General features: G+C 45.5%; 7 protein-coding genes across 8 annotated transcripts in view; 2 read left to right on the top strand and 5 right to left on the bottom strand.

Annotated features, from left to right (window-relative positions):
- The window catches only part of LOC307091235 (eukaryotic initiation factor 4A-I), a 6,734-nt gene extending 5,690 nt beyond the window's left edge, over window positions 1–1,044 (bottom strand). The window contains exon 1 of the mRNA XM_079758173.1: window positions 998–1,044. Coding sequence (XP_079614299.1) covers window positions 998–1,020 — 23 coding nt within the window. The 5' untranslated portion in view covers window positions 1,021–1,044. The remainder of the gene's footprint in view (window positions 1–997) is intronic.
- Window positions 1,045–1,625: 581 nt separating this feature from the next.
- Window positions 1,626–10,924, bottom strand: senp3b (SUMO specific peptidase 3b). Of its 2 annotated transcripts, none has more exons than XM_079757867.1 (12): window positions 10,584–10,924; window positions 9,224–9,349; window positions 8,025–8,861; window positions 7,240–7,374; window positions 6,661–6,772; window positions 6,021–6,168; window positions 5,477–5,524; window positions 5,031–5,108; window positions 4,481–4,618; window positions 3,602–3,685; window positions 3,398–3,448; window positions 1,626–3,074 (listed from the first exon to the last, which is right to left on the bottom strand). In XM_079757867.1, exons 2-12 carry the CDS (start codon window positions 9,309–9,311, stop codon window positions 2,964–2,966), a joined length of 1,830 nt encoding a protein of 609 aa, XP_079613993.1. In that variant the 5' UTR covers window positions 9,312–9,349; window positions 10,584–10,924; the 3' UTR covers window positions 1,626–2,963. The 2 variants fall into 2 exon arrangements, with proteins under 2 accessions (XP_079613993.1, XP_079613994.1); XM_079757868.1 differs by having other exon boundaries at window positions 10,591–10,924.
- A 1,145-nt stretch (window positions 10,925–12,069) lies between these two features.
- Window positions 12,070–27,689, top strand: acox3 (acyl-CoA oxidase 3, pristanoyl). Its single transcript, XM_079757866.1, has 19 exons — window positions 12,070–12,103; window positions 12,989–13,173; window positions 13,580–13,677; window positions 14,222–14,357; window positions 14,659–14,733; window positions 15,268–15,357; window positions 15,619–15,762; window positions 16,027–16,115; window positions 16,718–16,814; window positions 16,967–17,149; window positions 18,494–18,616; window positions 19,186–19,306; window positions 19,557–19,679; window positions 20,102–20,215; window positions 21,086–21,201; window positions 23,343–23,517; window positions 24,245–24,312; window positions 24,697–24,783; window positions 27,070–27,689. The coding sequence occupies exons 2-19, from the start codon at window positions 13,057–13,059 to the stop codon at window positions 27,187–27,189; spliced, it is 2,076 nt and encodes a 691-aa protein (XP_079613992.1). The 5' UTR covers window positions 12,070–12,103; window positions 12,989–13,056; the 3' UTR covers window positions 27,190–27,689.
- A 3,850-nt stretch (window positions 27,690–31,539) lies between these two features.
- htra3b (HtrA serine peptidase 3b) lies at window positions 31,540–41,814 on the bottom strand. The gene is made up of 10 exons (XM_079758406.1): window positions 41,057–41,814; window positions 36,999–37,098; window positions 36,673–36,805; window positions 36,112–36,201; window positions 34,051–34,245; window positions 33,814–33,846; window positions 33,549–33,663; window positions 33,310–33,367; window positions 33,001–33,096; window positions 31,540–32,655 (listed from the first exon to the last, which is right to left on the bottom strand). The coding sequence occupies exons 1-10, from the start codon at window positions 41,478–41,480 to the stop codon at window positions 32,487–32,489; spliced, it is 1,413 nt and encodes a 470-aa protein (XP_079614532.1). The 5' UTR covers window positions 41,481–41,814; the 3' UTR covers window positions 31,540–32,486.
- Window positions 41,815–43,359: 1,545 nt separating this feature from the next.
- On the bottom strand, window positions 43,360–58,353 carry sh3tc1 (SH3 domain and tetratricopeptide repeats 1). The gene is made up of 19 exons (XM_079758193.1): window positions 58,039–58,353; window positions 57,617–57,688; window positions 56,027–56,157; window positions 55,502–55,607; window positions 55,174–55,317; window positions 54,313–54,511; window positions 53,944–54,020; window positions 53,226–53,421; window positions 52,719–52,849; window positions 52,285–52,326; window positions 50,440–51,831; window positions 50,049–50,189; window positions 49,304–49,525; window positions 48,405–48,585; window positions 47,509–47,659; window positions 46,829–46,951; window positions 45,783–45,933; window positions 44,962–45,158; window positions 43,360–44,317 (listed from the first exon to the last, which is right to left on the bottom strand). Exons 1-19 carry the CDS (start codon window positions 58,169–58,171, stop codon window positions 44,084–44,086), a joined length of 4,023 nt encoding a protein of 1,340 aa, XP_079614319.1. The 5' UTR covers window positions 58,172–58,353; the 3' UTR covers window positions 43,360–44,083.
- A 1,549-nt stretch (window positions 58,354–59,902) lies between these two features.
- LOC307090805 (histone H2A.Z) lies at window positions 59,903–61,291 on the top strand. The gene is made up of 5 exons (XM_079757588.1): window positions 59,903–59,983; window positions 60,285–60,362; window positions 60,577–60,690; window positions 60,768–60,897; window positions 60,986–61,291. Exons 1-5 carry the CDS (start codon window positions 59,981–59,983, stop codon window positions 61,045–61,047), a joined length of 387 nt encoding a protein of 128 aa, XP_079613714.1. The 5' UTR covers window positions 59,903–59,980; the 3' UTR covers window positions 61,048–61,291.
- A 5,163-nt stretch (window positions 61,292–66,454) lies between these two features.
- mllt3 (MLLT3 super elongation complex subunit) overlaps window positions 66,455–69,061 on the bottom strand; it is a 29,929-nt gene continuing 27,322 nt past the window's right edge. The window contains exons 11-14 of the mRNA XM_079757986.1: window positions 68,890–68,989; window positions 68,277–68,345; window positions 67,084–67,155; window positions 66,455–66,692 (exon numbers count right to left, since the gene is read on the bottom strand). Coding sequence (XP_079614112.1) covers window positions 66,561–66,692; window positions 67,084–67,155; window positions 68,277–68,345; window positions 68,890–68,989 — 373 coding nt within the window. The 3' untranslated portion in view covers window positions 66,455–66,560. The remainder of the gene's footprint in view (window positions 66,693–67,083; window positions 67,156–68,276; window positions 68,346–68,889; window positions 68,990–69,061) is intronic.

The following is a 69,061-nucleotide window of genomic DNA, read 5'->3' as shown; positions in this document are numbered from 1 at the left end:
CGACATCCAAGATGGAGGTTTGGCAAACGCCGGCATGATACAAGCTAGGCTAACGCTAGCTAGCACGACTGATGTGGAAAATGCTTATTGGACGAACCAAGCAGCCATGAGAATCAACTACATATACAATCCAGTTCATTACGCCGCAACACGTTTTAATTTGCGGTGAGTCAGATCAGCGCTTCCCGGAACTATGAGAGCAGGCCGCAGACAGGCCCCGGTGCTGACCAGGGCCCGTTAAACGCAACGACGGCCCACAGCGACAATCTTCAACCTTAACCTACCGACAAAGACCTCCAAATTACCCTAATAAAGTATTATATTCCCGTAACAACCCGTATCATTTTAGTTGGGCGGCACAGTAACGGGCCGTGTAGCGCAGTGCGGCCTAGCATGCTAAGCTAATGGCTAACGTCGTCCCGACCATGTGCGCTCATAATTTTCTCCTTTAAAAAATGATAGGCGAGGGTTAAATACGACGTGATTTAAACGGCTACCGCGTGTATAAGCTCATTCAGCCCGAACGCTAGGCACCGGCTGATAAATAGCTTTACGATTTCTATCCGAATTCGTACAATTAGGATTGGGAATGGAGGTTTTTCGGGGCCTTCGCGTTCACGTGCTGTGACGCGCCGGCTGCCGGGCTGAGAAAACCCGCCTGTTACTCAGACCAAGACCCGAACAGAAATACCCACGGTGGGTCTCGATGTGCGTTTTCGATTTTATAAACACCACGCGTTTTCTGGTGCGTCTCTATAGCGGAAAATACATGTCGTCTATTCGCCGTTTCCTTGTCTTGTCAAGGCGGGGTCGGTGGCAGAAACGCCATCGACGCTTTCACTCGACTGGTGGAAAAACCGACTATTGTGTTCAAAATACAACAAATAACATGCGGAGTCATAACCGAAGTAAAGGTAATTGACTTTGTGATCGTTTAAGATCGAAAAGGTTGAAACTCGTGAGAAAACGGTGAACGTAACGAAAAAAATCCTCTTACCTATCCTCATATTCAGCCGACATTATTACAAAGGAAGAAAATGTGGCACAAATGTACTATATACGTCGACGTAAGACACAAAGAAGCCTGTTCATTGCAGGAGAGCACCGTCACTCATATTTAACTCCGCCCACCTTGGTGTTTGATTGGTTTACAGGCGTGTCATTAGAATGTGGGCACTGCCCCGGTGCCAATGAGTGTTCGTGTTCGTTGATACAAAGAGCAGGTCAGCGGGGTGGAGCTGCACGCTGTGTCATATGATGTTAAAGAGAGGAAGATATAACTCCGCTCTCCCAAACAGTCCTCTGTTAGAGTTTAAGCGATCCATTTTTACACGGAAATATGAATATTCTTATTTTTGTCATTATCTATTTAGGATTTGTATTGGCATTCCCACATATTCTTTGATTTGTGCAGGTGCTAGAGAATGCTGTAATATGGATGACTGAAATGGTAGTTTTCCCTTATAGAGCTGTTAAGACAATGAGCTATTCGCGTTAACATCAAATTTCTTAACGTGTGCGATGACGTTATTGATGATCAAGCCATAAATCTAAAATGTTTTCAATGTAATGCTATTCTACTGTATGCATAATTACGATAATGAAGCTCCATAAACTTGTTTATTTTCCATGAACGTTTTATTTTTTAGCAACCATAACGTATTGTAGAAGATATATAAAACAGTCAATTATGTTTCAACAACTTCAGTTGGGAAGAAAAACAAAAAAAATAATAACAATCAGAAAAACATAACACGAAGCTATTAACAAAGTTATTCTTAGTTACAAAAAGAAGAGTAGAGGGATTAATACCACTGTGACAATGAAATCTTCTAATTAGCCTCCATGGTCCTTAACAAATGTGTCTCAAACTATAAAACCAAAGGACTTAATTGTCTCAAAAAAGCTTTTTGAAGAAAAAAAAAGAACTGCCACACAGCAACACCTTACGCACAATGAGAAAGAAACAGCGTCATAGAGTGAGCCACCATGTGTGAACACAGAAGAAACAACCATTTGTAACTTTGCATTATGATTGGGTCACATGGAAAGGCCGATACATACAGGATGGGTAGAAGACATTTGTGTGGAGTTTCAATTGGTATGGGCTGTGTACGTATACGCGTGTGTTTGTGTCTTTCTAGGGGGGGGGGGGGGGGGGGGGGGGTAAGATATCGAGAAGGCAGGGAAGGATGGGGGCTACCGGCTTTTTTTTTTTGTAGTATTTTTTACTCTATAGTTTAGCCCCCAAGAAATTGGCCTCTTTCAACGACAATAAAATAATAACCGTTGACATGTACTTCACATCAAAGTTGCCACAATGGAGGGAGGAGGGCAAAAAAAGATGGAAGGGTGGGGAATTTGAAACGAGTCAGAATGATGAATAAGCATGGGGGTGTCGGGGGGGGGGGGGGGGGGGGGGGCGGCGAAAGTACAAATGAAATGCCTTCTGGATGTGGCCATCCCGAGGACAATAACAACAGCACAACACACTCCTTTTGAAAAAAGGCTGCTCCTGTATGCCCAGCCAATCACTGCCCTTTGTCCTTCGTAAGGTTTGCATTTGTGTCCTTGCCTCTTCCACACTTTAACCTAGGCGTCGCCACGGAGGCATCTTTGCCCTGGGGGGGTGGTGGTGGTGCAGGGAATCAAAAGGAGGGCAACAAAAATAAACAAGAGAATGAGTAAGAGAGAGTGAGCGAGAGAAAGAAGGAGAGAGTTCGTCTCTGCAGCCCACTATGGGTGAGTATCTTGTGTAGAGACGAAGACGAGGAAAAAGTATGAAGAAAAAAAAAAAAGACGGCCGCCAGCGCCAGCCCCACCCGACCGCCTGGATCAGCCTGTGTAAGGCCGACTCCTCCCCCCTGCGGTTCTCGGGGATTCTTCCATGCGGCGGGGGCCGGAGTTGACTCGCCGGCGTGTGCCGATGGAGGCGGCGATGGAGGGCGGGACCGGGGGCGGGGTCACAGCGTAAGTTTGCAGTGACACAGTTCTTTGTACATTTGCCTTCTCAGCCGCGGCATGTCCTGTTGTCCGAAGCTGAACGGCAGGCCCAGCGCCAGACACTTGCAATACTGGAGAGATGGGGGTCAAGAACAGCGAGTGAGTGAGTGAGTGAGTGAATGAGTGAGAGAGAGAGAGACGAAGAAAGAGAGTCAGACAGAGAGAAAGGCAGAGGGAGATTGGGGTGAACTGAATATTGTCAAGCGCTTTGGCCACTGGTTACAAAAAAGCGCTATATAAATGCAGTCCATTTACCATTTACCAACACACTTAAGACAGCGAATGCCTGTATATTTCTGTGTTCCTGATATGGAACAGACGTGAGGTACGACAATCAAAGTGAGGGAAAACTGTCCCAGTGTGAGAACGGCTATGGAAGACTTCGCACACCAACCTGTAGTACAAAGGCCCCGCAGTCACTGTCGTTGTTTTGGCGGCCCACGTTCTGTAACACACGAGCATATTTATTACAAGTAATGCACATACAAAAAATATTGCACAAATACTTTTTGACACTCTACAGTAGCTGCATCCAAAAGACTTAAGTACATGAGCAAATTTACAACTCCGGAGGAAAATAGTTTAAAAAGGATCTCACCATTTTGAAGAAGCCATTCCATCCTGTTAAAAAGTCTTGCCGCTGCTTTTTGATGGCCTCAGCTTGAAGGTACTTGAAGATGTGCTGAATAAGAGGAGATCACAGTTAAAGATAGACACACAGTCCACCAATGAGAACTGTCCAATATGCATTATCTGTGACAGCAGATGGCAAGCTCAAGATATTCAATCATGAAGGGTGTGACGATTCTTAAAAAAGAGAACGAATCCGCGGTGCAAACATCCAGGGTCCCCAGTCGCGGTTCAGTCCTTCTGTGTCCCCCCCAAATACCTTCTACCAATTATTATTTTGGTAGAAGCAAGGAAGAAGCACAGAGCTTCAAACATTTGTGGTGGGAGCCGTCTGCAACTTTGCTAATTCTCGTAATCTGGTCATGTTCTTTCAGGAAATGAATGAGCACTTTTTTGACGTTTATTTGAAAAAGCAAAACAATCTCTCTACCACGACTATTGCAGAATCAATTGAGAGGAAAAGGGAAATCACGGGTGTGAAAATCCCCTTTTAAAATCTCCCAATTTCTTGAGAAAGCCACAAAGATCATCTCAGGTCCACCGATAAGACAACAAGTGGAGGCATTTCCCAAGCCTTGCAATCATTTGGTCAAAGTTGGCTCAGTCCAATCCTAAAGTGGCCGTGCTAAACATTGACATGTTTGCGAGGTTAAATCAATTGAATGCATTTCTAGATCCATTTCAACGTTGTGTTGCTAATCAGACGATTGGACAAATGTGTGTACGAAATACATCGCGTTTGGACACATTTTTGGCACCCTCTACCCACGCATCAATTTCATCCTCGTTCTGTTTAATCCGGGGCCTCCTCCCCCCTGGACGGGTGGACGGGTGGGGGGAAACCAACCTTTGGACATCGGCGGTTCAGGGTGCGCTGGGAGTCAAAGTAGGTGATGGCGCGGCGGGGGATGTCCACGCTGACCAGGGACCAGTGGACCTCCAGGTGGATGGGGATCAACAGCAGATCCTTCTGGAAGATGTCCACCTGCAACGGGAAGAGGGAGGTCAGGGAATGAAGAGAGAGCAGGGAGGGAGGGAGGGACTGCTTCGTAGATGGTTGCCAGGGAACTGACGACCCATTGAGATGTGTTGATTTACAGTCAGCAAATGCCTAAGGTCGCCCGAGTAGAGAGAGGAAATGTACTTCGGTGGTGGTAAAATAATCCTCTCGTCCATTAATCTCAGATAACGGGAGATTGCATGTTATTCCTTACTTGGACTGCAATTAGATTCCCATTCAGACATGAATCTACACACCCTCCACTACTGTTTGGAGGTTGTGGATTTGAAAAATATTTGTTTGCTTCTTGTCGTCCTTAGTGTTGTTGTTGTTGTTGACCGTAGACAGAGATCCCAGGGGGATCCGAGCCCTCCCAAGGACTGACCAAACAACTTACGTTTTTCGTCCACCGCTTGACTCCGTCGTAACCTTTTGTCCGCAGCTTGTCGTAGAAGAAGCTGTTGAAAAAGTGGACCTGGACAGCGGAGCAGGGGGGAGAAGAGACATGGCATGACTCGAGGAGATGGGTGACTCCGTTAAGGGAGGCCGTTTTAAGGGGATGAACTGATTTGATCAGAAGAGTTTGAAGAGCCTCTTCGTCCCAATCTCAGAAACAACCACCATTATGGATATCACAAATGACATAAAAATCTCATTAGACCAGATCTGTATGTTTGCTCACAAGGATTGAAGACTGAAGGGCAATGAACGACTTTTAATTAAAATAATAAATAATCACATTATTTGAGTGAAAAGGCCATGTATTTTGAGGGTATGTATTTTGAGGGTGAAATTTAGCACATCAAAACCATTTATATTTATGTTGTTTCTGCTTACATTTACCTTTTCTGGCACCGAATCCATGACCAGGTCACCGTACATGTTCATCACCTAAACAACAAAAACATTATTCAATCACACCTTAACGTAGAATACTTGAATTCCTTTGGGCCATCATATCTCCCTTTAAAGCAGTGTTAGAGTGTTACTGCGTTTGGGTCAAATGCAGATCCAATCATCTTCCGTTCCTACTTGTTTTTTTAAATGGTCTTTATTATAAACACTAGGTTTCAGTGTGATCAGCCATTCAGAGCAGATTAAAAATATGCCCTCGCCGTAAGACATGAAAAACGGGCGCGTCCGCCTCACTGTGTGATGGACAGATAAGCCAACCAGTTGGCACAGTCCACTGGGTAGGCTGACAAAACCGTTCTACCCCGCATACATCCGGAGTTGGACACGCCCACGTGTGAGGTCACCAAGGCACAGGGCTTGGATTGGCTAATCACTTACAAGTGGAGGTAAAACAGGGGGGGCCTTTAACCGTTGCTTGTGTGACGACTTCCGATAGCTCCGGCACTGCGAGGGGCTTAAAGGGAGGGGTTACCTGGTCGTTGAGCCAGTTCTGTCCGTACAGCGTGCTGAGGTCATCCATGGTCAGGACGTGGCGTTTGTAGTTGACGCGGAATGTCCGCACCAGGGCGGTGCCGGAGGAGCGCTGGAAGGACTGGATCAGGTGCTGCACCACCACTTTCCTGTCACCAGGGGGAGGGCCGCGATACCGTCAGTATGAGCAGCGGCACAAATTGCCCACATTTCTTGCAAAAAATGACAAAGGGTTGATCCTAACATTTGCCATGTATATTTACCATGCACATTAATCAATGTGAATGTTGGTTAGCAAATGAGCTAACTTTGGACTCCCTGGGTGGGCAAATTCTCATTGGTGGTTTAATATGATCAATTAAGTGTGAATAATATGAGTCGAGTTAAAGGCCCAGCATGTAGCATTTGGTAGCATCAAGCGCTGAGGTCGCAGATTGCTGAATTCAACCTAGTGCACCTTTAAACCATAATTTTTAGCATTCACAACCTCACTAACTCACTCTCCGGATCTAGGGGCCTTTTCTATTGGTCTGATTAGAAATACTACAAATATTAGGGATGAAGAGTTTAACGCATCAATGGTAGGGTACGTTTCCCTCTTTGTTTTCCTTCCATACTAAATAGAGTTCTGTTTTATGGACCTGTGAGGCTGAGAGAAGCTCTCGCCGAAGATCTCCTGGAGCTTCTCCACGACGTCGTCCACGTGGATGGGGATCAGGCTGCCGTACTGCTGCAAAGACTCTTCTAGAATCCCTGCACAGGCCGAAGAAAAAAAACATATAAACATATAGAGTATTTGAACAGTTCCTCAATAGAAAATTCTAATTTCAATACAGAATAATTCCTACAAAAAACAATTAAGCTTGTACGACAGGTCCTGCATTTTGCCTGAACCCAACACTATGACCATGTCCAAATTGACTCACTTGTGCCCTATATAGTGCCACATTTAGGACATCACCCTTGTATAGTAAATCTGGTTCCCTAAATAGTGCATTACCCATAATGCACCGTAAAAAGGTACGTACAGGTATTTAAACTTACTTCCACACTATATCCCACGATGCATAGCATAACACACAGCACAACACACTTGATGTCGACACATCGGTCGCCTTCCAGCACATAAATCCCCTCTAAACTCCCCTTATTCTCATCCTTGTTTGCTAAATAGAGCGTAAGGATCCGGCCACGGGTGGAACAAGCGAAGGCCTTCTTACCGGTCACGCAGCTCATGTGCTCCTCCGTCAGGGCCAGCTCCACGGGCTTGTCCCTGGCCGCGTACGAGATCTCCGCCGCCGCCTCCATGGAGCCGTCGCGCAGGCCGCTCACCACGCATCCGTTCAGCCGCTCGTCTGCCGGGGGGGGGGGGGGGGGGGGGGGGGGGGGGGAAACCACACAGACGCTGAGGAGGGGGGTGGGAACCGCCAGGCGAGGGAAGGGGACGGCCAAGCTTATCGTGGTGGAGAACTCGCTCTGTGTTGGGGGCCATGTCTAGGCCCGATTGTGGGCAGACACTTATTAAGCGCTCCGCACGGCTAACCACCGACAAAGTTTAGTAAGGGCTGAATCATTCATAGGTTTTAAAGATGTTATGGGTCGCAGTTGGAAACAAACCCAATTAAACATTCTAAAATGGTTGTATACATTTATACGTTCAAGCCACCGATGAAGGACCACTAGGGGCCGATGTCAATAATAATTATGGTAAAAAATCATAATCACGATTATTTTGGTCAAGATTGAAATCACGATTATTCAAACAATTATTTTTGAGTTTGTCTCTCCCAAAAACACTTTCTAACAAAATGGTCAAAAAGAATATGTTCAAATCAAATCAATATACAGAAATGTACCCAGCTGTTCTTTCTATAAAATCGAAAAATCGATTATATTAGTTTCGTGATCGTTTGACGCCAAAATCAAAATCGCGATCGAAATCCCATGAATCGCCCAGCCCTAATAACAATGCAACGCCCGTGCAGAGAAAGGCTTCTCCTCCCACCTGTCTCGGACTCTGTGAACCTCTCCTCCTCCTCCTCCCCGTCGCCTGAGGACGGCGAGCCCCTGTGCCGGGTGTCCCTCTTCTGCTGGCCGTAGAACGTGTACCTCTGCCATCTCCGGGCGCGCCGGTGCTTCATGACCCCCGCCCACAGCGCCCGCTGGCGCCAGGACCTCCAGTGCTGGGCCAGGCGGACGCGGCCCCCTCCGGCGCCACCACCAGCCGACGCCGCCCCCTGCAGCCCCCGCAGCTGGCGGAGGTGGCGCAGCGCCCCGAACCCGCTGGAACGCGAGCCGCGGACGACTGGTCGGGGCCGCGGCGAGTCGTCCGCGGCTTCGCCACGGTAACCGGCGACGGGGGCGTCGAGGCTCTCGACGCTGGGCAGGGCCCCGCCGTACGGGGGGAGCTGCTGCTGCTGCTGGTGGTGGTGGTGGGGGTGGGGGGGGTGGGGGTGTGGAGGATGCTGCTGCTGCTGATGGTGGTGGTGGTGGTGGTGGTGGTGGTGTGGCGGCGGCGGTTGTGGGTGGAGGGGCTGGTTGGACTGGGAGGGAAATTGGGCGCCCTCCCACTCCAGCTCCGATTCCCCATCGTCCTCCTCGTCTTCCTCCTCCTCGTCCCATGGCTCCCCTTCGAATTCTTCCTCCTCCTCCAAGTTGTTTTCCGCCTCCTCCAAGTTGTTTCCCGCCTCCTCGTCGCCTATTGTCTCGATTCCGTCCTCTTCGTCCTCCTCTACATATTCCCCCTTCCAGGCCTTTTCCTTCTGCCCCAGCTTCAGTTGCATGGGGCTGGGCACACTGTGGCCCGATGCAGGGTCTAGGAGGTGATCCCCAGGTATCCCACCTATAAAAAAAATAAATGTTAGACAAGTGCCGGACAGTATGATTGCAGAGTACGCACTGTACGATTGAACATAGACTCGTTCTAAGCTAAGCAAGTCTGCATGCATATCAGTAATTCATTTCTGAAACGCAAACACTTCAGTAGACATACGTTTAGGAATATATAACACAAAACTACCATTCCGGAAATAGTTATTATTTCATTGATGGTTACACTACAGAAAAATATTCCCACACAAATAAATTTCCGAGTCGTTGGTATTTGCTATTGAAAATTTTGAATTTTCATCTGAATAATAGTATAAATCCATCCATCCGTCAATTGTTTGGAAGAATAGTACTAATACAATAAAATGGGCATACCTCCTCCGGTGTCTTCCTGGCCTACAGCGGTCAGGCCCAGATCCCCCTGCCAGCGGTTCTGCGCGAGGCTACCGCCGCCGTCTCTCATGATCCACGGGCACCCCACAACCTGCGCCAGCTCGTCGCCTGAGGACAACCCCAAGGAGAGGGCACACACAATGACAATTGTGTTTAGAGTCTGGCTATACATTGATAAACGTTCCCACGCAAATATCTCTGCCAAAAATGTGACTTAAAAACAATCACACTCCACAAACGATGCGCCTATAGGACGATTGTTGCTGTGGAACAGTCATTCTTCTGCAGGACCTTTGGCCTAACCCTAACCTACATTGGGGAGACCGTAGACATTGAAGAGTGGAAAACGAAATGGTTTGGATATTGGCCCTTAAAACTCATTCATTGCTTCGATTTAAATAAAAAAAATGTCTACCTGTGTAACAACTTACTGAATTATACACCAGGCATCATGCCAATTAGACTCTCGATCATTAGTTGGTTATGGTTTAGTAATGTCTCATCAATTTATCTTTTAACTGGTTATAATTAGTCAAACTGCTACAAAGGTTATCGTGGATGTTATATTGTGTGCATTTAGTAAAAATATTTAAAGGGAGAATCGCAGTAAATACCACATGTACGGATGTTACAGTAACCATTACGACATGGATATTAACCAGAGATTTTTGCAGCCCTACTTCCTGCGCTGCACAAATCGTTCATGTTTCTTACTGCTTATTGTCCAATTATATAACAAATTTACGATTCAATGCAATTTCAAGAATGCAGTTGCAATTAGCACAGCTATGTGCCCATATTGTGAGCAACAGTATTTTAGTGATATCCTCCAATAAATGCAGAGCTCCGCTCCATGCATGTATGTGCCGGTGAGCTTCTGAAAATGCCACCAGAAACAGCGGGATACACAGCAACGTAAGGCGATAGCGTCAAAAATTCACATGGTTTATTAGATGCATGAAATAGCCAAGGAAAGTACGTGCTAAGGACACAGCTGCTAAGATGTGAAGTGTTGTGCAGAAAACAGTCCCACCCGATGCTAGTGTTGTTACATGCCGAAACGTGTGGGTAGTTAGCATCGTCAGCATCCATTACAGAGATAGCGGTGAGCTCTCGTCGTTTTTATTGAAAAGCCACTCTTTTACAAACAGCGCTAATAACATGCAGGTATGACCGTACACTATTTTTGCATCCAAAAAGTAAAAAATGCAGGACGTGCGTTGCTAATGGCTAACGGCGACTGCTGTGAGGTGGAAGCTAACGGCTAGCTAGCGAGCCACACATTACCCCCTTTCTAGTGGGCCCGTGTTACCACAAGAAACCCACTGTATCGTATACGTACCGTTTACCTGCAGTTTTATATGAATGTGAATCCAGTATGGAGCGAAATGTGGGCCGTGCCTTTTAATGTTGTGATTGGATCAGAAGCTAATGTGGCTAGCCCTCATTCAATGAAGGCAGGTGTCGCTTCGGTGGAACAGCCAGATGTCACCTCCTCACTTTGATCTTTTTCCGGTTTCCGGACCCGATAAATTACAAATTGTGATCCGACATTGGGTGATATCGATTCAAAAGCATGAGTATGTTCTACGCAGATTTTCTTATTTCACCGCAGAAGCGAGTTTTGAAATAAATAAGGCTGGGGATCGTTTAGCCGAACCATAACAAGCCCGTCGCGCAACACTTGCGTCATCTTTATTGGACGACGCTATGTGGGGGACTCGCTTGTCTACCACGGGTCAAAAGAAAATCAGAGCGACCCAACTTTCGACCCTCCTGTCATTACTTTATACACGAATTTATATAAGATGCTCCGATCCAATTTGCAATGAAACCCCACGACACGAATGTAAATAGCTCAGTATTCTACTTAAATGTGATATCACATTTAAGGGAGGGGGGGGGGGGGTATATTTATATAAGACCTTAAATAACCACAAAACAAAATATAGCTTATTTGTTCCCTGTTTGTGCGATGACCAAGCTATGGTCATAAGATATGTTATTACGAATTTACCTGTTGCAACCTTGTTAAATAAATGTAGCTTATAGTTACGTGATTGGTATTTGATTAGTATTTGTATTGCCTTCACAATGCGATACTGCACTTTTATATCATCTAGGCTACCTCCTGTTTTGCATTACATAGCAAATGCAGTTACTTTTTTAAAAGCCTTCTGCTGTGGGTGATTGCAAACGTACACAATACATTATTCATATATCATACCTTATATCATATAAAGTTTCTTATATACTAGCGTGGTTTGTGTGTGTGTGTGTGTGTGTGTGTGTGTGTGTGTGTGTGTGTGTGTGTGTGTGTGTGTGTGTGTGTGTGTGTGTGTGTGTGTTATAGAGATGGAGAAAGATAATATTTGCTTCAAACATTGTTAAGGCAACAAACGGTTATATTTGCATGCAGTTTGTGCAACAAAATGTACAAACATGACTTACAAAATTAAGTAGTTATAACACAGTGAGATCTCGCGATAGTGTTAACCTGTATGAACCTAGATTTCAGAGCACTGATAAACTGCATTGAACCATGGATACATTTTAATAACCGAATAACACCGTCCTGTATTACATCATGTAACTGTATGTATGGGTAGGGTTTGTAGGAAATTAAACTTTGGATTTATATCATATTTCATTGCATTTATATAGCGCTTTTGTAAATACGCAAATACATTTAAACTATTAAATTCCACGGTCAAATACTTCTTTATGAATCAAGAAAATAAACAAACCGTAGCCCCTCTCACCGGTAGTGACGACACATACTGCAACGACACGCCCACACTCAACCTCAGTCTTCTTTCGCTGTCTGGGACTGTTCGGTGTCAGTTCGCACAATTACCTCAGGTAAGGCAGGCCCACTTTATCACACGGTATTTAATTCATTATTACTAGTTACTGAATTCTGTATGTTGTTTTTTTAAGGTCGTTTTAAAGAACCCAATCAAACATTGTTATTTTATCACTCATAGCAGCAACGATTGTGTTTGTAGCGTAGAAAGGGTCGACTGCAAGAGATGTGTGACAACATTGGGTTCTTGGGGGTAACTTTCCTGTCCATTGCGTCCATGGATCAAGCTCAGTTGTAGTTACGCATCTCTAGACAGTCAGTGCGGTATTATGTGCACTTGTTGCCTCGGAAAGAGCTAATTGAACTTTGGACTGGACCTGCTCGTGGCACTGTTTCACGGACAGATGTGACCTACTACCTTTATATTGATCAGCTGTTAATTCAATATCTCTACAACGTCAATCTCCCTTTCATTCCTGGTTATACGAATAGGGAATAGTTCACTTTATACATGTTGACGACTTTTTGCCGACAATAAAAAAAATTGTCCAACCTTCTGTCGCAATCATGATCGAAGTGATTCTTGTGTGTGTGTGTGTGTGTGTGTGTGTGTGTGTGTGTGTGTGTGTGTGTGTGTGTGTGTGTGTGTGTGTGTGTGTGTGAGAGAGAGAGAGGTGGAGAGGCAGAGAGAGAGAGAGCGTGTGCTCACCAGCTGTAAACAGTCACATTTGCATGCAGGTTTGCATAAAAAAAACAGTGCAAACTTGGTTTTGGGACTGTTGTTGGACATTTAAGCCTGCGTGGATATGGATATCTATGGATATATTCTTTCTGTTAAATATACATTGTACAATATCAAAAACATTTTCATAATGTGATCACCTATTAAAGGAAAAACAACCAAAATGCGATGGAATTTATTGACATGTCCCATCTTCCAGAGTGCCTTGAGCGGAAGCCGTCGACAATCATCGTAGACTACCGTGTCGTGTCCGGTCAAGCCAAAAAGATGGATCACATCGTGCCGGATCTCCCGCGAGGTCCCCTGGACGTATACAGGCAGAGGGCCTCTTTCGACTGGAAGGAGATGGTGCTGTTCCTGGAAGGAGATAATCTGGAGTTCAAGGTAGCCATGGAAATAATCGCGCACCACTGGGACATTCAAACATTTAAAAAAAACAAAAAACACATGCGTAGTAAAAGAGAATTACTGCATGATGCTGATCTTTAGTTTACATGTGATGTTCGTCAGAGGACATGCCCATTTCATTGTTGGTGATGCTTATAGCTTCTCTGCCCTTAAAAGGATAACAATAACATTTCATGTAAATACAGAAAGTGGCTTCTAGTCTTTAGTTGGACAATGGATGTCAGTAGTTGTACTGTAACTACAGAAAATGACAAGGGTTCAGATTATAAATAAACCTAAAGGCAGACCATACGTTTAGCAATGCCAGTATTGGCTGTGGAATTCTGTGCAGATTTGGCATTCTTCTGCTTCTGTGCGTTGACATGTTGCTGTGTGTCTGCAGCGCTTAATATTCACAACGCTGGAGAATGACCCCGTTTTTGCACGGCAAGCCGGGGAGGACCTCTCTGTGGAGAAGAAAAGAGAACTCACCTTCCAGAGGTAAACACACCTCTGGGCCTCTTATGTGTACAATCTACTTGATGTATCAAGTATTTTAGTTTGTGATCGCACGCAGTTTGAACGCAGCTAAAGTGCGTGTTTACACTGCATTTGCATCATATTGCATGCACTGGTACACTTGTTTATACTTGATGTTAAATACACACAAGGTAAATGAACACATTTGTATGTGTGCAATTCATACATATGTTGATAAAAAAATGAATATCAAGTCAATATCCATTTACTTATAATTCATACTGTTTGTCCTGTTTGCTGTTAGTTCTATTTGTCTTTACTTTAGCATTTAATTAAGCATACATTTTTTATTTCCTTAGCAGTACTTTGTATTTTTATTGTATTGTATTATAACTTGTGTCTTCCACTACTGTTGGGCTGTAACAAAGGAATTTCCGGGGGATTAATAAAGTTCAATCTATCTATCTATCTATCCATCCATCCATCCATCCATCCATCCATTTACATTGTTAATCCTACTTGTTGTCTATGCATTGGTAAAAATGTGAACTGGACCTTTACACAGGGTTAAACAGCTCTTCCGTTACAACTTTCTGGACGAGGAGAAGCTGATGGAGAACCCGCATAGGATGGGTGTGTTCAGCGACTGCCTGAGCATGTACGACTCCGCCGTACTCATCAAGATGACCCTGAGCACTGGGGTGAGAATTGAACGGACAAGGAGTGTGTGCGTGTGTTCTGCTTACACTAAATACTTCATTTTAGTCGTCAGCATTGACCCTTTTCTAAAGGAAAACTTCATTTACACACTACATCCCTTTATCGTCGGAAATGAGACGTTTCATGATTCAATTTTTAGTTTAACTTATCGTACACGGCCAAAACTCTTGAATAGTCTTTGGGTCAATGTGGATTGAATTGGTGCAATGTGACTCTGTTGTCTCTATTACCACGTATCCTCAATGTGAAGGCGTTCCATTTGTTCTTGTGCTTCTCCTCCAGATGTTTGGGGCCACAGTTTCCAGTGCCGGGTCATCGAGGCACAAGAAATATGCAGAGGGCAGCAAAGCCATGACGGTAAGCTTTCTCTTTAAAACACCCTCTTGCCCATTGTGAAATTATAACTTTGCTTGTTCAATCTGAGAATGAACCATACGTTAAGGTTTCTTAACTTATGAATTGGTGATGGCATTTCCAGTAGAGGTCGCTTGCTCTCCCTCCGTCTCTCTTTGAGCCGAATACGAAAGCTTTGCCGAGTATTTCATCAGGATTTGTTTACTATATATGTATTTACTCTATTTATCCTAAGTAAATATCATCTGTTATCTAACAAGTCCTTCAGGTCCCATATGCGCATCAATGTTGATGTTTTGTAACGTATTTTTCTCTCTCAATTGTTCTCTCTAATCGCTTGTGTATTCCCTAACCTTCTTTATGGCCTTATTAAGTTTTATAATTGATTGTGTCTCTTAGTAAAGTTATTTTGACTATTTATTAAAATTGTATTAATTGTAATCAAAGTGTTCTATATGCCTATATCATTCAAGCAAATTTCTTCATTCCTTGTTTTTGAGATCATTTGAAGTAATTTCCACACTGATTTCCTCACAGATGTTTGGGTGCTTTTCGTTGACGGAGCTGAGTCATGGCAGCAACACCAGGGCCATGAGGACCACAGCCACCTATGACCCCACCACACAGGTGAGACAGCTAGCACGCAGGTGAGACAGCTAGTGCACTGGTTAGCCAGCTAGCACAAAAGTGAGCCAGCTAATGCACAGGTGAGCCACCTAGCACGAAGGTGAGCCAGCTATCACACAGGTGAGCCAGCTAGCACAGCCGCACCAAGCTGGCAATGGCCCAAGTCTAAAAAATATCAGGAAGAATGTACTGTACGTGTGGAACGTACAGTCTGCAGCAAAATCGCAAACCTTATAAAAACACTGACTATCTTCTTTGCAGGAGTTTGTGATCAACTCTCCCGACTTTGAGGCGGCCAAGTTCTGGGTAGGCAACCTTGGGAAAACAGCCACTCACACCATCGTGTACGCCCAGCTCATCACACCGGACGGAGTCTGCCAGGGCCTTCATTCCTTTGTGGTCCAGGTAGACTTGCGGTTGTTTGTCTGTTTTGTATTGTTGACTAACTCACAGTATATTCCAGCCATGATGTTCATCCAATTGTGTTGAGCTGCGAGATGAAAAAAGGTGCCCGGAGTTCACCGAAAGGAAAGGGAAGGGCAATTAAAGAGATTGATTATAGTATTTTGTGTCCCTTAGTTGTATAGCATATTAACAACATTGTTTGTTAAAGGGGGTCGGATAAGAAGGGAAAACGCATCTGATTGCACGTCTCGGTTTCTCTCACAGGTCAGAGATCCCAAAACATTGCTTCCTATTCCCGGAGTCCTGGTGGGCGACATCGGAGTGAAACTGGGTCAGAACGGGCTAGATAACGGGTAAGGGTCCCGGGAGCGGGGGGGGGGGGGGGGGGGATTTGTGACCATCCGTCTGTTGAATAGCGTGAGCACACACACTAGTTCACATTTTTATTCACAGTTTAACAAACGCACCCAAGGCTTACCTATCAACTCGGACGTCAGTTTTTTTCGTTAATGGAGGTTCTTTCTGATAAAGATTGACATACTTTGGATAAAGTGGAGTTCCTGGGATTGCGGGCATCACGCTAGTGTGTGTGTATGTGTGGCAAGTATTCATTGGCGTTGTGGTCAATCTTACTGGGCATTTTGGTGTGGATATTTATGTCCTTATCTGACTTGGAAGACATTAGCCAACAAGGTATTTGCCACCAGATGGAGACACATCCACAAACCTTAAATTAAGTGGGACCAATTGGGTTGCAGGAAAGATGACAAGTTAGCATGGCTATGAGTGTGTGAATACAAGAGATGCATGCAATCCTAAGTGTCTGTCAGGGCGAAAAACTGGGTCCAAACTTGTACAACATCATAGTGGAGGATATGAATATAAAACCGACTTGGAAGTAAAAAAAATTCTGAGAAGATATTTTTTATTTTATTAATGTTTGAATTTTCCCCAGGTTTGCTCTGTTCACCGACGTGAGGGTCCCTCGTGAAAACCTGCTGAACAAAACAGGAGACGTCTCTCCGGAAGGTCGATATGTAACGCCTTATAAGGTGGGTGCCCCATGAAGCGGCTCTCTTCTCTTCCATTCTGTCCTTGTTACTTTCTTTCTTTCTTCTATTTGTCCAAATTTTCATTCATTACTTTTCCCCTTCCTCATTTTCTCTCCGACACTGTCCCCATCTCTCCCTCTCTGCTGCACCAGGACCCCAACAAGCGGTTCGGGGCCATACTGGGGGCCCTGTCCGGGGGCCGGTTGTTCATTCTGAAGATCTCCACCAACAACCTGAAGCTGGCCCTCACCACGGCCCTCCGCTTCTCCGCCGTACGCCGGCAGTTCGGCCCCACGGACACGGAGGAGATCCCAGTGCTGGAGTACCAGATGCAGGTAGGGGCCCCGCCACACTGTAGGTTAATAGGTTGTGTTTCTCCCAACCCCCCCCACCCCCAAATCCCGTTCTTACAGAATCACCCACACACGCCAACACAACATACTAGGGCTGAACGGTGAATCAAATTCAAACAGACATCGCGATGTAATCTAACACGATTTGCAAATCATATAGGCTGCGATTAAATAAGAAAATACTTCTTTTTTTTTAGGGGGGGGATTTGTTACTGTTACTGACTTGAGACCAGTAAGGTCCGTATTCATTTTTCTTTTACAATTCAATAGTTAAATAAAGATGTTATCATATAAATTTGTGCATCAATTCATCTCAACACATAGGCCTGGCTTAAGGGAAAGAGCAGTTTATTTGTTGACTATTATATGATTGATTTCTTGTTTAGTAAATAATACAGAACATAAGGAACTTTAAAAAGAAAAATTGCATACTAGGGAAATATAAATAGTATAAAAAATAATCGAAATATCTCATTTTGATTATTTCCCCAAATCATTCAGCGGGTAATGCTACTGCAGACCCTAAATGAGTGTAATGAGCGACACCTGTGTTTGTCATACCATAACACCTCTGTGACAGGGGGTTTGGTTGTCAAAAAGATTCTCAAGCACGCAAGTTCACCATTGAATGATGCCACGTGCAAAGGACGCCCAAAATTTGCTCAACCCCTCCTACCCATAATTTCTTTTGGTATTTTCACAATATCCCAACTAAGCTTCCTGTAATGGGTCCTGTACAACTTGCGTCTATCTTGCCTCATCTTAGTTCTCAACTCTAGCTGGGTGGGGGGAAGGAATGCCGAATTCGGCGTTATCCAATATGGCTAGCGTTAAAAAAACTAAGATGGCTACTCAATGAATAATGCTGCTCTCATTTTTTGTACGCTGGAATAGTTTTCCATTGGCTATGATTCAAGAGTATTTACATCAGTCTTTGAGATATTCAACTACTATTTGCTAGTTATTGTGCAACTAGCCCTTTGGCAAGTGGAGGATATTGACGCAAACAAATTTACTCTGCAAACACAACGACCCAACACCTGTTTGGTTTATTTAGTTGCTTTATTTGTTTGTATACAGCGCGCAGGCTTGATACGCATGCTCTGCCTCGTCTTCTTCTCTTTTTGGGTGGAGAACCAGCGCCACATATAGGCCTGGAATATGTTCTACAGCGTTTCTACAGCTAAATGCGTTTTTGCAATGAGTCCATCTTTACGGAGAAATTCCTGAAACGCTGCCTAGGAAAACGGAGGGGCAAGGGATCGTTTTCGCCCTTGTGGACAGGGCCTTAGTTAGTGTCTCTCTCTCTCTGTTTTTATGTGACAGCAATGGCGGCTCATCCCCTACCTGGCAGCCGTCTATGTCCTGAACCAGTTCTACAATTCCTTCTTCATGAGCTTTCTGGAGTTGCAAATGGGCGCGATGAGCAAGCAGAACAGCGTGAGACAGGTGAGGAACCTAGGGCATGGGGACCGAGGAGAATGACTTTTGGTTGAGTGTGTTGACCTTTATGATCCGCTCTGAACTCTTATATTGCATGGAATCCATGTATACAGTAGATTCGATTAAATTAGATACAACTTTATTAATCCCGAAAAGGAGAAATCAGCCCAGCAGCAGTGGAAAAACACAGGATAAAAATACAATACAATACATTAAAATACAAAGTACACTGTGTCTGAACTGTGTTTTTGACAAATGCCTATTTGTATGTGAAAAAGTACACACTGTATTCATAGTGTTTTTAGTGTGTGCAAAAAGAGTGCTTAATTGTTATCTATTATTATTTCTTATCTACATTCCTCCCATTCCTTCCATCTTCCGGTGGTATTGTGATTAAGATCCCGCATCACATTATTTTGTGCAGCTTCTCCAATTCTTTTTTGATATAACTTGATATTGATGGTATGCCTCCATTGAGCCAGTCTCAACGAAGCTTTGGGAAGAAGCATCCACATCATCGTGTGTGTGTGCGTGCGTGTGCCTGCGTGCGTGTGTGTGTGCGCTCCCGTCCCCAGGACCAGCTGGGCAGAGAGATCCACGCGCTGTCCTGCGCGGTGAAGCCCCTGGGGGCGTGGACCGCTCAGAGGGGCATCCAGGAGTGCAGGGAGGCCTGCGGGGGGCACGGATACCTGGCCAGTCAGTCTCACTCACTCACTCACTCACGCACGCACTCACTCACTCACTCACTCACTCACACTGTATTATGAAGGATATTTTTGGGGGGGTTAGTATGAGCCTCTCTTGCTTCTTATATCCATCACTACCTTTACATTCACCCAAGGAACACATGTGCCATTTTCCTACATTTTTTATACTTGTGTTTCTTATTATTCGTGTTCTTTTTTTTGTTATCATAATAATCATAATAATCCTTATCATTATTTAGTGAACCGGCTGGGCGCTCTCCGCGACGACAACGACCCCAACTGCACGTACGAAGGCGACAACAACGTGCTCCTCCAGCAGACCAGCAACTACCTCCTCGCCTGCGTCCAGGCCAAGCAACGAGGTCCGCCCCCTGACATCGACACGCCCTCCAGCCCATTGGGCGAGGTCGGACCAATCACATGCCAGCATCTGCAACAGAGCACACCTCTATCAATTTTAAAAGCCCTGACTGGAGTAGTAATAACAAGACACTTACAATGGCAATAAAATACACATTTTTGAAGAGATTCGAAACAATATCAATGGTAAGACACATTATAGTAGTCTTTCATTTCAAAGCATACAAATTTAGGAGCGGAAAAGTGGTTAAAGGTTTTGCCGACATCAAAACCAATTTAAAAAAAAAAAAAAGCATGCGTTTTTAAGTGATGCTTTGAAAGAGTCCTACTGGAAGAACAAAGATGCCCAGATCAGTAGCTAGGGAGACGTGAGATGTAAGACCGTGTGTCCAGTAGCCTCTCTGGTTGTTGTGTACGCTTTCAGGTGGAGAACCCCTCCAGTCTCCCATGGGGTCCATCAACTTCCTGGACGATTACGATGTCATCATAAACCAATGCTTCACAGCCACCACCATGGAACAGTGCATGGACCCTGCAGGTAGGATGCTTAGTTGACATACATACATCCCATTCATCTGTATTTATTTATTCCTCGTTTCTTTTATTCAAGGTAGAGTATGTCATCTCTGCCGCTCAATCGACACACTAACAAAACACATGGTTTGATGATATGGTATGGTATGGAATGATATGATATGGAAGTAGTGTGGGATCATGGGAGTTGTGGTTCATTTGAATGAAATAGGAAAGTAATATTGCCTATTATTTAGTAAGCTTCAGCTGTAGGTAACAGGAATTAAATATCATGTTAGCCCAGCGCTGTTGGCTACTGCATATTTTATCCACTCTTTATTACCCAATAAACAGCAATGAACTTCTGGATTTACATTTTCTAACTTCAAAGTCATGTCCATCACATATGCAGCCGAAGTTATGCCGCTTTGTCACTAGGGGGCAGCAGTGTAACTTACAGTGTCACTAACTAAAAACTACAGTACGATTCTTCCTCTTGGCTCCAGCTGTGATTTAAAAGCAGTTATTAACAGATATAATAATCTTTATAATAGTCTTTATTTATACAGCGCTTTTCTAAACAGAGTTACAAAGTGCTTTACAGAAAAAGAAAGAAAGAAGGCAAACAGAATATAACAGATTGTTAACAGCTTGTTATGAACAATCTCAAGATGATTACAAAGCAAGGTTGAGTTAATTTACTCCAATCTTCACCTCAAAGAACATCAAGTTCAGATTGTTTCTGTGTGTCCCAGTTCTCTCTGTGTGTACTCAACCGTCTACGCTCTGCTGACTGCATCGTCCTTATTATTTCCTGTTTGTACTCTAATCCAAACACCCTACTGTGTGTGTGTGTGTGTGTGTGTGTGTGTGTGTGTGTGTGTGACACTAATAGTGCCGCTGGCGGCCTATAAGTGGCTAGTTTGCTTCCTTCTGGGGGAGAGCCAGACGAGGCTGGCTCAGGAGAAGGCTTCTGGCAAGGACGACTTTGAAGCACGCAACAACAGCCAGGTGACTGTTTACACCCAGTGTTGGGGGTAACGCGTTACTGTAACGATATTACTTTTTTGGGTAACGTAAGTAAAGTAACGCATTACATTTAAAATATTGGTAACTACACTGCTTTACTAGACTATAGTAACGCGCTTTCCTGCGTTACCCAAGCCGTGTTTGCCTGCTTGTAAAGTTCTGATCTGTTGGGGTGCGTGCATGTGTGCTGCCGGTGTGTCTGCAGCGCCTGCTTGCCTCGGCACGTTGCCATAGCGATCGATTTGAGCGACGTAGCTGCTTGTGCGAAGGAGGGTTCAAGTGTTGGAGCGCAGAAGTAGGTGACACAGAAAGACTGGCTGGTTGCAGGGTTCATTATAGAAGACATGCTTCCCCTGTCGACTATTGAATCGCCAATATTTTGAAAAATACTAGATAAAATACCCGCGACTCGCAAGCCAGCATCCAACAGGAAACATTTCCCCATTACCTGAACAAGTGTTATACCGACATGGAATCAAAGCTCAAAATCATTTTCGAGTCCTCCCTGGATGATGTGTCCACCACCGCGGACATTTGGTCCGCCAACAACAAAGGTTACTTAGGAATGACTGCACTGGATAGACAGCATTACTTTAAAACTTGAGATGGCTGCTCTTGCCTGCAAGAGGGTGAGAGGCAGACACACTTACGATGTCATAGCTTGCGAAATAGATCAGGTTCATTCAGCCTTTGGACCACATAAAGTAACAGCACGTGTCACTGCCGCTTAAGTGCATTTCTGTTTTAATTGTATGGGATAAAGTGACCTTTTTATATTTTTCATTGACAACTTCATTTTTGTTCTCATGTTTCCCAAAACCTGTGTTTTGAAACTTGTGTGTTGCTACTGATGAGGCATTTCTTTGTGCAGACAGGGATATTGTTCTTTCATATGGTTATATATGCTATTTTGTATAGATTTATACAATAAATAGTAAGTGATGATAGGGCTATGATGTTTGTCCATGTATCTACAGTAAATTAAGAAACGGGAAAGTAAACTAATAAGTAGTGAAGTTACTTTTCAAATGCAGTAACTAGTAAAGTAATCTCATTACAATTTACAGAATTAATAAATAACTAATTACTTTTTTTGAGTAACTACCCCAACACTGTTTACACCCACACACATGTACACACATGGATGGAGACACATACACACACACACACACACACACACACACACACACACACACACACACACACACACACACACACACACACACACACACACACACACACACCTGTATGTTGGAGTTAATAAATGCTGTGCAAGGTAATAGTTGGAGAGACATTTGGTACAACTCAAAATGTCATTCTCTTTCTTTTGTTTTTAATGGGATTCCTTTTACCATCCTAGTGTTTAGTCTGCTCCGTCCCAGCCCTGTTGTCTGTTTGAGAGAGGATAAAGGGTTGATGAGAGGGAGGGAGGGAGAGAGAGAGGGAGGGGAAGAGGGGGAGAGAGAGAGAGAGAGAGAGCATTAGTCAGTTCAAATGAATGCCCAATAAGAATTAGATGTTTTTTTAATCTTGAGGCAGCAAGCCTGTTATGCTGTGATTGGACATTGAACACACACATGCACACATGCTCACAAACGAACGCAGACACAAGTGTGCACACGCGCGCGCAGAGACTTAGTTTAGCTTATCTTGGCTTTATTGGGAGTTGACAGACTTTGGGGCTCTGTAAAAGCCCCGGGCTTTATCTTGCTTTTAGCTCCGTTACTGTCGTCCGCCAACGGATGTCCTGACGAGAGTCAGATGGCGGGATGATAGTGTGGGGCGTCTCCGATCAGGAAGAGGGGGATTAACGCAGTTTGAGAAGTGATCGAGCAATTCCCAACACACACACACACACACACACACCCACACACCTAATTTGAAACTGTTGTCAAGGATTTGGTCCTCAGCCAGGATCATGAGACCCACCTTAATCTATTGTGGAGCCCCATTATAGTTATTCAGCCTTATGCACACATACTCATGCACAGACACACGCACGTTATCAGGATAACAGACATTTATTTTCACTAAGATGGTTTTTCACACACAAACTCCCACACACATGCACACACACGTTCACACACTGTTTCTAATAACAATCCACTCTCTGCCTCTTGCAGGTGTATTACTGCCGTTCCCTGGCCCTTGCCTACATCGAGCACATGGTCCTCCAGAGTTACTGTGTGATGCTGGAGTCCGATGATACCCCGGCTGCTCTCAGACCAGTGCTGGCCAAGCTGGGCGCTCTCTATGGCCTGTGGACCCTCAGCAACCACATGGCCACACTCTACCAGGGTCAGTTCCAGTGTGTTGTAGTGTGGCAACCCGTTTCCCCGATTGTCAGATACCCGGTAGGAATTACACAGAAAGCAGGGGTTAAAGCCGCATTCGGCGTTTATTTCCGCAGCATAAATAGTCTGTATACTCGTGCTAGGGTCTCCGTGAGCCTCTAGATCGCCGGCGTGGTGCGGAATCCCTCCGTGTCGCTTCGCCCTTCTCCCGGTCTAGCGAGCGCTCCCGCCGTGTCACTTGCCCGGCGCTGTGCGGACTCTCTCCGTGGCACTTCCTCGCTCGCCCGGTCTGGTGCCTTTTAAGCCCGGCTTCTGGTCCTTTCCCTTCCTCCGGCCAGGTGTCCCCGATTGCGCTGATTGGGGGGAGAGGCGTGGTGCTCTCTGTCGCCGGCTGGAGGTTGGCGACGGTAAACCAGGTCTACTGCGTGTCCTCGGACCCGCCCGGTCCGAGGTCCGGCGGCGGGATGCCACAGTAGTCAGAGATGTGTTTCAATTACCTGGTACTGCTAGCATTGGACCAGCCAGCGAGAGTAAACTGACCTTGTTTTCTCTTATCTATTGAGTGTGCTCAGTAGTCACTACAAAAAACATATTTTCAAGTGTTTTAAAGATTTTGTTTTAGGTTGGCTTTTTTACTGTGCATTCTCCATCACTCAAAAGATATAAGATGCACCTTTGTTTAAAAGTTAAATGACTAAACTTAAATGGTGTGTGTATGTGTATCTTCACAGGTGGATATTTCTCTGGAAAAAATGCCACAGAGTTTGTCAACACAGCCATCCTTACACTGTGTACCCAGGTACAGAAAGACTCTTTTGTCTCTCCTATCTTTCCCACAGCTTATTAAGTTGACTTTGACATCAACAGAAATGTATTAGTACATATATATATGTATTTTCATTCAATCACTGAAAGTGAATGATAGTGAATACATCTGCAGTCACACACTAAAAAGTGTTTTCCTTCAACCACCTTGGTGCTCTGCGTCGATTAGCTCCAGGACTCCTATATCTCACTCTCTCACTCTCTCACTCTCTCACTCACCCGCTCCTCTTTCTTCCGCTTCCCGCACCAAAACATTGACGTCGACAGAAACACAGAGACAAATATGGCCAACACTAGAAAGCAGTGTCCCTCACACACGCGTTCAAATCCTCCTCTCTGCTTCTCCGCGCGTCTCCAGCTCAAAGACGAGGCCGTGGCCTTGGTGGATGTCTTCGCCCCTCCGGACTTCATCCTCAACTCTCCCATCGGCAAGGCTGACGGCAATGTAAGAACCATCCTCCCCCCCCCCCCCACAGATTAAAACCTAGCCCGAGCGTAGACATGGACCTACTTGAACCTTGAAGGGGAACAAATGGTGCCAGGTCAGTTTGTTGTTTGCCATGGGGTCAGTGTAACACAGGGTGATTCTGAGCAGTGGATTCACTCTTGACATGACAAGCAATAAATAAGTAAAAGCATTATTAGCAAATATGTCAAATAATTAAAAAGAGGGAAGACTAGCAGTAATATGCATAACTGGACAGCCTTCCTGTATTGCGGCTGGTGTTTTATTAAGCACAGGCTGGCCAAAGTCTTCCTATCCTCCTGACCCACTGTATGGTATTGGAGAGCGGACATGTTGTTTACACGCTTGTGTCTTTATGGGATGATGACTGCTGGGACTTATCTCCCGGCTCTCTCGCTCTCTCCTTCTTCCAGGAAAAACACTTTACACACAAACATTCAGACCTCTTAAGAGACATACAGACACAGACACAGACACACACACACACACACACACACACACAGACACACACACACACACACACACACACACAGGGAGATAAATTCAGGGTTAAGCTGTGTTTTTATTACTGGAAGCTAATTTATTAGGAATGTGTTTTTCATTAGCTCGCTAATCACTGTATATAAACTTTGAGGGCCACTCAAGGTTTATCAGGACGGCCTCCCTAAAGAGGGTTCCCAGGGTTCTCAGATTAGGGAACATTCCCCTACATCCAACATGATATTCTCTCCCCTCTAGGTGTGTATGTGTGTGTGTGTGTCTCCAAAGTAAAACATCTATTGTTTATTGTGCATGGGTGAGTCTGTGATGATTCAGAGGGAGGTGTTGTTTGTGGTCGGGAAAAACTCCAGTTTTCTCCCCCACCCCCACCTTTTCCCCAATCCCCAGGGAACGGAAAACTAACGCTCAACAAAACACTCCTAAACATGCCCTTTTCTCCCACAACATAAAGTGTCCTTACACCTAGAAATAGCTCCCTTCCTGTCTCCAATCAAAAGGTAAATTAAATGAGATTGCCAATGGCATTCAACCTTGTCCACTTCCCGAACTTAGTGTCATAATAATTAACCTGGACTCTCCGACATTGCCAAACCTTAACCTTCCACGATGGTCTCTCCCCTCACCTTTGTTTCCTTTGTGGTTACTGCCCATGTTGGGAAAGTTTCCTCACCAGAATCATGCACACCCATTCCCTCGTTGAAGGAGCTCGGTAAACCGCTTCCCATGATCCGGCTCTGTTCAAAAATGCTTTTTGACACACTTTTAAATACAATAGTAATACATAGACATCACAGAGACAAGGGTTCCATGTTGTGTATAACAGTGACCTCACCACCCAACCATGATCTTTCTTTAACTAGCTTTAAACACACACACACACGCGCATGCACACACACACACAAACCCCACCTCTAATAATGACTTAAAGTTAATACAAGCCAGGTGCACACAAGCCAGAAGAGTGTCTGTCAGCATCTGGAGCTGGGCCTGGCAACACCCTAAGTGTGTGTGTGTGTGTGTCTGTGTGTGTGTGTGTGTGTGTGTGTGTGTGTGTGTGTGTGTGTGACTTGAGAGGTCGCCGTGGGGACAGGCTTAGCACGCTGATGACGACGCCTGCCGGAATATTGGCGTCAATAAGCGCTAGCGGGAATCAGGAGTGTCTTGTTCTGCTTCTCAGTGCAGGGCCCGGCCCCGGCTCTGGCCCTGGGTCACCATCGCTATGTAGGTGGAGACAGAACAACAACGGCTGGGTTTGTGATGGGACCAAGGAGTGAAGAGAATAACTGCTATTGTTGTCTGGGATTAGTTTCACTCGACATGACACCATGCTTGTTTGACATGACCTCGTCTGACTTACGGTTTAATCCCACTGCGGGGTCCTTACAAACGGCTGACAGAAGTAGATTTAGAGTGTACTACTTCCAATCGTTTTTGATTTTTTTAATTTCATCTTAATATCGGGAATCAGAAACCGTTGCACTGTTTCACCAGAGTTGGAGCTGTTGCTGCGTTTACCTTCGTTTACCTAAGATTCTCATTGGTGCAGGATGCAGGTGCAAGATTCATAACTAAACTTCTAAAAGACTAATCTAACTTTGTGTGTGTGTGTGTGTGTGTGTGTCTTTGTGTGCATGTGTGTGTGTGTGTCTTTGTATGTGTGTGTGTGTGTGCATCTTTGTGCATGTGTGTGTGTGTCTTTGTATGTGTGTGTGTGTGTGCATCTTTGTGTGTGTGTGTGTGTGTGTGTGTGTGTGTCCTCCCCAGCTGTACAAGAACATGTGGTCAGCGGTGATGCAGGGTAAGGAGGTTCTGGAGCGGCCCTCCTGGTGGAAGGAGTTCTGCACGGACAAAATCGTGGTGGGGTCGCTCTCCGCCAAACTCTAGACCCCCCCCCCCCCCCCTCGCTCAAGAGATTAACTCCTCTATTGGTTTTATAACTAACGCCTAGGTTTCTACACATTACAATGTGAACTATTGTGATGAGGTGGTGTTAATTATTATTGTTATTAATTCATTATTGGAATCACGTTTGCGCTCGTCAAACTCAACTACGTTCCATGTTCATGCCAAACCCGAGCCTTTTGGATACTATGATACTATATTAATATAATACACTTGAAGGATTTACAATGTTAAATGATTGACAAAACTATTTTAATGAGTCAACTTATTTTAATAAGGGATTTAACGGAAGCACATACAATGCAACCCAAGCAGATGTATAGATTTATCCATTGATATAGATGTATAGGTATAGAGAAGCAGCTGCAACAAGATAAATCTCGACCTTCCTGTCCATCTTGGTCTCTACTGGGTCTGGTTGGTAGTGTCGTTTTACTTTGTCTATATAAATATCTAGGAAACGATTAAATAAAGAATATTATCATGACAACCATTTATTTTTCATTATTCCATTCTTTCTTTTCATGTGCCCCTTTTTAACAATGATTCTATATCATAGTTTAAGTAGTTGATGCAGTTGGACAGCTAGGTACTGTTTCTGACTAATACCCTAGCATATATGTCGAAGTTATGTTTACGTCGCGACATAGCTAAGCTATTGTCTTTCCTAAATCCTTCAAAACAGGTCTAGTATTAGTATTGGTAAACTAGTATAAGCAAAATAAATAAAGTAAAAAAATATGCTTAAAAGAAGGATCACCATCTTTTTGGATGGGGGGGGGGATTAGAGAGGAAGTCAGACAACCGTGAATTAAATATAGGAAGACAAGTTTAAAATAAGCAGCTTGCAAGACCAGGATGGATGATGGATACCGTTATATAGTGCTTATGCCATGTCTCAAAGGACTTAAAAATACAGCTTGGATTTGGTGCACATGTACCATTTAAAGAGACTGCATCACATCCATTGTTAAATGTAATAGGGGAGACCGGGCATAGTTGTAACACGGGGTGAGTTGTAACGCCACCAATTCCACCAATCAGGGATAAGATATGAGCCATGTGACCGTTTCAGTCTCCTCCTCCTTCCTTTACGATCGCCCATGGAAATGTTCCACTAGTTGGCGCCATTTTTCCAGGAGTTACGAGAGAAATCCAAATTTTAAGGTAAGAAAGTAACATTTATTTTTTTTAATGTTTTTTTCCTAGTACTTTTACCGTTGTAGATAAAGTTGTATGAGTTATATCAGGTCAAACTATAGTTTCTCAAGTAAAGAATGGCGTATTTCTCCCTTGCTAATGTCAAAGCACCATGCCAATACAGCTAGTTTAGCAATGGATGACAGGGCGGGGTAGGTTGTTACAAAACGCATGTTTTGTATCCCCTTACATACAAAGTTGTTAACAGAGAAGATGTTGAAGATGTTGCCCTGTTCTCAAAAAACAACTATTCAGCTCTCTCTCTCAAGAGACACAAATACACACACACAAAGTATAAACGTTACGCTTTTTATATTTTGTTCATTAACATTAATATGATCTTTATTCTCTATGTGAAGAACGGATTGTGTGTTATACGATTCTATTTTTTCTGTATACCATACCTTTTCATATAGGCATAGGCTATAGATGGCATCCAGCCTGCCCCTAGGTGTTACAACCTACCCCGGTAGTGGGGTTGTAACAAAGTTATACATTGTATTTGTCATAATCTCACAAATTCCGTGATATAGTTGAGGAGATTTAAGTGTTTGCCACTTGCTGTAGACAAATGTGGGTACTTTGCCTAAAAGGTCCAGAACTGTAGCTTCAAAAAAAAAAGTGTAGTTTTAGGTGCTGAAGAAAAATGTGTTACAACCATACCCGGTGTCCCCTATATGTAACCAACCATATAATCCAAAAATGAAACTCTCTTGAGAACTTAATCATCTTTTTAGGAAAATGGCGTGACGTATCGGATTCATAATGTAAATAATACAGGGAATGCAGATTTACCTTTTTTGGATATCTTACAGAAAAGTACTTGTTTTTTTTAACGGGAATACGAGCCAAAGATCATAGGACATTCTATATTTTATCAAGACCATCAGATGGTTTCATGTCTGTTTTCCATATCCTGTGGCCGTCCTCCTAAAAACGAGACAAACTCATGGAAAAACTCCTGCGGCCACTTCAAGAAGCTCCTATGTTTAATCAAAATAATTGAAATGAATGTAAGTCAAAAGATCACTTTAAGCATAATATTTGCCTGTGATTAAATCCAAACAACGCTGTTGATACGCGACAAGCTGAGAGGGGTTGATCAAATAAATGGAGGGGGTCCGTGAGTGCGCTGAAGACTCGGTTCACAGTCGAACTCGCCCGATCGCCCGCAAACTGTCAGCAAAAAGTTTGTCCCGAGTCAACATCAACACCCGATCCTGGATCCGTTATAACTACATTGTGTGGAGACACAGAACACCAATGCACTGCCCAGCTACTTTAACGGTCCAGCATACCCCTCATGGTAGATTATAACATATTGTTTATGCGCACAGTATAGGCCTTTATGCAGTCCATTTGTACTACCCGGAGCTGGGATGATTCATCTCAGCGTGTTTAGGTGACTGCCAACCAAAATATGTGTTTCTGGTGCAGAGCGACTCTTCAGAGTGGATATTGCCCTGGTTCAGCTCTGCAAAACACTGAGGATTGGGAAAGGCTTCAGAGGAACCTGATGACTCTTGATGATGATACACGGTGAGGCACAGTGATAACATGAACTAATAATTGACTATGAAAACAATGAACGACAACAGTAGACTAAATAAATTGGGGTTCCTCGGGAAGAGTAAAACAATGTGTCTTCCTTGTGAACCCCAAAGACTGACTAATGAGAAGTATGAGATGGGCTGTCGGTGTGGAGGGTACATATTTAATCATTATGGCGCGTTTTCCACTTGAACAGTAGGGCTAAACATGACATGAGATGCACTCCACAAAATCGTAAAACGGGAGAGGCTGATAAATGTGCGATAAATACTGTGGCGGAGTTTACAGTAGGGCGCAGAGCCTCCGCCACCAAATAAGGAGAGAATATTGTGTTACCCGGAGTTTTGAATCCCCATGTTGAAATCCATATGGGCTGAGCTTAACGCAATATCAGTGTATCAGTGCACGTGGTGATGACTTCACACGCACACGAACACAAACGCACGCACGCACACAAACACGCAAATGCACACACACACTCTCTTTGTCTTATCTCTGCACATGAGGAAATCATATTCTGCACATGAGGAAATCATATTCATAAAAAATGATGTAGCCTTAATCCTTCTCTGTAAATGATGACAGATGAATTGAGGCATCAGTCAAATCTGGGTAAAAAAATAGGTTCCATAAAATGCTTACATAGGAATAAATACTGGATTATGAAAAGACAAAATAAAGCAAAACAAGTGTAGTAGGTTACAATTTCCGCATATTGAGAAAGTTTCCATCTTGGGCCATTTACGTTTTCCATTTGAGTTCCATTAGACACATGAAATAAAGTCTGGTTTACACAGACACACCGAATATGCTAGTCTATTCTCCATCAGTTCATCTCAAATATGTCTTACATACGTTAAATTGTAATAGTCTCATGGTTAATAATGGGAGATTTTGGTCTTTTTTCCCAATGCTATTTGGAATTTGTCCTATATAGAGCATGAATACATCTGTTCTTGGCCTCTTTCTAAGAGCTCAGAGGGGGAATATAAGTATTTTGGTCAGGGAGCCCATGGCAGAGTTAACTGCTCAGCTGACTCAGGCATTCCACTGGCTTCTTCCAAGACCTTTTTACCTCTATACCTCATACTTTTTACATAAATCTGAAACCAAAATAAAGTATGCCAAAACCTATGAATCAAAAACATACATTTCAGCATCTATCTTCTACATTTCTATACTCTGGTGCGCATTTCTAGAGCTGGGTCTCTCCGCACTGTTGCATCATGGGATCCTGGCCAACACAAGTCTTGACAGAATATATATTGTAGGTCATCGTTACTGGCGACCAAAACGCTCAAAAGCTGTCTTGTACAAATCTCTGTAGGATACTTACAGTATGGACTTATAATGTGTCTATAACCGAGTGTAGTTATAGAGGAAACACATTGAGTGGCTATGTTGCTGTTATTTAGTTTGGACTGAACTCCAAAAATACATTCATGAATGGTTGAATGTATACCCTCTCCGTTGAATCTTTGGGTCCTAGATATAAAAACTCAGGACTATGGCTAACATTATGCGTATGTCAGGATGTTACAAGACTTTCTTCTGGAGACCAAATTTATTAAAAATGTTTTTATTTAAAAAAGCAAAAGTATGACAAAACATTTGACAGTTTGAGTGTATAATCTTTTTGTGCTAGAAGCACAAGTCCAAGACACACAAACAACAAGACAAACATACTCCAGCAGTAGTGAGTGATAAATCGATTTAGGTTTTCATGTTGGCATATGAAACGATAACAGCATAACAGTGTTGGGAGCTTTAAAATGTAGCTCACATCGGGCAGGAAAAGAGATTATAATGTTGAACTCCTCTTTTTGTCGGGTGGGTCGAAGTCAAACTTGCATGAGCGAATAAGACACATAATAAAAAACAGACTTCTAAATAACTCGTCACACATTTATAATGATATTTTAACCATGCTCAAGACTGTCACCACCCAAACCATACTGCATAACACTATATCTTATTTGTTCTTCTTGGCTTTTGGAACCATTTGTGATCTTTATCTTGACGTTTTACAGCATTTTTTTTTTTTTTTATAAACATACTCCTTCTTTCTTCCACGAAAAGTTCCCTCGGGATAAAAATCGTCATTTATCGTAAAACCAAAGCATTTCAGCACCTCGGTTCTCGTGTTTTTTTGTTAAACATTGGCGTTGGACCCGTTTCTTAGGTCCAGTGGGTCGTCTAAAGGGCTGATTAGGGTTCCACGTTGACGCAACGCGAGGACCACGCAGACGCTTCGACGCAGTCCTGAACCTGTTTTGGTTCTGCGTCGGGTTTTAGTGAGCGGACCAATCACAGCCCTTGCTGCTGCGTTGCCGCGACGCAAGGTTAACACTTTAGGGAAGCGCACGTCAGGCCCTTGCGGTGGACGCAAGGAGGGTCCGCAGGGACGTAAGGGGTCCGTAAACCCCCTTGCGTTGCATCGGCGTGGAACCGTAACTGAGCCTTCAGAACAAAGATGGCCGCCGTCTCGGACTTGGGCGTCTCCGCGGCGACGGTGCGACCGGCGACAGCTACTGCATGATGACGTCGGGCTCGATGTTGAAGAGCAGGTCGTCGTTGCCCCGGCGGACCTCAAGCAGGAGGGCCGACTCCTCGAGCAGAGCCCCCTGCAGGTCGGCCGTGGTCAGCAGCGGACGGCCGTTCAGCTTCACAATGATGTCGCCGTCCCGGATACCGCCCCTGAGAGAGAGAGAGAGAGAGAGAGAGAGAGAGAGAGAGAGAGAGAGAGAGAGAGAGAGAGAGAGAGAGAGAGAGAGAGAGAGAGAGAGAGAGAGAGAGAGAGAGAGAGAGAGAGAGAGAGAGAGAGAGAGAGAGAGAGAGAGAGAGAGAGAGAGAGAGAGAGAGAGAGAGGATTGTTTCGGAGTGGATTTGATTACATTGGTACGATTCGCTATGGTGTCTCATTAGTCATATTAAGCATTCAGGTCATGTGACTCTGGGGTGATGTTATGTTTTACAATACGGCTGCTAACTGCTCCCTCAACCAGGGGCTGAGCCAATCACAGCAAAGGAAGGACCACGTACTTCTGTGCGGGGGATTGAGGGACGACCTCATGGACATAAATCCCTTTGGGCACCTGGGGGAAGTCAGGGTTCTGCTGCTTCAGCTCCTCCACCAGCCTGATGTGTGCGCACACACACACACGCAAACACACACACGCACATACAAACACAGACACACATGCACATACACGCGCACACAGACACATACACACGCACACACACAGACACACAAAATACAAAAACTAAATTCGTTTTTTTTTTTTTTCAGAAAGCAATTAAAATAATTGGGTGCATATAAAAGCCCCAAATGTCCTGAGTGGCTTCCCTTACGTGGGTGTTATGGTCAGCATCCGAATTCCGATGAAGCGCTTCTTGATGGATCGGACCTCTGAGATAGAAAGGACATTATTTAGGGAGGCGTTGACATACAGTACACAGGGGAAAGGGGAAAATCCAGGGGAAATCGTTTGACATTGTTCTTATCGATCCATCTAAAATGCAGTCACAGTGCTGATCTGTCTGTCTGTCTGTCTGTCTGTCTGTCTGTCTGTCTGTCTGTCTGTCCTCACCTTTGCTGTGCTTGTCCACCGACTCATTGAGGAAGCGGGTGATTCGGTCGGAGGGGATGGCGAAGGAGATTCCCGCCGCCACCTTCAGGGTGTTGATCCCAATGACCTCGCCATCCTTCAAAATAAAAGCCCCCCCAAAAAACAGACCGAAACAAACAACGATCAGAGTACCATCGACTAGTATTGGGAAGATTGGGTTCCCATTAGGAGAATTGTTGTTTGGATAAAACATGAGCACACAGTTAAATTACTTCAAAATACTCACCAAGTTGACCAAAGGCCCTCCTGAATTTCCGTACTACCAAAGAAATAAACAAAACAAAATAATATTATATTTTATATTAGTGTTATGTATGGCTATATACGCAAACACAAATATAATTCTTTTTTTCTTTAACAACAATGAAAACTAAGAATGTATTATGTATGAAATGTATTATTGAATGAATATTAGAGAGAGAGAGCGACAGAGCGAGAGAGCGAGAAAGCGAGTGTGTCTCACATTGATGATGGCGTCGGTCTGTATGTAGTCCATGTCAGAGTCTCTGATGCCCAGCTCCTTGCCGTCCCTCTGGGCGGTGCTCACTATCCCTGTGGTAACGGTGTTCTGGAGGGCGAAGGGGCTGCCGATGGCGACCACAAACTCCCCTGGCCGCAGGTCAGCACTGTGGCCCAGCGATAGCACCGGCAACCTTTTCTGATACACAACAGCGCAGAAGAGATGGCGATTATTGAATGGATGTATTGCGTGTGTGTGTGTGTGTGTGTGTGTTTGTGTTCATGTGTGTCTGTTTGTGTGTGTTTGTATGTGTGTTGAACGGCTCTGTGTTTGTCCCCTGTATTTGCCTTTGACTGTAACTGTCAAAGGCATAACTGTGACAAAGTCACAGTTACACGCTTGAAACATTTTGAACTCAAATCATGCTCAAAACTACTTAAATCTCCCTGCTTGGCTTGAACCAGTGCCAGACGACGGCAACTGCCAATAGCGTGCAGGGCTAGTGGCATCCCCTCCGCACTCATTGTAACCATCGGGTTTTTTGGGGCTTTTTTCAACGTTTTGCGTCACAGTCGGCCCCTAGCTGCCCCAGTATAGTTTTTCAATATACGTTTTTTTTCTGCCACACCACAGGCCCCGGCTCCGGGGCTGCAGCTGGATGCTATTGCACCAGTTTGAGTTCAGCTTCTCGAGCCCTGCAGGCGAGTGATCAGGGAAGAACACGGGGGGGGGGGAAGGGAGTTCTGCGGTGCGAGGCAAGAGAGTGATGTAGCTAAGTTAAAACACATGCTCGGAAGGCAGGTGACCCGAGGAGGAGAGAATGAGGAAAACAGGAGGCGTCTGTTCGGTACATTCTTCATAGGTGGACTATTTTCCCTGTTGTTGCCGGCTGGATAATCCGCAACTCATTCCTCCCGCTCCTACAGGGAATACGGTCTGTCAGAAAGGCTTTAGGTATCCCGCCTGTGCTCTGAAACCCCCCCCCCCCATATATGTGGAGCGGAGCGCACACATGGACCATCGGACCATTCCTGGGATTCTTCCGTCGGGTTGTAACTGCGTCCTGCAGTTACCACGCCTTATTAACACAGCCGGCAGCGTGACACATAATGTAAATAAATGGCCGTCCACGGTCAAACCTGGGGTGAAATACGCCACATTTGAGGAAAAAAAGGACGAATCCCCTCTGCCGAGGTCGAGTTGGCATGTTTTGACAGCTACACCCAGGAGGATCCCCCGAGCTAAATGTGTCAGGGAGACAGGCGAAGACAAAAAAACATGGAAACGTAGCAGCGCTAGACACTAACACTCTCGGTCCTGACGGCGACCCTTTCCACTGTTTGAAAATACAGACAATCGTACTGCAATAACACAGAAAAACACATCAATGATGACTACATCACCCCCTTTATTTGCTAGCAGTGGGTTGAACTTGAGAAAGTTTTAAACTAGTCGTGAATCAAATGATTCAAGTTTATCTGCCAGCAGTGCCCTGGTTTTCTCCATCTTTTGGCTTTTCAGATTCTGTTTCGGATTAACGGTTTTATCGTTTTATTTGGTATCAAAGCAGAAAATTACAACACTCATACCAATGATCTTGCTGCCAAGGTTTTAAACCCTTGAGCTGTTGGAACAGCTCACATTTTCTGCTTTATGAATCTATGCAGTCTAATCATACATTTTGGATTTATAAAAACATATATGGTGGGTGTGTGTCTGGCCACCAGAACCATAATTGCTCTGTCTCCCACATGCTAAACTTACTTTACATTGTGCACATAAAAACTATGATTTTACACAAGAGAAAAACCAACAAAACTGTGAATCCCTGCCTAAAACCGTATACCTCTGTCCTTGACTCTTCCATCTCCACCTAACTTCCTTCCTGAAACTATTTAAAGAGGTTTTCCTCCCACACTGGTCAGCCTACACAGACTTCATAGGGACCTCTGTGTCATAGAGTCATTTTATGGAAAAGCGTGTTGCACTTTAAATGAAGTCACCCGATCTGGCAGTGCAGAGATCTACTCCGTCCCACGACATGACAACAGCGTCTCAGCTCACCGATGGGTTTATTTTGATCGTAGCGATGTCCGACTTTTTGTCGATGTCTTTGATATTCGCATCGTACACATCGCCGTCGCACATCTGGACCTTGATGAGAAGAATAACAGGAAAAGGAAACGTCAAACGTCTCACAAACTTACAGTTGACCGTTGTTTTGGGGCTCTATCGACACACTTGCAATGTTCAGTGAACTACAGTACATGCTTTGATGGTTTTCAGTCTCAATTGCAAGTCTCTCCAGATAAAGGATTAAACGTTAACGTAAAATAGCTACACATTTGGAGTGTTTCAACAAAACTGTGATTAACCTTTTGACCCAGCTTAAATACGTTATATGGCTCTGATAACTGATCACTGTGTATGTTTAACTTTTTCCCTCTCATGTGTTGAATAGAGAGGAACACATTGGTTACTGCGTATCCGATTTGCTGTTGATGATTGTTTACTCACGTGCCTTATTCACCTAGCAACCATCTTGGTTCCAAAGATTCAACCATGCCCTGAAACAGCAAGTTTTTAGAACCAAGATGGCTGCCACAGGCAGCAAACAGCCCGTACCTTGAGCTGCTGCTGTCCAGACAGAGCAGAAGAACTGGAGACTACGTGAGCGTTGGTCACGATGAGGCCCGTGTCAGACATCACAAACCCAGACCCGCTGGACAGGGGGACGTTACGGCCGAACAGGGGATGCCTGGGGGGGAGACGTCGTGGGGGTGAGGTCAGGGGTCAAGTTACAAGGCTCAATGAAGGTACATCACCGTGCCATATCATTTGTATTTGATATGGCACGGTGATGTAGTGAAAATAACGTAGATATAGATAGATAGATGAAAGATATAGTGCGTAATAATGCATGCTCAGGTGTCATTGAAACGGGTCTGTACCTGAGGAAAAGCTCAATGTGGACGACGGCCGGCGCTATCTTCTCCACCACGTCGGCGATGAAGTTGAACTTGTAGCGGGGACTGGTAGGATGGGATACACCTATACTGGCAGGAAGAATACCGCATTTGAATGGCACTTTAAGACTCAAGTCAAAATGGTAAAAGGACTGCATTTATGTAGCGCTTTTTTGTAACCAGTGGCCACTTAAAGCGCTTTACAATATTGCCTAACATTCACCCATTCACACACCGACGGTGGCGTCAGCCATGCAAGGCTACAGCCAGCTCGTCGGGAGCAGTTAGGGTTAGGTGCCTTGCTCAGGGGCAACTCAATTACAATTAGGGCATTTAGCAGACGCTTTTATCCAAAGCGACTTACATCGGTTAATACACACATTGACACACCAACGGCAGAGTCAACCATGCAAGGTGACAGCCAGCTCGTCAGGAGCAGTTAGGGTTAAGTGTCTTGCTCAGGGACACCTCAACACTCGCTAGGAGGAGCTGGGGATCGAACTAGGAACCTTTCGGTTACAAGAATACTGCTCTACCTTCTAAGCTAAGCCGACCCAATTCAATTCCATGGAGGTTTGGACAAAACATTGAACATGCTACATAACCTGTGGTCTGAGCAATATGACTTGAACATTTTGTAATGATATCTGACATTTATTTAGAGAAAAGTTAATTGGCAATACTGAAAAAAACCTAAGCTCCCTCTCGAAATACCTACCTGTGTGTGTGTGTGCATGTTTGTGTACGTAAGTATGTGTGTGTGCTTGCTTATGTATGTGTGTGGGTGTGTGAGTAATGATGCAAACATTACGAAATTAGGATAAGTGGCCCTGGAACCACAGCCCATACTGTTTTTAGACCCAGCTGGTACATTTCCTAGAGACAGTGATGACCATTTCCATTGCAACTCTACAAGTAGACTGGTCTGAGAAAGTCAGAGATTCAGTTCCAACCGCATGGCTTTTATTACGTATCTGTCTAGGTAGAAAAAGTGGGAATATGGAAACATCTGCTTCCAAAACGTGCCGAGGTCCTCATGAAAGCGTCCATTTGCAGAAGGAGTGCCAGGTTTTCATGCAACACATTGATTTAAGACCCATTGAGACCGATGTGTCCAGAGATATTTCCAACTACTAAGTGCCCCTGTTCTAGCATTGATGTGTTTAATGTTTATTCTTAGTCTTGAAACGTCATCGTTTTTTTAAACACGTTTTAGAGGACTGAACAATAAGCGATTACGCAAACAGTTCAGTTACAGTCACTTAACCAGAAAACCAAATTACTTACACCATTGTCTCTCTGCTTCATTACCACTAAGCTCTTGGATCACTAAAAACGCCAGCTCAGGACCTTTTCTATCCAGTCATCTATTAGATGCAGTGGTCTTGGCTGTCTGCCCGGAAAACTAAACCGCAACAGCGGTATACCGGTCGACCAGTTGTCAAAACTGCTTGGTTTCGGCTTCGGAATATCTAGGAAAATGCCTGGTTTATTTTTGAGATCAAAGATAAACGCCTACTCAGTTGGTAGGAATGACCCACAAAGAAGAGAAGTAGAGCTGGTTTGTTCAAATTTGTCCCAGTAATTACCGGGACTTTTTTCCGGGGAATAATGACGGTGAAATAATGATATGTGTGAGATCGTATGAAAGCGGCGATGAGTGAGATGAGGTTGCAAACGGAGGATGCAAGAGGGTCAAAGAAAAGCTCAGAAAAAAGAAGAAAAACACAATTCCTCCAGGGACTGGCCGATTTGGAGCATTATCGTCAAATCTGCTGCAATCTCTATTGGGCATCATGAATACACAAAGTAGGAATTAGGGCGAAAAGGGTTTATAAATAATTATAAACACTCTGATTTCCACAGAAGGGCAAAAGTTTATGTGTGTTGATGTTTGTGTGTGGTGTGTGTGTGTGTGTGTGTGTGTGGTTTGTTTGTGGGGTGTGTTTGTGTGTGGCGTGTGCGTATGGCATATGCTTTTGTGGGTGTTTGTTGGGGGGGTGTTTGTTGTTGCCTGTGTGTGTAGCATATGTTTGTGCATGGCGTGTGTGGTGTATGTTTGTGTGGTGTGTGTGTGTGTGGCGTGTGTGTGTGCCGTATGTTTGTGCGTGGCATGTGTGTGCCCAGATATAGAGTTTATGATCAAAGTAAAGTGTAAGTACAGACTTCCACAACACTTGGGCTGCAGGGACTTCCTGCTTCCTGAGTTTAAAACACTCCATGGGGAATCAATGATGACTCTCTCACACACACACACACACACACGTTGTTGTGCGTTGAGTGTTTGTGTATTCACAGTCGGGGTTTTAGCGGTTAGCATCACCATGTTAGGAGGCCTTGTTTATCCTTCCGTTTAGTCTGAGTGGTGATGTTCACACAGGCACACAACCCAAACGTGTTAAAGATATAGAAATGCTAATGATTTGGCAGGTTAACCTAGCGGTAAACCTCTAATTACATTTTTGAGCTACAGTTATAACGAAACCGACACTTTCGATTACGCCTTAAAGTTATGAATACTCTTTGTCAATACACTTTGTAACATTAACGACAATACTCTTTGTAAAATGTGCAGTCTGTTGCACATGAAAAGTCTAACACTGCATCAACTGAATGGCAATGCCCTAAATCTCAACCCTGCTAGCATATGTACCACCTTAAACCTTCCCCTTTTCAAGAAACGTATCCCAGACCTCAAATGTAGGAACCACTCCAAACCGAGGCTGGTGTTTAGCGGGCTGTGGAATAAACCACCGATCTGCAAATACTTTTCCCTCCTCTATAATCGATCGGTGGAAATGTACACCGAAACGTTTCTAAACGGTAGTTTGTCTGATTGAGGTGGTGAGAAGCTACCCTACCCTGTCATGCTGGGTCTTAAAACGTTTTTTTCTTTCTTTGACAAGCATCTGTTATACTCTGCATTTACAAGCTAAGCTAATAAACACAAGGGGAAACTGGGGAGGAGTGACGTTGAACTCAGAACACCCCCCCAGCCCCCCCTTTCTGGGTTCGGGATGGAAGAGCACTGTCTCTGAATGATGGAGTGTGTGTGTGTGTGTGTGTGTGTGTGTGTGTGTGTGTGTGTGTGTGTGTGTGTGTGTGTGTGTGTGTGTGTGTGTGTGTGTATGTGTGTCTGTGTTTGTGCATACGTGCGTTTGTGTGTGCATGTCTGTGTGTGCATGTCTGTGTGTGTGTGTGTGTGTGTGTTTGTGTGAGAGTGTGTATATGAGTATGTGTGCATAAGGCTGAATAACTATTGTGGGGCTCTACAATAGATTGATGTGAGTCACATTATGCTGGCTGAGGACTATAATCCTTGACAAACTGTTTCAAATCAAATGATCACACACTTACATAACAATGTATTGAAACTCGTGGCATACAAATGTGACCAATGGTATAGCTGCAGTGGCGAGGTCAACTCGTTATCGTTTGAACGGGAGAACGTTGTAAAAGTTAAATGAGGTCTCCTAACACCTGGTCGGAGGAAGTACATCAAATAAAAGTCCCCGGCATTACGTGCATAAAACGGATAAGGACATGCGTGTGTGTGCGTGTGTGTGTGTGTGTGTGGGTGGGTGTGCGTGCGTGTGTGTGTGTGTGACTGTGACTGTAACTGTGTGTGTTCCGTGGGGTTGACTTTCTTGTGAGTATCAATTTGGATATGTTTGGTTATTCACATGGGAAAACATTATAATAGTCAATTTAGTTTTATCCTTTTACGGTAACTAAATTTTGCCCCATGTTTTGATTGTAATTGTTGAATGTCTCAATGAATCATAGCCTGCAGGTCACCCGAAATGGCATGGGAAAACATCACCACTCTGCATACCACGGATTTACACGTGCTTTATTTATAGGCTGATAAAGCTGCACCAATTCCATTAAAAGTTGTTTATTAGGCGTGGTAAACGTCTCTTAGGTATTCAGACACGTTTATCTTGACCACGTAACTACTGAGATATGCTGTTGTACTACACTTTACAATTTACAGCTTTTTGGGCTGATTCACTGCGTCTTTTACGCATCGCATATCTTACCGGTGCTGCTCTCGCACGGTCCCTTGTGCGCCTGTTCGATAGCGGGACGTCCCTTCTGCAGGGCCTCCCTGCTCGCCGCCTTCTGCTGGCACGAGTTCCCGTAGGTCTTCCCATCGGTGCCGCAAATCTTGTGGCCCTGTCTGCACTGACAGACGCCCTTTAGGGGGAACAGCCGTTTGCCCGCCGGGTGCTTGCACTCCAGCCCTTCCCCGCAGGGCAGCTCGTCTTTGCGGCTGCACGGCTCGCCCTCAGCCTGGGCGCACGCCAGGCAGCAGTTGCAGCGGTCCGGGACGTACCCGCTGGGGCAGCTGGGGCTCGGACAGCTGGAGACGTCGCAGCGCGCCGGGCACTTGCTCGCTTTGAGTTCCGCGTTGGCAAAGGGTTCGAGGTGAAGGAGCACGGTGGCGAACAGTAGTACCTGCATGTTGGTGTGTTTGTTAAGTGTTTGAATAAAGTTCGATTGAAGTGAGAAGGGGATGCAAAGTGGAGAAAAGATGACTTAAAGGTTGCAGTCGTGCCAGTTGAGCGCCAGTTTGGAGAAGGCGAACCCGCAGCGGTCCACACTCTTACGCATCACTTTCGCGAGTCTAGTCCAGAAATATGGCATGTACCCGTTTCCATCGCATGCACATCGCCATGAGAAGAGCCAACCCGAAGCTGTCTTGCACTTCAAAGATGTAAACAAAGATGAAATTCACAAAAATTGAGGTTGTGGGCAAAGTCTCTCAAAGCTCCGCGTTGCACATCGACAGCAGACGAAGTATACTTTCTTTCCTTTCCTCCTTAGTTGAAGAAGTCTCTTTTGGTCTTGCCCATCGGCCCGGCTAGAGGAGGAGAGAGCTGCGTTAACCAACTGTGGTGCGGTCCACCGTCATGATCGAAAAAAACCTTTATTGCGCGTAACGAAGCGGTGACTCTTTCAGCAAATCAGATGCGCAGCGAGGCTGACCACGTGACTCGTGCTGTTTCTTTTAAAAACATTAAGTATTTTTCTTTTTCCTTTTGGGGATTCCATCATATGTTCAGTCACCTTTTAAGGGGCCATGTACAATGACCAGACCTTTGCAGCTGCCGTTGGCTGGCACACAAGCGCACACACACTCACACACACACACACAAACACGCACACACACACACACACACACACACACACACACACACACACACACACGTGTGTGTTAGCTGGGCTGTGTCTGTGTCTACCACGGATGAAAGGCAGCCCAGGTTTGTGTAGCCATAAAAAGGTTTTGGGGGGGATGTCATGTCGAGTATTTCACCCTACCGTGGAACTGTATATTTTCAATAGCGTCGTCAATCACTGGTTACAGTTGAAGGAGACACAAGAGTTATTGTCCTGGGGTTAATGGACCGAGACGGCAGTTTGCAATATTTGTACTGTGGTCAGACGTTACGCAATAGTCCTCAACGTTTTGAAGCGTGCATATTTTAAGAAGTTAAGAGAATGGTGTGTTTGGATCCGATCTCTTTGAAAACCGTACGTAAAGGCGTGAAAGTTAGGGATCTTTTTATTGTGAGTTAAAAGGCCTACTTCATGAAATATATTCAAATATTGCAAGTGTTTCTCTGTAGATAAAAAAGACTAAGTGGCCACTGTCACAATATAACACAATATAATGAAGCGGAAGATTGTGTGCATTAACCGTGAACAAAATAGAAAAATAGAAGCAGAGTTATTAGGAATAGTTTGACGCAGAGGAGTAAATTGAAAATAATTTGTGGTCATTTCAGGTTTAGGGTGTTGAAATTGTGGAGAAGTAATACATATCAACAGTGCATACATCATTGAGCTGTCATATATACATAAATTGCGCAAAAATGGACCCACACACACGCAAATATTTTTCCTCAATCTGGTGAGAATTTGTTGAGATCATCAGGGAGCCAAAAACCACAAAACGGTATCCAATTTATTACGGTCTGCTGCATTTTTACCATCTAGCTCAATCCATCTCTACCCTTCCATCTGGAAAACAACTCTCAATCTCTCGCTCTCCCTCTCTCTATCTCTCTCTCTCCCACTCCCTCTCGCCCTCTCTCGGTCTCTCTCTCTCCCTCCACTTGGTTCCACATCCTCATCTATCATTGCAGGCTGTAGTTAATGTTTGGTTTCTGCAGTGACCCGTTCCGTTTTTCTCCATTCAAAGATGTGACTCTTTGACTTTGATTCACTGGTGAGCTCTTTTTATTTTATTTTCAGAGTACAAACAACAACAAAAATCATCGTTTCAACGTTCAGTAAGATTTGAACTCAATTTAACAAACATTTACATTGACGTGTTGACATGTTGAAAAGTTGTTGAACAGGAATCATTTTTTATTATTTTACAATTGTATTCCTGGATGTGAGTTGCGAGATTAACAAACCAAACCGTTTTGAGTTTGGTTGCTCTTTTAAAGTGCCACAAGTTGTTCATGTTCCTCCTCTGCACAGCATGCAATAATGACTGAATGAAGCAATCATTGACAGCCAATATCTCGCGGTCCATAACCTGATTGTTTTGATTCATATTTGAAGCATTATAAACCATTATAAATCGAACAGAAGACAAGAACACACAAACAACCACATTACAACTCCTCCATCACATCCCCGTTACAGACCGGAAAATTCGCTAACGTCCAAAAAAACACTGCAGTATCACAACAACAGACGCGATTTCTGCGATGTCCCCAGTGGCCAATCTTTTTGTCGCAGGAGGGTAGGAGTAAGTACCGCCTTTTTTGCCTCTGATTGGTTAGAAGGGCGCCCCTTTAGATCGTGTTACGATTAGCCCTAGCTGTTTAGTGTAGTTTAGGGTTAGGGTTAGGGTTATGGTTAGGTTTAGGGTTAGGGTTAGGGTTAGTGATATCCCTAACCCTAACCCTAACCGTAACCATAACCAATCAGAGGAGAGCCCTTCTAACCAATCAGAGGCGAATCAGAGGCGAAAAAGGCGGTACTCGCCACCATCCATACAAAAAAAAGACTAGCTCCTGGTGCCGGCCGCACCGCACGCCCCTCGCCGATCACCGGCGCGAGATCTTGCGCTGCGACGCCGAGATGTCCACCCTGCGCACGTTGAGCTCGGTGGCGAAGGCGCGCGCCCGCTGGTAGAAGCATAGCGACAGCCGGCGGTCCACCAGGTAGTTGTGGTAGATGGTGGCGAGCCGTGTGCACAGACGCAGCTGCGCGCGCTTGTTGCCCAGGTCCATGGCGGCCGCCAGAGCCAGGTGGTAGTAGCCGGCTGCGTCGTGCGGGTCCTTCAGGGGTCAAAGGTCAAACAGAGGTCCGCGGGGGGTTAAAGGTCATGGTGTTTGAGGACGTCAAAGTGTAAAGTGTTTTTGTGGATGAGGGGAGGGTCTGGTTTCTGAATCTGTCAGCAACCGATTTTGTCTATACTTCTTTTAGTGAAATGTATTCGATAGCGCTGGTTGTATTCGAATATATTTGTAGAGGTGGTGGCGTTTTGCGTTGCAGTAAGCTATACTTTAAATGTTCAGTGCATCCCCTCGCTCGCTCACTCACACACACACACACACACACACACACACACACACACACACACACACACACGCACACACACACACACACACACACACACACACACACACACACACACACACACACACACACGCACACACAGAGATGGCTGGTTTAAACAGAGGAACTTTCCACCACTTTGATGTAAAGTCCCTGGGGATCGGAGGTCAGAGGTGGAGCGGCCAATGAGAATGAACTCGGGCGTAGCAAAGCACGGTGGAGCCACATACAACACCCCCCCCCCCCCCCCCCAGCCCCCCAAAAAAACAAAATTCCAATCATTCCATTTCACGGTTGCGTTGTGTTTTTTCAGACGCAAAAAAACACCACCCGAAAAAACACAACGAACCCCCTCCTCCGTCACCTTGAGGTCGTAGAAGATGATGTCGCCCAGCGTCTGGTACACCCTGGCGTAGTACAGGGTCTCCTCATCGAACTGCAGGGGCGCCGGGCAGAGGGCCAGGGCCTTCAGGTAGTGGTGCTCGGCCAGCTCCGACTGGCCCAGGTGCTGGTACATGGTGGCCAGGCGGTGGTACGCCACCCTCTCGCTCAGACGCTCCTCTGGGATTGGGGGAGGGGGTTAGGGGGGTGTTATCGACACTGTGATGAGAAGCGTTTTTTTTTAACCTCAAAACAGATTTCTCACCACTTGAATGGGATGTTTCGGTGCCATGGTTTTGGGCTTTCGATTCCCTACTGCCCCCAAACAATGCATGGTGCATATGCATTAATGTTAGCGTTTATGTTGTATCATCTCATTTAAAGCTATGGTAGGCAATTTATTTAAGAAGCATTTTTGGTCCTATTTGTTGAAATTGTCTTTGCTTTGACCAAAAATCCTTTAAACATTCAGTCTCTGTGGCTGTCGCAGCCTGTAAGCCATTCTTATCCTTCTACCTACCCACACTCTACGAGTGAGTTCATTGCTCATGACTGCAGTCGTCCACAAGGCTAACCAGACGTATCGCTAAAGCTAGCGAGCTAGTCAAGTGTTTTGGGGGGCATGGCTTCGAGGAAGGCCGGAAGAGGGTGGGATTATTTAAATTGGAAACTTTCAAAATCAAGTTTATTCTGGCATATTTCCCCATATTGCCTACCCTAGCTTGAACCATAACCAATAGTAAGTGTCGCTTGTAGCCTCGTCATTACAAACGTTTTCAAAGTGCGACCACGCGCCCCGCTCACCCAGAGTGATGCTGATGTCCAGCGCGGTCTGGGCGAACTCCACGGCGTCGTCGTAGCGACGGAGGCTGAGCAGCAGGTCCACCAGCTTGTGGCAGAGCCTCAGACGACTGGCCGTGCAGCCCGTCTTCAGGGCGATGGGCAGGGCGCGGTCCTGAGGGACGGCAGGTTGACACCACGCACGCGTCAACACTTTGTTCTGATCCCCGAGAGAGGAGGAGTAGCAGTAGCACCTCCTGTGTTACTATGGTAACGAGCTCAGCCATTGAGGAGGGTGTAGGAGCCTAAATAGCTATTTGCTTTATTTAAGTTCACATTTTATGATGACGTTTGGATTTTCATAAGTGAAATAATGTAATAGTTAATTGCGTTCATTTCGAATATATAGAATTTTATTTTGAAATTCACTTGCAATATTTTTGGTGTATGCGCACATTTAGTTACTTTATTTTGAAGTGTGAGAGGAACTTAATTGTGTTAACTACCGGTGACAGTCTGTCAGGATAACAAGCGTGGAGCCACACAGTTTTTGACCTCTCGCTCTCTTTTTATCTCTCACCTCTAATCATAACCTCATTGTGGAAAAGGATTTTTGTATTTTGCGTTTGACAAGTAAACCTTTTAAACGTCACGTCGTGGTCCGGTGGATTATTTTTGTGGATATTGGATGAGGTATGCGTCGAAGGGAAAATGGAGCGTCAAGCTGAAGCTTCACTAATTAGACCTATTGATCCTACAGAGGGTGATTATGGTTTAATTAAGGGGAAAACCTCCTTTTTCAAACACAACCACTCACAAACGCAAACACACACACTCACACACCCTGTTCGAACGTGACCTGTATTGCTTGTTAGCTCGAAAGCTTGTTGTTACTTGGAAAACGAGATTGTTTTGTACGGAGATGTGCCATCATCAGACATTAATTAAAATGTCAACCGATCATCCTTTAATACCGCAAAAAGGGCTATTCCTGGCTCCAACGGGGTTGACATATTGTGGTTACCGCCAGCGACCGAAACACATTCACATCCCCAGGGCGGGCACCATACCCGGTAGAAGCAGACGGCCTTGTCTCGGTCCTGGGAGCTGTTGTGGAAGACGTCCCCGGCCGCCTCCAGGAGAGCCAGGACGAAGCCGGTGTCCCCTGTGACCAGGCCCACGTCCTGCGCCACCTGGGACCGGGATCACACAAACACAGGAAGTTCACAAGGAGACCACATAAGGAGGTGGGTGTGTCAGGGGTAACCTTTAGACGCGTTTCTTTTTTTAGAAGCACTGATTGGCTTATTTTTTTAAGTTAAGAAGAGTTATCTTCTTAAACTCTTCTTAGCTCACAACCCCTCCTTAATTAACGACGTTCTTATAGCTATGTCTTCAGATTATCTGGAAGTTACTTTTGGACATTTTCGCAGGAAAAACGGGTCAGAAAAAAAACAAAATACCAGATACAATCTGTCATTTTCTTGCAATAGAAATCGATTTAACAAATGTGGTATTGCTCATCATTGACAAATGCATGTTTCACTATCCAACACGCCCGCCTTAATCTTCTTGATATTCCTCCAACCTCTGCTAGCAATAAACAGCTGAGCTTGCGCCACTAGCGAGCTGATATCATCCATCGTCCTCACTGAGAGGATAAACTCACGTCCTATTGCGTTGTTTTACCGTCCTGACCTCCTGTTTCGTCCTGTAAGCGCACTATGGATAAAGGTGCCTGTGAACCGACCTGTATGTACAGGTCCACCAGCTCCTTCTGGCCCAGCATGTGGTAGATCTTCCCCGCCTGCAGCCACGAGTAGGCTTCCTGCTCCCGCTGGCCCAGGTCGATGAAGATACCCAGACTCCTCTTGGTGCAGTCCAGCGCCACCCGGTACGCCCTGAAAGACATTAGTACATACATTAAAACACGGCGACTCATACATTTACATTTAGGGGATTTTGCTGACGGTTCGCACGCCGACGGCGGAGTCGACCACGCGGGGCGGCGGCCAGCTTGTCGGGAGCAGTCAGGGTGAGGTGTCTCGCTCAGGGACACCTCGACACTCTAGGAGCTAAGAGGAGCCGGGGATCGAACTAGCAACCTTCCAGTTACCAGTTCCAACCCGCTATGTCTCCTGAGCAACTGCCGCACATACATGAGGGAAATCTGAGGAGTCCACAACAATGGTATCACCGATGTTTACCAAATGATCTGCTGTAACAGACACACAGCCGTCAATAGTGGCTTATGATATATGAGTCAGTTTTGGGCCGTTACTCTGAAAAGAGGCATAGAGGTATAACCCGCCAAGTTCATGCGTGTATTATTTATATTGGAGCGGACAACTTCATGTTTTACAGAAGTTGGAGGGGACACTGTTTGGCAGAAAATGGGGAGAAATATCTTAAATTCCATACTATGATGTATGATGTTATGCAATATCTTGATTAATTGATTTCATTAATCCTCCCTTTTTTTCTTACATTTTGATCTTGGCACACTTTCATTATCAACATTCGCTTCAAGGGCAACCAACATATTTTGGGATGTTTGGCTAAGATGAAATGAGAACAAGCACACACACACACACACACACACACACACACACACACACTAAAATAACACATACACAACACACATACTTAGCTGTGCCCAGACTGAGGTACTGCTCGCTGATGGTCTGCAGAACGTCACCCTCACGGCTGCGGTCCCCCCGGGCGGCCAGCAGGGGGAGCTGGTGTTCATTGTAGACGATGCACCGCGCCTGGTCTGGACGGACCTCCCCGTACAGACGGCACAGCTGCTGCGTGGCTGTGAGATGGCCTGTCGGGGAAAAATAACAACACATCGCTCTACTGAATCAGCAGACTAACTTAATGGGTAACACTTTATAATACCAATCCAGTCATAAGTCATGGATAGGCGGAGCACATATTTATTATCAACAAATTGATATGTTTTCATTGACCAAAGACTTATGATTGACCTGCTACGACTAAATGTTATTATAAAGTATGACAAATTGATGACTAACCATCATACTGTCCATCTCTTGCAAGCATTTATCATGTGTAGCTTTGGTGTTATAGGCTAGCGTATTTCAAATGTCCAGAGTGGAGATCTTCATCATGAAAAACCAAGACTTGCAATCAGAAACTTCCTATCTACCGCTCCCTCTCTATTCAACCATCCAAAGGCAGAGGAGGTGTGCTTCAGTAAAGGCTTAGTCATGGTTCCCCGTCGACGCAACGCAAGGGGCTTACGGACCCCTTACGTCCTTGCGGACCCCCCTTGCGTCCACCGCAAGGGCCTGACGTGAGCCTCCCAAAAATCGTAACCTTGCATCGAGGCGCAGCGCGACGCAGCAGCGAGGGCTGCGATTGGTCCGCTCACTGGAACCCCGACGTTAAACCCGACGCAGAACCAAAACAGGTTCCCGACTGCATCGAAGCGACTGCGCGGGCCTTGCGTTGCGTCAACGCGGAACCATGACTAAGCCCTGGGAAGCCCAGCTGGAGGGCTCCAGGACATTAACACGTACAGTCGGCCAGGCCAGCCTTGATGGCCAGCAGCAGAGCCCACTCGAAGCAGCCCTGGCCGTAGCGCAGCCGGCCCTGCTCCAGGTAGTGCCGCCCCAGCTCCAGCAGCACGGAGACCAGCTGCAGTCCCGGCCCCTCCTGCTCCAGGCCAGAGAAGAGCTCCAGGGCCCTGGTCAGGTGCCTCTCCGCCAGGGCCTTCGCCCCGGCCTTCAGACACAGCAGCCCTGCGGAGGATTAAAAAAAAACAAAACGGGACGGATCGGTGGATGCAGAAAGAGTCGCAGAGCAGCTGTTGGGATGGTTGGATGTCTCACGTGATGAAATGTCTTGCTGCTAATGCGATGAAGGTGATGGTTAGTGTTTATGTGTGTCTGTCTGTGTGTGTGTGTGTGTGTGTTTGTGTGTGTGTGAATGTGTGCTTTCTGTCTGTCTGTCTGTGTGTGTGTGTGCGTGCGTGCGTGCGTGCGTGCGTACGTGCGTGTGTGTGGGTGCCTGTGTCTATCAAAATCTTCTCTTAAAAGATCAAAATCTTTGAGGTTGGCCATATCTGCAAAATGGAACTTAATATGTGCATAAATATATGGGCTCATTATTGCCACAAGAAAACAGTGAATAAAACCTTTTTTTTAGAGGTCTTAAGGTCATGCAAACAACATGTCGTCAGTGCTTCTTATCTACCGTTAACACAGGGGCATATATGCCTCGCTCTCGATAAGAACACACAAACGTAAGCATGCGAAAGTGTACCGAAGTTGGCCTGACACACGGCCCAGTTGGACATGTCGTCCAACTCCTCGCAGATGTCGTCGGCCGCCCGGTAGCTCTCTGCTGCCCTCCGCAGGTGTCCCTGGCGCCGCAGCGCGATGCCTCGCATGTTGAGGACCAGGCCTTCACGTGCACATCCAGGGTATTAGCTTACGGTTTTTTTCCTCATTCAAATATTGTTTGATTTGTATAAAGCACAAGACGTGACCAGTTGCACTAAATTCAACTACACAATTTTGATGTTGTTTCATATCTTTGACGCAAAAAATACAAAAAAAAGAAAAATCACTAAAATATTATTCAATAAAAAAATGGAATAATAAACAATTTGAACCAAACAGAACCAAAATCAAAATGGATGACAGAGACCGACCGTCCTGAGGGGAGGCGCCGTGCTCCAACGGGGGGGACTCCATGATGGCGTCCAGCACGTCCAGCGCGGCGTCCTCCTGCCCGTCGCGGATGTAGAGCCAGGCCAGCCACACCAGGGTGCTGCGGCCCTCCCCCGCGGCCAGGCCCGGCGTGCGGCGCCGGCGGTCGACAAAGGCGCGCACGACGCGCACGGCGTGGCCGTCCATCCCGTGCCTCTGGAGCAGCCCGGAGAGGCAGAGCGTGAGCGCGTGACTCAGCCTCTCGCCCTCTCCCTCCCCCTCTTCCCCGCCGTCCTCCCTCGACCCCTCCTCCAACGCCAGGGCGTGGCGTAGGTACGTCACGGCGTGGCACGGGAGCGCCCCCTCCCCGGCCCCCAGCCACGGAACCTCGTCCCGTCTCTCCAGGACCAGCGCGAGCGCGCCCAGGCAGTCGCCCAGCGTGGCGGCGGGCTCCGACGCCGCCCTCCTCGCCGCACACACGCTGAGTTGGGGCCGGCCCAGCGCGCCGTAGATCCTCCCCAGGCCGAGGCACACGCGGCTGGGGGGTACGCCGCCGGACCCCCTCTCCGCCGCCGCCGACAGCTCCAGGAGCCTCTCCACGTAGGGCAAGGCGGCCTCATCCTCACCCCGGAGACGGTGACACTTGGCGAGCACGAAGCAGGCGCGCGCCTCCGCCATCTTGTTCTGGGTGAGCACCGCCTTCCTCAGGGCGTACTTGAGCGCCTCGCCGTGGTCCTTCGCGCTCGCCACACACTCCGGCAGGGCCATGGCGGCGGCGGTCAGGCGCTCCGCCGCGGCGCAGTACTTCTCGGTGTTCTTCTGGAGGAGGTGGATGTGGGCCAGGTTGGCGTAGAGCGCAGCCAGCAGCCTCACGTCGGCGAAGCCCTCCTTGGGCACGGCGAGCGCCTCCTCCAGGTACACCCGCGCCTGGCTGAACTTTGACCTCCCGGCGCACTGCTGGCCCAGCAGGAAGCACGCGCGGCTCTGCGCCCAGTGGAGCCGCCGCTTGCGGGCCGTCTCCCTGGCGGCGCTCAGGAAGGCGACCAGCCCGTCTTCGTCGGCGTAGCCCGCGAAGAACGAGGAGGAGAGGAGGTCGGCGGTGGCGCCGTAGAGGACGGCGAACTCCCGCCTGTAGGGGGCGCCCTCCAGGAAGGAGAGGAGGGGGGTGAAGAGCTCGCCGTCCGGGGTTCCCTCGACGGGCGTGTGGACCGTGAAGCACGGCGCCTCGGGAGGTGGCGAGGGGGGCGGAGCCTGAAGGACGGGGTCAGCGGCGCTCTCGGTTTCACTTTGCGTCCCGCGGTGGGGTGATGGCGCCCGGCATGGCGCCAGGATCCTCTCCATGTTGGCTTTTAACTCCAGGCGAGCGTCCGCGTCCACGTGGTCCAATGAGCTTCCTGTCGTTGACGGGGGATTAGACTGTGAAACTTGATAATGGAATATTGTTATCCTTTATTACTATTACTGAATCTGCTGCACAATGACAATTAAAGTCTATTCTATTCTTATCTATATGCTATAGGATACAGAGGTCGACAGGTTTACCTGAACCCTAGGATCCCAGACCCTGACCTATGACCTGTACGGGTTAGGGCCCACATCTTATTATGGCAAATTGGGTCCAGGTCAGATCCCATTATTTTACCGCTGCTGTTTAATGATGGTCTTTCTGCCATTTGGATCACAGTTTATTAGGATAGCATTTATTGAAACAGATGTTCAGAGTCCATTTTGGCTCGGGTCTGTCAGTTTGGCCCCTCGGAGACCTCGGATAATAGAGGAGCATTCTCTATGAAGATATTGAAACACCAGATAAGCACTGAGAAGCAGCAAGGGAGAACAAGACTTACTGTGTTTGGCCAATTTCACACCATCTTGCTGGGGAATCAGATCTGAGAAGATGGAAGCATAATAATAATCATAGGGTCAGTAAAAGTTTTTTTGGACTCTTTAAAGTATCAAGAAACATGCTTTAAATATGCTTTTAGGCAAACTAAATGTTAACGTAATCTGAAAACGACCACGTTTTCTAGCAGCCAATATAATTAAAGAGCACTTAAATCAGCCGATGGTAGAAAACAGGTTATTCCAATCGTTGTTGATCATGAAAACAGCGCCTGCTCCAACACAGAGGGCCAGAGGCAGGTGCAATCATTTATTTTAGGAGGTTGTGGCTTGATTTGGGTGGTTACCCATTTAAGTTCTGCTTTCAATGTCGCTTGGCGTTGGCTCGTGTTACAAACCCTCACGCTTTCGTTTCACATCAGGGGGATTTCCGTCCTACCAAGTTTGTAGACGTAGCCGACGTCACTCTGAGAGTTCTTCTTCAGTAACGTTGTGGTCTCCTGGATGATGGACTCCTCTTTGAAGCAGAAGAAACTCCTTTCCTCTGCGTCCAAGAAGATATCTGTTGACCTGTAAATATGACATTTTAAAACGTTGTTTTGTATATACCGGAGCAAAATTGTTCAGTATAGGTGTTGCGTTGAATGACTTTCTTTCACGTGCCTTTTGGTTGGAAATGTCCTTTTAGGCCAACATTACTTAAGTCCTATTTAAATCCTGCAGTTGGGTGAGCTCTTTGCTCTTTTTAATTACTTCATTATCTGGATTAAATTACATCTAGGAAATACTTAACGCACAAAAGTGTGTCGGGAACCATTCACACTTTCAACGATTTCAAAGGCCAAGACCGGCACTATAAAAAACATTTAAAATAATAAAAACATCTCCCTATGTTTCCAGGCCTGAATCCATGCAGACGTTATCCCCATTCAAGATCAACACTTACTCACAGAGGTTATCAGCCGGCTCCACCAGGGCCGTCTGCACCAATCCCAGCGCTCCGGTGGCCTCCGCCCTCCCTAGGAACCAATCGAACCCGGACGCCAGCCGCCCCACCACGGCGATGCGATCCCCGGCCGTCAGGCTGAGCTCGTCCGGGCCCTGGCCGTGGTACTCTGCGAGGGCCCGACAGGTCCCCTGGGCTGTGGGGGAGGAGGGTAGAACAGGCCCAGGACGGAGAGAGAGATGTGAGGGGAGGTGGAGAAGGTAACGAGAGACAACCTGTACAAAGTAATGGAGGTCCGGTTGCCGTGATTTCCTTCTTCTGTGATTATAGTTGGTCTAAACTCTTTTTTCGGTTCTACACTGCCTCTCCTCATGGAGTTGATAGCACTCAGGATTTGGTTAAGATTGTTAAGTAAGATTTCTAGTGGAGGAGTTGATGAGCCACCAGGCATCCTAGGACATTGTAGATCTTCTACTTGTATAGCCAAGCCCAACCTTCAGGATGACCCTATTCCTCTCTTTTCCCATGTGTCAGTCCCTACAGCCATCTAAGGTTCAACACTTGCGATATAACCTGTCAAGTGGGACACTCAATGTGGGGGTCAGTGTGTGCCCTCATGTGTATGAAGTGGCTCTGGTACAGGTAACATTGCTTGTATCGAACAAGAAGGTATGGTTGGGAGTGAACAACAAGTTGTTATCTTTGCGACCCCGCCTACCGAAGCAAAGGGGAAAGTTGCAGACCGGCTTCCCACCGCCCACCAGAACATTCTCCGGGCAGGACTTAAGAAACCATCTGTGGGGGGGGGGAGAAAACGTCCACTCGGTGTCAACCATGGTTAGAATCCGGAGCTATTAGGGTGTACTTATTCGGATTTCGTTGCAATTTCCACCTTTAAACATACGTTAACTACAATCTCATCTTCCACAATTAAGTTGAGACTTTTCTGGTACTAGAGTGAGTCTTAGAATTACTACGTCTTACTATTGTAAAGAATTTTGTATTGGTTGTTAGAAATAGCACACATACACACACACACACACACACACACACACACTACACACTACACACTACACCCTCCACGTACTGATAGAAAGGGATGAGGGGCTCCAGTGCGGGTTTCTGTGTAGTCCCCCTGGCTCCATCGTTCAGGGACAGCACGTTCCAGCCCGAGCCCAGGAAGGGAGGCTCGAACTGGGCCACGTCCCCCTGCTCCAGGAACAGGTCCCCTCCGGAGGTGGAGCTGTCAAAGATCTGGTTGGAGGAGCAGCTGGCGAAGAAGGAGCCTGGCAGAGCCGTGAGGAACACACACCAGTACTTTATACCCTACTTTTCGTTATTATTCCTTCGAGATACTCTTGGTAATTGATTGATTGATAAAAGTGTGAACGTGTAATTTTAGTTTAAAGAAGAGAGAGCACTATATTGGGACCAGAAGCATCCAAGAACCTACCGCAGAACCAGCCTCCATGAAAGGCCTCTCGTTAGCCAGCGTGGATAACTAATTCAGGTTTAACAATGAGGAACACACCTGTGTTCCTTCCTGTGTTCCTTAGTGTTTAAATCCCGTACCTGCTGCCTGTTGGGTCAGTTCTAGTTAATTCTACCTGTGTCTCTCTTCCATGATGAATTCCCTCCTTGTGGTTTGTGTATTTTTTTGGGGGGTTTCCAGTGGACCTATTTTGATAGCTTTGGCTTGTTCATGAGAGGTTAATCCCTGCGATTGGCCCCAAGTGTCGACAGGTTCATCACAGCCTCAGCAATCCACCCCTTTGGATCTTTTGCTCAAGCACTGAGAGGGACTTGGTTCTTTGGGGAGAATTTGGGTACTAACCAGAGCTGAGTCCATTTCGGACCCAATACTGCATTATAACGCGTCAACAGAGTGTTGGGTGTCAGGAATTAGTCAGAGCCTTGTCCAATGGGAGTGTGCGTCTCCTCTACCTACCTTCCTGCATCAGGAGGCCTTTGACCATGAGATGAAGGGTGTCCTCAGGCACTGAGACCTCGATGCCCAGATCGTCCCGGTCCAGAGACTGGATCCAGAACTTCTGGTCGAATAAGAGACTCTCCATGCACTGGTCCAGAAAGCCTGACCATCACCAAGGACCGAGGAGGGAGGGGGCAGGGGAGGGAGAGGAGAATAAAGAAATCGTATGAGCTTTTCAATCAGGCATTATGTATATGATGTATTCTTGTAGTAAAACCATCACAAATAATTACATATTCACCAGGTAAAACACTCAGATTGACGATTGAAGGAAATCTTTTCTTACCTAAAGAGTAATATGTTGTAAACTTCCATATCTCCTCAAATGTTTTGAACGTTAGCAATATCATATTTTCTTCACTGCTAATGGAGTGGATGTGAGACGACAGCTCCTGGAGAGATGAGAAAATATGTGACAATGAGTCACATTAAGAAGTAGAAAAAAGTTTTTTTTCACTTGGTCATTATTTACATGCAATACATTAACTTTATTTGCGTCTATGCCTGGTGTGGGTCTGTAAACTAAAATGTTTGTGTCGGGGCATGTGAGTGTCTGTGCATTTGTCGCTGCCTCTGTGTGTGTGATTATGTGTGTGTTTATGTGCACATCTGGGTGTGTGTGTGAGTGCATGTGCCAATGTCTGTGTGTGTGTGTCTGTGTGTGTGTGTGTATATGGAGCTGTTTTTCTGTGTGCGTGCATGCATGTGTGGGTGTGTGTGTGTGTCTGTGTGTGTGTGTGTGTGTGCGTGTGTGTGTGCGTGTGCGTGCCTGTATCAGTGTGTGTGTGTGCGTGCACCAGCGCGGTCATACCGTGAACAGAGCGATGACCTCTGGGCTGTCAGGCTGCAGAAGGCGAAGCTTCCCTCTCAGCACTTCCTGTGTGTCCTCATCCACAGGAAGTCTGCAGGGGCCTTCCACCATGGTCAGCAGCATGGGCAGAGCTGAGCCCACAGCACCGCAGTCACACCAATCAAAGCACACAGAGCAAGGAGCGCTTGGTTTATGGTTTGTTTTTTCCGGGGGAGGGGGGTCATGTTGCAACTTTATTCAATTAAATGGTAACACTTTACAACATTGATACATTCTTTAACCACTCATTAAAGTGAGTTAAGGCATTCACTAACAGGTCATTCACTTTTAAATTGTCCGGTAATAAATTACTAATGCTGTTCATGTTTACTAACGGTGTTCATATAAACTAAAGTATTACTTTATTGAATAACCTATAGACCTATGGTCTATAAGTCAGTGTAAATATGCTTTTAACGGGGAGGTGTGGTCGGGAGATCAGAGCCTGTGAGGGCACAAAAAAAAGATTTCCTTCCTTCGACGCTGGCACTATATTTTGTTTTATGATACACCAGCTCATTGGCTGAAGTTAGCGTCGTAGATCACGTTGGCTGGTTCACCTTGCTTACCCCACAGGGACCAGGAGCCACTGTCTGACACAGCGAAAGGAGCAGCGCGCTTAATGAATAACTCAGGTATGCGGCCACTGTACAGGTTCAAGGTATCAAACGTTGGAAACCCTCCTCACATGATTTCCCACATGATTCATTGTGGCCTCCCTGAAAATGTTGTAGTGTCATAGGACCCTGTGACACTAAAAGTGTAGTGTGTATAATGTACAATACTGGGATGTGCTGTTGCTGCTTTTGTTTTGAGATGCTTTTCAAGTGTATTTATGGGTGTATTTATCTAAAGCTATCACCTTTGGTCTTTGTTTATAGTTGAAAATAGACCAAATTAGTGGTTTGAGCCGAAATTGTATTCAGGCCTCCCTGTTGACACCTGGCACAGAGGCACATGAATGACCTTGTTTTGGCAAATGATAGTCCACTTATGAATTTAAATGTCACAGGCAGTCTGGATATGTCGTATATTTTACGCACAGATCAGCTGATCACTTCATTCACTCATATCGTATCACACAACAGATTGAGTGACACTGACAAGATCAAGAACATCCATCACATTCTAACAAGACATCAGGCCAAAACTAAACGGAGAGTCCTGCTTGTAGGAACACCCTGTCAACAGCATGAGTATGTCAGTGCAAGTGTTGCAGTGTGCTGTCTTTCCAGACCTCCATATGTACTGTCACAGCGGAGGGATCTCATTGGTCAATATGTGTTCCTAGCATTGCAGCTTTACCAGCAGCTTTGCATGTTTGGTATGCGGTGGTAATGAATTCAGAGGTTCTGTGAACCCATGCTGGCCATATAAAGACATATAGAGGCCAATAAAGGAAGAAGATATGGTTATATGGAAATAAGTGCTTTTTAATTGTTTTTTAGCAGTAATGTTGCAGACTGCTTAAGGCCCAATAGCACAATGTTTGCATCTATATTTTTTTATTTTGTATTTTATATTCCAGGTTTTAGGAACTACGAGGCCTACCTGTTGGTAAGCTGTCCTCGGCTAAGGAGGAGCTCCTCAGCATGCTTCCAGAATCCCTGGAGAGACCGCGCTCTGAGGAATATTAGACATGTCTTTATCCATAAATAAATATCCAACACAAATATTGACAGAGAACAAATGACAACGAAGGGCATAGTGTTTGTTCAGAGCTGATTTGTTTGGGTCTGACTGTCTTCCCCCCCCGTCACCCCCAGGAAGTTGAATGAAAAGCAAAAACAACCCTTATATCAACATTTAAAACGGAGAAGGATAAACTGCTCAAGTATAAACACCACTGACATACCACTGATCTAGTAATTTAAATAGTCATTGAGTAAGAGTTGACAACACTTAGAAAATGTCTCGGTCCTTAGACTTGACCCACCCTCTTCAGAGTACTGATTCCACATCCAAGTACCTACCCAGTGTCTTCCTTTGGTTGACCAGCGTCCCCCTCCTCATGGGGAGTTCGGTGTGTCTCTGGTGGCCGTCGACAGGCATGTTTCTGCGGTCCGGGTGGACCCCAACACCGTTCCTCGGCTTAGTAGTCGACATGTAGGTGGCGATCTGCCGTCCACTGTCTTAACAGCAATGTCACGCGTCTCCGGAGGGCAGTGAACTCTCCTCGATCAGAATGGAACAGAACATTGGTACAGAGCGAGGAAAATAAAGTTTCAGAACAAAAAAAAAGTAAGGCTGTGTGTGTGTGTGCCAAGGATTCAAGGAAAGGATATCGGTGTAGGTAAATCTCTGGTTGGTGATTACGCTCTGCAGCCACCAAACTGACGCACCAAAATAGTCGCCTATGTGGAGTGACGCCTGCTTCCAGGTTAATAATCGCTGACTGAACAAATAAACTTCTTCCTTTTAAAAAAAAGCTAAATGTCAGCGCGGACGTGGTGGGGTCATTGGCTGGTTAGTTTTCTATAAATTAAAAAACAGTTATCTTTTATGCATTTAAGCGAATACGTGACAGGGACCTTAAACGTATCCTACCCTTTATGTGCGTGTGTGTGTGTGTCTGTGTGTGCGTGTGTGTGTTTCTATGCCTGCCTGTGCGTGGACATACTCAGCACTTCCTTCCCTCATGTGGTGTTTTCGTGTTCTGGGGTTTCGAAAGAATCTCCACTGTCGGTGGTCACGGAATCGGACAAGACCTGCCTGGAACCCCCTTTCTAGATCCACACGCACACGCAACCCAACACGCACGCACGCACACACACACACACACACACCCATAACGCAAAGTTTATCGGGCTGTAAACCCTGTCTTTTTCATTGTCAGACAATGGGTAATTGCTGAGACAGATCTACTGCTAATCGGCATGGCTATTGGGCTGGGTCCTCGCCTTTCTCATGGATACTTATGCATGACGAATTGGGCTCTGTGCTTTCCGATAGCCACATGGGGAGTTCCCCCCCCCTTACTCCTTTTACAACTCTCCTTTTACACTCGTGGAGTGTATTATTATTATTATAAAAGTGGAGTAAAATAAGTCATGAAGGCGAGTTTTATCCAGTTGAAGTCAACTCGAAATATGGTTTATGAATTATGAACTATACATTAATAACCTTTCATAAGTTCTAACTGTGTTTTGGTTACGCAACTATCTACTTCAGCTTGGACATCACGCAGGGAAATAAACAAAAGGAATAATTTCAGGATTTCAGAGAAAGTCATCGTGATCTTCAAAAAGAAACATCATGTCATGGTAACTTTAATATTTACTGTGGGACTGTGATTTAATTTAAACGCATGTTTATAAATGCATGTGTTCAATGTAAGCTTTCATGTAAACCAAATCTCAGAGAGAGAGAGCGAGAGAGAATGTTGTAAACCTTAATTCGCTGAACCATTTAATTTAGAAACCTCGGTTCACTTCATAATTTATTACTGAGCAATATTACATTACCATTAAGGATTCCTATATCACAACGCATTTAGTTATTTCTAAATATTGTGATGGTATTCATGTACGAACTGATAGTAGAACCAGAATTGATGGTTAACATATTCACATCAGTGAAAGTACAATTTAATTCTGAACTATATAATGACAGTTATCTGAAGTTAGCCTTAAAATATGTGCCTCGCAAACTGCATATAAACAATAACAATGTGTAAAAATGCATGGAGCGATTTTCCCGCACAACGAAAGTCTCTCTCTGTGATTGGTTAACGCTGCTCCGAAACACAAAACACGAGACTGGATTGGCGAGCCGCCCTGCCGCAGTGACCCGGATGGAGCTCACTTCTATAAAAGCCGCCGCCGCTAGGCGGGCGGCGCATTTGAAAGTAACTAGTCGACGGCGGTCTTTGGACTCTACATTGAAGCGTTATTAACCACTGCAAGAAATATAACAATGGTGAGTTTCCACAACGACTAATTTGAAGTACAAATGGTCAATAACCCGTTATACCCTCAGGTTCCTGTTCCTTTAAATAACTTGGGTCATTGAATAGCGTAACGTTTGCTTGGTTAGCAGTTTGCCTAGCCTAGCATGCTAACTCGACATGCTATCTCGACGCGCTATGTTACGGTTACATGCGACCCCGCGTTTGCGTGTTGGCGCCACTTCCAGTAACCGACGCTCATTTCTCCTGGTCCTCCGTGTGTCTGAGTGAAAACTAAAAGTCTGTCCCCGGCTCTTGTGCGGTGCTCCATAGGCCGGCGGAAAGGCAGGAAAGGACTCCGGGAAGACCAAGACAAAGGCTATTTCGCGCTCGCAGAGGGCGGGCTTGCAGGTTTGTCAACACACGCGGATCAATTCATTCACCGGGTCACCCCCTCGGCGGAAAGCCCTGCCGATGGGCGGGCTCAAAACCCGGTCAGCGCTACCGCCCGTCGCCCGCCTCCATCCGGCCTGCTAACCCCTTTTTGTCCCCTGCCGTCTGTCGTCGGCTCAGCGCTGCCGTAGGTGTTGATTCTACTCTTAGTTTTTTTCTTTTCTTTGTTCAGTTTCCAGTCGGTCGTATCCACAGGCATCTGAAGACCAGAACGACGAGCCACGGCAGGGTGGGCGCCACCGCCGCCGTCTACAGTGCAGCCATCCTGGAGTACCTCACAGCTGAGGTGACGCACGCACGCACACACACACACACACACACCGTGCAATGTCCTGATGTTAACATGCGTGCGTTTTGTTTCAGGTGCTGGAGTTGGCAGGTAATGCTTCGAAAGATCTCAAGGTGAAGCGCATCACCCCGCGTCATTTGCAGCTCGCCATCCGAGGTGATGAGGAGCTCGACTCGCTCATCAAAGCGACAATCGCCGGCGGTGGTAAGTTGGAGAGAAGCTCGCTGCAACGTGGCAATAAAGTGATTCTGTTTATTTTTTATTTTGGCACTCATGCAATCTTTTGTTTCAGGTGTCATCCCCCACATCCACAAGTCGCTTATTGGGAAGAAAGGACAACAGAAGACTGTATAACCTGAAGAGTCATTGAAGTTGTGCCATCTCAGGACAGGAAATCTGCGTCAAATGTTCAATGTGTTAGTTTAGTATAATGTAGGCATAATTGTATGGTATAGCTTGCATTTACTCACCCGGGGTGTCTTTTTAAAGTGGCTTCAGAGAAGCTGGGTTTTGTTTGGGCCTTTTTTTTTGGTACTGCCAATTTATTTTTGTGGTGTTCAAAGTGAAGTTTTAATAAAGTTCATTGCCTTTAATTGAAGCATTTGTTAGTTTCTTGGGAAATATGACCAGGAATGCAGCCTGCTGCAACAATTGATATATTGGTGGTGGGCTATTACATGTGTTAATCTTAGTGGTATATTCTGACTGATATAACAACTAATTTACTCGCTACATGTTTCAAAACTAGTCAAAACCTTCATTCAAAGTTAATCTTGGAAACTCGTCGAGCAAGTATTTATGTCTGTAGACCACGTTCTCTGGTTCCTGTGTAGTCAGATTAATTGATACCCGGACAATATTTACTCTACCGTCAATCAGATTACCAATTTGACAAGCAAGAATGAGTTGATGGACAATGATTAGGACAGGACTAAGTCACAAGTATTCAATTTCTATTAGCCGGACAATAATGGTTCCTAAACCCAAGCTGTTTTTCTTGATTTCCAACAGGGGTCGCTACAGCACTTATTTCTTAAGGCTTGGAGTTCAACCGACCTACCGCTAGGGGTCACTAAAGTTCTACAAACGCCCGCAGCTCAATTCTTTGGCGCAATAAAACAACGCCAATTAATATTTTTCAATGTTGCATTCTATCACTCATAAGGGTTTAATATCAGTGTCAATTATGTGGAGTGGGAAATGGGCTTTAGGTCTTAATATGAAAGTAAAAAAACTTGGCCTACTTGTATAACTACCTATTCATTTAACTAGGCTATAGGAATATTAGATCGAGTATTTGAATCATAGGTCAGGGGAAGACTGTGTACCCAATTCCCAGATGCATTTTAGAAAAGAACAAAACTTTTTTACTTCACAATGAATTGACACATGACATACTTCAACCTTGTCCAACACAAGCACCCACTAATCACCGCCAATCAAATGCCGAGTGAACTTGAGAACACTGCAAAGTAGAGCACCACCATCGACTGCGAGGTGGGGGTTTCCTCCTCTGTCTGTCTGCCTCTTGTTCAAGTCCAGACTGCAGTGCGCTGCGTCTTGCTGGCAGGTGGTTCCAGTCAGAGCAGATGAATAGCGGGGCAGGCCGGGCGCTCGGAGGGGACATCACACATGGCTAAACTATAAGAAGGGACACAATGCGGGCAGCGGCCGTGCCGGGCCGCGCCTGTAATCCTTGTTCGGGTTGATCTCCGACTTAAAGTCTGCTTCGACACTTTTTTTTTCGACACGAACTGAAACGTCAAACCCATCTTTGGTGCTTTCCAACATGCTTGTGTAGTGTGTGTTGGTTTTTGTTTCTGTGTGTGTGTGTGTGTCTGTTTGTATCCGTGTGTTGTCTATGTGTGTGTGTGTGTGTGTGTGTGTGTGTGTGTGTGTGTGTGCGTGTGTGTGTGTGTGCGGGGGTCTGTGTTATCTGTGTGTTTGTGTGTGTGTGTGTGTGTGGTTGTGTGTGAGCGTGTGTGTATAGATTCACACAGACAGGGCCTGGCAGAGGTCACGGTTTGCTGGCCCGCCCATTATCATTGGAGCTGGAGAGGGGACACAGAATGTGTGTGTGTGGTTGCTGGGGAGGTTGCTTTTAGTGCCAAACACCACACACACACACACACACACACACACACACAGACACACAGACACACACACACACAGACACACACACACACACACGAACGCACACAAACACACACACACAAATTTCCAATCATCCTAGGGTGAATCGACGGGGGCTTGTCGGCCTTGGTGTTGTTTGTTTGAAGTGTGTTTGATACGTGGACTTGTTTACATCGCTTGATCTTGATTTCTATGAAAGGCTAACACGTGTTTGACTGCCAACCCCCACGGTTCCAAGTAGGAGCCGACAGAAGACCCCTAGAAAACGGAAAAAATGCAAAGCCATTTATTTTTCGTGTCAACTAGTCTCACGAATCGGAAGTAAGACTCATATCTAAAGTCTGAAGGCAGAAGAGCTGAGATGTGGTTGAACGGGGTGTTTTATTTGATGCCGGTTCTTGATTAGTCAGCAGTAGTCAACTGTCAAAAAAATGTGTCTAATGTGTCAAATAATCACCCACCGTGTAGACTTTACGGAAGAGGATTAGGGCAACATTTGATCATTTCTTATTAATTCTTTTAACTCAGAATTCTGAGGTTAAAGTCAGAATTCTGAATCTCTGAATACTGACTTTAAACTCAGAAATGACATGTGGCCCTAATCATCCTCCATACGACTTGCTACTTTAGAAATACACCGATTACAATCCCTATCTCAAAGTTTCATCCAGCCGCGCAAATTTGTTTTTCTTGGTACAATATCTCCTATCGAAACCGGAAACAAGCGAGCTCCCCCCCTACAGTTGTTGGTGTCCGGCCCAGGCTCTGTGCCCCCCCCCCCCCTAGATAACGTTTAAAAAAGGTCGGGGCATATTTGAATTTGTGCTATACAATATACAATGTTATTGGTTCAAAATTAGGCTAGAGTCTAAATTGTCATTAACTCGAGGGGTTGCTGTTGGCCTTGAGGGACCCCCGGACAGACACCACCTGCTGTTTGTGCATGGTGCCTGGCTGGATTAGTGATGTAGCCTACCCCCCAACGTTGGTTTCCATAAAGATGGCACAGCGCCAGGGCGACGATTAATGTCTCTGTGCCTCGCTGGTCGAAGATAATAAATAAATAAAAAACATCCCACACATTACTTGCTCTCTCTTTCGTTCTCCCTCCATATTTTTTTGGAAGAAAATACTTTTTGGATGTCGTGGTCCGTAACATGCACCCCCCCCCCCCCCCCCTCTCTCTTCTCACCCCTGTCCCAGATACAAGACCACCCTGGCCTCAAACACCGTAATCTCTTTTGCTCCACAGCCTTCTATCCCCGCCTCTAAGTGTGCATTAGATTGCATTGTATACTTCATATTGCAGGTGACCTGTTAACTTTATCAGCCCATCAGAGGAGATGCATGCAATAGCACGTGTTTGACCTGTAGAGGGAGTCATCAAACCCAAACCAATACACAAGGGGTGGAGGGGTTTAGTTGTCCTTGACATCACTTCCTGTACCAACCCCTGGACACCACAGAGCAGGTTGCTGTCTGTCACCATGGAAACGGCCTGAAATATCGGGGCGAGGCATTTCTTAATAGGAACGGGCCTTATTATACAAGTATTAAGATACCATACTGTTATGAAATATCATATTGTTGTTTGATATAATTATTTTTCGATATCATTTTAATAGTCCCCTCCTACATCTCAGACAAGCTTTGACATATATCTGTCTGTCTGTGGATTTCTGTCAGACAGAAGTCTCAGGAGATTTGGATTTATGTTTATTATACTACCGTCTCAGCTCGGCCAAGACGGTAGTATAATAGACAATGTTAATTAAAAACGTATGTGATATAAATACATATCACAAGAGGTTCTTTAAAACCTCTGAGTAGTCTCTGCCTGGCATCATCCTTTCATCCAACCTCACCCAGTCATATCCATTCACAATCCCACCCATACTCATACATCAAGCCCCCCCATCCACACATTCATTCAGTCATTTGGTCCCCATGATTTCTTAAATGAATGTGAACATTTCTTTACAGATTTTAAGTTTCATGTTTGCAAGAACTTAAATATTCACTTATACACACACAGACACATACACACACAAACATTCATGTTTTTTATAACGTAATTTTGAAATATATAAATCAGATTAAATAGTCAACTAAATTTGTAAGAACTCCTTTTAAAGTTTGTTTGTGATGCACGTCTTTCTGTTCATTAGTGCATTTTGAATACTTAAGGTTTTCATACCCTCCATGTTCCTTCCCTCTTAATTAATTCACGTTCACCTTTCAGCCCTACTTTGGCACACTGCTTCCCTTCATCAAGCTGAAAATGTCTGAACTCTCCCAGAGGCAGAAAGAACGTTTCTCATCTGAATCCTTGTAGTTTGTCAGAACACAAAACCGGAACGTCTCCAGATAACAGTGATCTTTGATGCACAACAAAGTAACTCTCTCATTGAACCGTCAAATTGTCTGTCCTCACTGGTGCCAACTTATATTCATCTGTTGAGACGACTTGAGAATCAGAACAAAATGTGTGCCGAGAACATCTCACAGAACATTTATTGTATGTCCTTACAATACAAAAGATCACTAGACGAAAAAATAAAAAAGGACTTTCCTCTGGAAAGATCGACCAGTATTTTCCTCTTCAGGCAGAATTTACGAAGCAGTCAAGGGCAGCAGATTCCCTAAATAAATGCCCTTCTTTTGGTGGAATTAATGCACGCAAAATGTAACAATGTGATAAAAGACTAAATGTGTTTTATCGACCCAATACTTCCCTGGGTTGTATTGGGATCGCTTCGCTTGCCAAGAAAGAATATTGAATCATACTGACACACACACACACTAAAGGCAAGAAGATGGTTAATCCCTCACGTTTTGCAGTCTTGTAGTGCACTATGCGTAAACACTTCTCAGCTCATGCTATTTTGAAGTGGATCTTTAGCATCACAACATTTTCTAGATTATATCTTGAATTTGATATTCTGTTTCAGAGCAGAACAGAAAGCCCTTTATGTTCCCAGTGACAACTGAGGCGCTGCCTGCAGACTCCCCTGATTGAATAGAACACAGGTGTAGGAAAGGCAGAATGCAAATGAATTTATTAGGACATTTGACTGCCAATGGAGTTGGTGCGGACATCCATGCGCTCATCAGTCATACAGATTCAAAGAAAATGCCGGTGGTGAAGTGCTAACACAAGTCTCACTGCGTTTTTTTTACTCTTCTTTACACACACACACACACACACACACACACACACACACACACACACACACACACACACACACACACACACACACACACACACACACCTGCAAATCAAATTCAATAAATAAGACTTACAGCATCATAAGGCAGTGTTGACCATGCATTTATCACAATGCAAACCCCTCCCCCCAGGTGGGGAAAAAAAAAAGTATGATACAAACATGATAACAATATGCACATTCACTAAGAGCAACACAGGCCCCGCCTCCCCCTCCAAAACAATAAAGAAAAAAATCATTATTTTTTTTCGCAATATCCAAGGCATTCTGGGTGATCTCCTGGTCGACAGGGCTGCAGGGGCTCTCTGGTCCGTGTGCGAGTCAGACCTTCCCCCATCTTGTGTGGGGGGGGGGGAGGAGGGTCCCCAACCCATTAATGCCACAGAGAGCGACCCGACCCAGTGGTGGTATGTATGGGGGGGGGGGGGGGGGGTTACACTGCAAGTTAAAGTTCAAGTTTATTCATAAAGTTCAGAAGGAGGAGGGGCAGGACGGGGGGCGGGGCCTTCAGGACAGACCGGAGGCGTCCAGGTAGCTCTGGAGCTTCCGCACCGTGCTCCTGTCCAGTGAGCAGAGGTCAAAGTCAAAAGTAGTGTTGGTGATGTGAAAGTGGCCCGTCTCCTCGATGAGGTTCACGATCTGGAGGCCGGGGGTAGAGCGAGCGAGAGAGAGGGAGGGAGCGACAGGGAGGGAGATAATGAGTCAACAGGAAGGACTACAGGTTGGGTTTTTACTTTTTAAATCCTGCACCCATTTTTTTGTATATATAAGAAGTCCTGACATTTAAAAACGTTAAACCTACCTACCGGGGAAAAAAAGGACGAGACACACATGTACTAATCTATACAACCGATATGGTTTGCTAATTTGAGAAAGTATACTGATCGTAAATATCACAGTGAAACAACGCAGAGATTAATACAACATTGCTACCGGATTAAAAATGTTCATCTTAGATCCGGTTGTGTTGTTTCCACTGCTACTGTTGCGTGGGTTAGCCCTCTATCGATAACGTTGGATCGGGGCTCACCTGCTGCAGTATGTGGCCCTCTCTTAGCGTCATCAGTCTCCTGTGCAGATCCACCAGCTCGTCCAGATACGTCTGGGGGAGACACCAGTTAGCCACCAGGTTTCGAAGCCCACAAGCACATCCGTCACCTCGGTTCACATTTGTAGCGCGAGCCAACAGAGAAATGGAATTGTTTTGTGTCGAACTGCGCTGAGGCGCCGGGCTTAGTGTTCTCGCTTGCTTCTTATAGGGCTTCTCTACTCTGGTCGTGAAAATAATAAAGCATTATTCCGCGTTTGTGCCGACGAGGCTGGGCGAACAGGTGGAATTATGGAGAATAAACCTGCTGTTAAATCTAGTCTACCAGGGGAGGGGGAGAAGCTAATCTAGGGATGGTTGAGTCTGCTCTTAACAGGTGGAACAGGCAATAGAGAGCGACTTGCTGTTGAGTCTGGTTTAACAGACGAGGTGGGGCTACACAGTGTTTCAGCCACACCAAACGACACGCCAAAGATAAACACCAACGTTGCTGTTATTTGGACGGATATAATAAGCGGTACTCCGATCACACTGTGACAGTCAGTATTGTTTGATGTTGATGGGACGCTCGGTCACGACGTTGACTGATTATAAACGTCTCGATGAGAGGAACAAAGAAGACAACATGTTCGTCAAAATCCCAACTCATGTGAGACCGGTGACTCAGTGGTTTGATCACAGCCCACTTCCTTTGATCCAGTGAACGCAGACCCAATTTCTGCCCCCTCTTGCATTCATCAGAACAAATGACAACGTTAGATGGGCCGAAACCATCTTTCTCAACAGGTCTTCCACCTCATTTATCCGATCAGATCCAAAGTCACAATGACGAAAACCATCAGAGAAGCTGTGCTTATTTCTGTATTTAAAACCGGGATAAAACAAGTGCTTCTATTTACTCTCTGTTATAATCTCCCACAACACAAACCCGATTCCACCTGTGTTTGCCATCAGGTAGCAAAGTCCAGTTGTCAGGAGCTCAACCACACACAGTATTTTAAAAAGGTATTTTCTGAGGACGAGAGCACATGTAAATTGCTCCCATGTTCTGCATAGCCGCGTGTCTAATCCCCACTAGAGCCTAATTTCCCTGTCTAATGCATTTCTTTTTAGTTTCGACTGGGAGGAGAGGCTTTCAAAGGCCGATGTGTGTCAAAAACAAAACCAACACATACCTTGTCACAATCTAGACTCTTGCTCTTGTCCTGCTTGCTGAGGCGGCTGGGGCTGGTAACCTCAAGGATCTGACAGAGAATCATTTGGAGAACCGCTTTGAGACTCAGTCAATGGTGGCTTGTATGGTTGTATGGCGGCGACAGGAGGAACGTACGGCATGGGGGACTACGAGCTGCTGAGTGACACGTCGATACAGCAGTAACCCCGTGCGTCGTCAGCACACACACACACACACTCACACGCCGCCCGGCCCGTCATAAAGGTGAACTTGATAAGGCCGGGGGAACGCACGCCAGCAGAGAAAGGGCTGAAAAGATCTAGAATCTTTACGTTTTGGAAACGTGTTGGAACTGAAGCTTGATGCATCGTTGTTATCGGTCTGTGTTCCAACGATACTAAATTACTTTATATTATTATTCATGAATTATTTATGGATTAAAACACGCACACAATATAATAAGTAATATTTCAATTCATTTCTTAAATGCGTTTTTTACGACATATAAGTCACAATAAACCTATATTCCATGAATTGTTGAGTAATTCCATACTTTATACTGTTTGTATCAAAAACACCCCAAAACACATCAAACATCATCTTGGGCGGCCTACCTGGCTATTAGTGTTTTTCATAAAGGGCGGGGCCTCGCCGTGGGAGGCGGGCAAGGGGGAGGAGCTATTTTCACTCTCGCTGCCGTCACTCAAGCTGACCCTGCAGAGAGAGAGGAACGTTAACATCACCATCTTAAATCATGTGTACTCAAACATGTTGCTACTACAACGA

The sequence above is a fragment of the Pollachius pollachius genome (genome assembly GCF_949987615.1).
Source record: "Pollachius pollachius genome assembly, chromosome: 20".
NCBI lineage: Eukaryota > Metazoa > Chordata > Actinopteri > Gadiformes > Gadidae > Pollachius > Pollachius pollachius.
This window is presented reverse-complemented; position numbering and strand designations above follow the sequence as displayed.

Excerpts from the sequence above, each read along its gene's own strand:
- senp3b (XM_079757867.1), bottom strand. The coding sequence starts at position 9,311 with ATGAGAGACGGCGGCGGTAGCCTCGCGCAGAACCGCTGGCAGGGGGAT. Across the intron at positions 5,109-5,476 it reads TGGATTCGGTGCCAGAAAAG|GTCCACTTTTTCAACAGCTT; the intron begins GTAAATGTAAGC and ends TCCGCTGTCCAG. Across the intron at positions 3,686-4,480 it reads TGAACCGCCGATGTCCAAAG|CACATCTTCAAGTACCTTCA; the intron begins GTTGGTTTCCCC and ends CCTCTTATTCAG.
- acox3 (XM_079757866.1), top strand. The coding sequence starts at position 13,057 with ATGGATCACATCGTGCCGGATCTCCCGCGAGGTCCCCTGGACGTATAC. Across the intron at positions 15,358-15,618 it reads CCTATGACCCCACCACACAG|GAGTTTGTGATCAACTCTCC; the intron begins GTGAGACAGCTA and ends TCTTCTTTGCAG. Across the intron at positions 17,150-18,493 it reads TGCTGGAGTACCAGATGCAG|CAATGGCGGCTCATCCCCTA; the intron begins GTAGGGGCCCCG and ends TTTATGTGACAG.
- htra3b (XM_079758406.1), bottom strand. The coding sequence starts at position 41,480 with ATGCAGGTACTACTGTTCGCCACCGTGCTCCTTCACCTCGAACCCTTT. Across the intron at positions 33,368-33,548 it reads GGTGGACAAGCACAGCAAAG|AGGTCCGATCCATCAAGAAG; the intron begins GTGAGGACAGAC and ends TTTCTATCTCAG. Across the intron at positions 33,097-33,309 it reads ATGCTGACCATAACACCCAC|GCTGGTGGAGGAGCTGAAGC; the intron begins GTAAGGGAAGCC and ends CGCACACATCAG.
- sh3tc1 (XM_079758193.1), bottom strand. The coding sequence starts at position 58,171 with ATGTCGACTACTAAGCCGAGGAACGGTGTTGGGGTCCACCCGGACCGC. Across the intron at positions 51,832-52,284 it reads TGTGAAATTGGCCAAACACA|GAAGCTCATTGGACCACGTG; the intron begins GTAAGTCTTGTT and ends CGTCAACGACAG. Across the intron at positions 45,159-45,782 it reads GGACATCAGCATCACTCTGG|AGGAGCGTCTGAGCGAGAGG; the intron begins GTGAGCGGGGCG and ends CCCCAATCCCAG.
- LOC307090805 (XM_079757588.1), top strand. Across the intron at positions 60,363-60,576 it reads CGCAGAGGGCGGGCTTGCAG|TTTCCAGTCGGTCGTATCCA; the intron begins GTTTGTCAACAC and ends TTCTTTGTTCAG. Across the intron at positions 60,898-60,985 it reads AGCGACAATCGCCGGCGGTG|GTGTCATCCCCCACATCCAC; the intron begins GTAAGTTGGAGA and ends CTTTTGTTTCAG.